The sequence below is a fragment of the Protopterus annectens genome, chromosome 1.part0 (genome assembly GCF_019279795.1).
Source record: "Protopterus annectens isolate FY-2018-M chromosome 1.part0, PAN1.0, whole genome shotgun sequence".
NCBI classification, from domain to species: Eukaryota; Metazoa; Chordata; order Ceratodontiformes; family Protopteridae; genus Protopterus; species Protopterus annectens.
In genome coordinates this window covers 495,002,210-495,074,298 of record NC_056725.1, presented here as the reverse complement: position 1 = coordinate 495,074,298, position 72,089 = coordinate 495,002,210, and positions in this window count along the sequence as shown.

The window sequence follows — 72,089 nt, the reverse complement described above, 5'->3', positions numbered from 1 at the left end:
GATTTGGAGAAATTAAAAAAGGGAGAGACAGTAATGTATTTTTTACATTGAGTTTAAGACTATGACTTTGGTATCAATCATTGGTTTGTGTTAAGTCCTTCTAGAATGTTGACATCATTTGGGGGCTCAGTAACTGCTCCCAGTTTGCAGTCACCAGCAAACTTTGTCAGCCACAGACTTTTTGTTTTTGTCTGTACTTCTGAGAGTAGATTCCAACAATAGGGGTCCCGACATTGATCCCTGTGGAACACCACTGGTAATGGTTCTGTGGTGGAGGTGGCTCGTGGACTTCTCCTTCCATTTTTTTGTTTTTAGTAGCTATTTTAATCTTTTTAGTGTCTTGTTTTTTTTTTTTTTTTTTGGAGTTTCAGTTTTGATGGTTGGAATATGCCTGCAGGTTCTGCCACTGGGTCACAGACTCTATTTCCAGAGATTAATTTGCATAATCTGGCTGCATCAGTAGGGAATCTAAGCTTAGAGGGTTTAACTTCTGGTTCACAAAGGACTAATAGTGCTGATAACATGAATGACAACTCTGTCTTACCACTAGGTCAATGAACAAAAAGAATTGTAACTGACAGCATTTCTTACGTTGATAATGGAAAAGGCAACTCGGATATTCCCTGTCCTGTTTCCACTATGACTATTAGTGGTAAGAACTTACCTAATCTTAATGACTGGCTACAAAATAAAGTGGAGTTTAATCATGATAATAATAATAATCAAAGGGGAATCATGTTAAAAGAGAACTTGGACATTTTCTAGTAAAAATTAGTAAAGGTACATACATTACAAGTCGAGAATGAGTACCTTACTGAATTTATTAAGACCAATGAAATGCCAAAAGGTCTCTGGAGCTGGAGATATCCTATGGGGCTTATAAAGAATTCACCCCTACATAAAGAATTGCTAACACTCTTTGACAAACAAGGGTGTGAATATATGGAGGTACTTGTCAGACATAATTATAAGCTTATTGATGAACTAGTAAAATAACTTAATGAACTTGGTAACATTATTACTTCTGATTTGAATTTTGACCAGTATCACTCAGATTATTCCACTATTTTTTTTCAAAATGTACCAAGAGATCAATAAAATTAGGGGGAAAAAAGCAAAGAAACTGGAGCGGGACATTCCCGAATATGCTGAGAATATAGCCTACCCTAATCCTCCTATATCCCAAGAGTGGGGACATAAGTTTGATTCTAAATTTGACTCTTTTGGGGGCACCAATAATAAGGATGAGTTGGAAAATGATGAAGAGCGAGAATATTATTCTGATGTGTCCCCCTATTTGGAAGTACAACCTTTGTGCCGGTCCAAAAGGATCAAGGTGAAACATCAGAACCTGAACAACCAATGAGCGGACAGAAACAGGTCTACTCCTTCCTTTTAATGGCATGCCATGAGATACCAACAGAACAACAATAGAACAGCATGGAGCCATCACTGAATACAGTTGCAATGATTAAGGTAGCACCATAAGTTATCCCAGCTTGTAACATTTTCACCAACTCCCTTGGAGATTTTAGAATGTACAATTTTAGTTCATAAATTTTTGACCACACTATTGCTGACTTATTTTCAAAAGGGTTTACTTTTATTCCTTCCAGAAGATCAAACATTGCAAGGATGCTGATGGAATTTAAATTGTTTGTAAGAAAGTTAAATTTATCTATTCTATTCAAAGACAGTAATAACTTGTTTTATTCCGGGCCACATATTGCTAGTATTTGTAATCCACCTCTCCATCTGACACTAGCTTTATTTGATAACGTCTGTGAATTAGATTTTAGACATTTATTTGATCATTTTAGTATGCATTGCCACTTTAATCTAAGCCAAGAAGAACAGGATGTGCTAGAACATTAGATGTCAGGTTCATAAAACTTGGCAAAGGGGTCAGCTTGATCATTATGGGTAAACAGGATTATATCAATAGAATTTACTTGGTACTATTTGATAATGTATATAGCCAAACCTCTGTAAATGAGCTGAATGTTGCTTATAGTAGGATAAGAGCTCAACTCAGAGATATGTTTTTGGAGCAAAGGATCTCACTAGGTGAGTACAAATTTTTAAATCTTCTTAACATTATGGTCCCCACTATTTTGGGATTGCCAAAGATTCATAAAGATATATGTAATCCACCTATGTGCCCTATAGTGGATGCTCATAACTCTGTTACTATGCCCTTTGCTAAGATGTTGGATGCTAGTGTAAAGCAATATGTTTTAATGATCCACATATTTGTATTGATTCCTGGGATTTTTTAAAGAAATGTAGTTATCTGGCTTTTAATGAAAATTATTTATTTCTTGCGATTGATGTTTAAGATTTATATTCAGTAACCCCTCACAATTTGGGTATTTTATGGTTCACTGAATATCTTTTTAACAAAGGGCTTTCACAAGAGAAAACAAATCTTTATGAAGAATTTTTAGAAATTGTGCTTAAGAATAACTTCATATTTTTTGAGAATCAGTATTTTCTACAAATGAAAGAAATAGTTATGGGCGCTGCATGTTGCTCCATTTTTGCCAATATTGTACTGTTAGATTAGGAAAATAGTTTTTTGTTTAATAACGACTGGTTTAAAGGATGCATTTTATATGTTAGATACTTTGATGATATTTTTATTGTTTTGGATCAAGGTAGGGAAAGAATGCCTGGTTTTATTGAATATCTTAATCAAACTACTGATTTTTTAAATATTTTCATGTGAGGTAGGGTATGATCGGATCAATTATCTTGATGCCCCTTTTGGAGAGAGATCTAACTAATAAGAGGTTTATATCAAAAATATATAGGAAACCCACCTACTCTAACAATATTTTGCATTATACGAGATGCCATCTTATTTCTGAGAAAAACATCTGTAATTAAGGGGCAATTTGTTAGGGCACCATGCATGATATCAGTTTTTGATGACTTTTTAAATGAATGTTACAATTTGAAATCTATGTTTCTTAAAAGGGGTTATCCTAAGGGATTTGTAGATAATCCCATGAATGAAGTTATTCATAAAAGAAACAACAATGTTTTACCTATTTGGACATTTTAAGTAGGGAGATAATATGTTTAGGGAGACAGGAATTAGGTGGTCAAGTAGGAAATACTAATAATCGAAATAACAATTTTGGACTGTCTTTTATTACTACTTTCAGTACTGATAGTTTTTTGGTTAGGCAGATTGTTTATAAGAATTGGACTATTATAAAAGAGGATATGAGCATTAAAGATAAGTTAGGTGATAAACCTCTTATTACTTATAAGAAAGGCCTTAATTTTAAAAATCTGTTGGAACAATCTGGTAGGATAAGTGGTGGCAATGGTTATATGGGTAAATATGGTAGTTGTAATTTATGTAAATATATTGATGCAGGTGAATTTTTTTGAAATTAATGGACATCATTTTAAAATAAAGAGTAAATATAATGTAACAGCAATAGTATTGTTTATGAAGCCCTTTGCGAAAAATGCCCTGCATTTTATATAGGAAAATCAGAGAGAATACTAAAAGATAGAATATATGAACACCAGTATGAAATTCTAAAAGGGAAGACAAACAATGCATTATATAAGTATATTTTGAATGAGTCAGGGCATTTTTTAAGTTTATAATTATTGAACAAATTAAGCATGATATGAGAGGTAGCCCATGGTCTTTATATTTAGAAAAATGTGAACTATTTTGGATTATTTATTTTAATGCAGTGGGTTGGCCTGGATTGAATGAGCTAGCTTCTATAGGCTGTCTTTTGAAGGCAAAAGCTCTAGTTAGATGAATGAATTTTATTTTGACCATGAATGTTGCTATGATTTTATTGGTTAATTATTTTATTAGAGTTAATTATATCATGTGATTATTCTTGATGGATATATTAAGGCTGTTTTGTATTGGATTCAGTCTGATGAAGTCTCACATTGTTGTAGACGAAAGTGCTTATTTCATGTATTTATCTTTTTATTAATAAATTGTGGTGGTTCGTGGACTTCTCCTTCCATTTTTTTGTTTTTAGTAGCTAGTTTGTCTTGTTCATTTTTTTTTTGGTATATCCTAGAATGGCGGTATGAGTAAAATATTAGACAGACAATAGGACAAAGAGGGCTGCAGAAAATGAAGCCATGTTTCTCAGATAAAATTATATTATGGTGGAGTTCCACATAAAAAATGCTAGCAGTTGTCCCTGATAAGTAATCATGTGGAATGCCCTGAAGGTACAGCTATGCTACAGAAATGGTACAAAAGTAAGATTCAGAAAAGATAACAGACTAGGCAGGCTGCAGAAATTGTTTAAAACAATTGCTTAAAAGCATTCTATAGCTATGTCAAGAATCTCAATGGCAACACTCAGATCTGCTCTGAGTTACAGCACAATGACACTAAATATACAGTACCAACTGATATTGCCAACATCCTGACAGATAGGTTCAGTGCTAACTTTACCCCCCTCTCACCCCCTAAAGGGCCCATCTTTATACCAGAAGAATGCAAAGTTCCTGTAATCACGGCTGCACAGGTAAAAACCTCACTCTCCAAAGCCAAGAACACAGCATCCATGGGACCTGACAACATTCCAAGCTGCCTTCTACACAAACTACAAAATGAACTGGCACCCCACCTAAGTACCATGTTCAATCATAGCCTCACCTCAGGCTTTGTGCCCATTGAATGGCGCACCATGATGGTTATCCCACTCCACAAAGGGGGGGGGGGCACAACAGACCCCAGGAACTATCGCCCCATTAGCCTGACAAGCCTGGTCTGCAGGCCATGGAACGTATCACCATGGAACTCATAAACAAAGACATTGGAGATCTCCAAACTCTGGACCCCACACAGTTTGGGTTTGTAAAAGGCAGATCATGTCTCCTAAACCTGATAGACTTCTTTGAAGCAGTCACCAAAGCCATAGATGAGGATAAGGTTGTTCACACAGCCTATCTAGATCTCGCCAAGGCGTTCAACACCATCCCCCATGCTGGAATTATAGATAAACTCACTAAACTAGGTATAAATCCGTATGTCACAAGATGGGTTGCTAACTGGCTTACTGACAGAACCCACACTGTGAAAGTAGCAGACTCCAAATCAGACTTCAGACCAGTGACAAGTGGAGTACCACAGGGTTCAGTCCTGGGATCCTCTCCTGTTTGGTATCTACTTCTCTGAAGTACAGGCTAACACAGAAGATCTTTGGCTAACTAAATTCGCAGATGACTGCAAACTAGCAGCCATAATTGAAACTCCTAATGATGTGGACATCCTACAAATGGGCAATGCCTGGTGTCAAAGCCATGGTCTCAAGCTCAATGCCAAAAAGTGCATTGTCATCCCCTTTGTTAAAAACTCTGTACCCATGAACTACCACATAGGTGGTAGTCTACTTAACACTAAAAGTGTGATAAGAGACCTTGGGCCACAGGTGGACAGTAGTCTCTCCTTTGATAATCACATTGCCATAGTGGTCAGGAAATCCTTCTATGTGGCACACCTCATCCAGATAAATAGAGGTCATTGTTCCCCTCTACTCATCACTCATTAGACCCATTATAGAGTACAATGCCCCTTTTGGTATGTACCTCACAAGACATCTACAACAACTGGAAAGGCCGCAAAAATACCTCACAAAGAGGATTACTGGCCTCAAACAGATGCCTTACGCAGACCAACTCAAAAAACTCAGAGGCGATCTCTGCCTAACATACAAAGCTATGTCAAACCCAGAGCTGTTGGACATGCTGCACTTAAAGAAATCCCAATCCCTCTGAGCTACACACTCTAGGGACCTAAACCTTGTCACCACAATAAACAGAACATGCTGGAGGGATAGATTCCTGTCCCAGAGACTTCCCAAACTCTGGAACAGACTACCTATCTATGTCAAACAGAGATCCTCATTAGCACTCTTCAAGAAAAATCTTGATGATTGGATGGGTAATAGGAAATTCACCCCTGGGATCACTTCTGTGGTTCTGCTTGACAGGGGCACAGGAAAATAATTTTCTTGGGTGGTGAAAGCCAGGGTACCTTTTTGGCTAGGCTTGTATAGGCCCTAGGGCCAATAGCCTAGTACCTACCTATGAACCTATGAACACTGCAGCTAAATTCAGTGCAAAAATGTAAAATGGTGCTTCTGCAAAGCATTGTTCCAGGGAAAGGCTACTTTAAAACAGAATATGAATGGAAATAGTAGAAATACAAGAAAAAAAATGAAAAGTTATTTCCCCTTAACAGATCATTGGAAAGGTTATTCTAGGAACTGTATTAATTTCTGGAAACCTTATTAGAACGACAACATAGGCAGAAAGGCTGTTTCCCATCTACTGCCCTTTCTGTGGAAAAAAATCCTCTTATTTTCTTTGAGACTACCATAAGTTCATAGGTTTATAGGTGTTTACTAGACTATTGACCACAAGGACCTTTTTAAGCCTAGCCATGCATCCCAAATCTCTGACAAGTTCTGGTACCCTTGATAATTGTAAGCAGGGACTTGGGAGGTGAAACATTTAAATGCAGGGGCATGGGAGATGAGCCATTTACTGGCTGCATGTGTCGATTAGTGGCATAGGTGCTAAACCAGGGATGGATTTCCTGTTCCCCATCCAATTGTCCAAATAAAACTTGAATTGAGTTAGGGAGGAAGTTTGCTTCACATGGATGGGGAACTATTCCAGAGAAGGGGTAGTCTGTGGGATACATACCTGTCTCTCCAGCAGGTCCTTTTTATATCACAGGCAATGTTTAAGTCTTTAGACTGGGTAATACTGGTGCTGTTTTTTTTTTTTCGGGGGAAATGCAGGCGGACCAGATGATTGGGGGTCTGACAGTGCCTTCTGTGTCAGGCATAGATCTCCCCTCAACAGCCTGTAGGAGACAAAACACAGGGATAGGGCCTTAAGGTGGTCTGCATAAGACATTTTGCTAAAGCTCCATATTATTTTAGTGAGGAACCTCTATGGACATTCCAGTTGTCGGATATGCCTGGTTAGGTACATACCAAAGGGAGCACTGTACTCAATGACAGGTCTGGTGAATGCCAAATACAGTGGAACAAAGACTTCCTTGGTCCCAAATGCCATACCTTTGTTTATAAGTTGAACAACAAAATGATTTCCTCACTACTGTCGACACATGATGGTCAAAGGCTAGATTACTGTCTATGTTTGTCCATAACTACTGGGTCAACTCTAAGGGATGTGTTGTCAATATGATAGTTAGCAGGGGTTGATGACTGCCTGAAGGATACTATTATGCATTTCCTGAAATATAGTTTTAGTCCGTGGCTCTGGCAGTAGTTATGTGTCTGCTTCAGCCCTTTGTGTCAGTGGGGGATTCAATGCCAGCTCCTAATTTGCAATCATCTGCAGATTTAGTCAGCCAGAGGCCATTGACATTGGTCTTGACTTCAGAGAAGTAAATGCCAAAAAGGAGCAGTCCCAAGATCATTCCCTGAGGGCCTTTTTGTAGAGGTGGACTCCCCAATTCTAACTTCCTGGGTCCTGTCTGTGAGCCAGCTGGCTAACTACCAGGTGACATAAGTGTTTGTACCTAACCTCTTAAGTTTGTTTACAATGTCAAATGCCTTGGCCAGGTCACTGTGGGGAGTGTGAACAATTTTCCATTATCCATTACTTTGGTGACCTTCTCAAAGAAGTCCATTAGGTTGAATAGGCATGACCTGCCCTTGATGAAACCAAATTTGGTTGTGTCCAGTGTCTGGAAATTTCCTATGTCATTATTGATCATTTCCATGATAATTCTTTCCATGACTTTGCATATGAGACTAGTAAGACTTAATGGTCTGTAGTCTTTAAGTTCTGCAGATGGCCCAACTTTATGCAAGAGGGATGACTGTTCTCCATCCATGAGGTACAAAGCTTGTTTGGAGGCTACAGTTAAATATCAGTTTCAGAGGGCCTGATAGGTCATGTTTCATGCCATTTAGAAGGCATCCTGGGATATTGTCTGGACCCATTGATGCAGTATTTTTGCCTTAGAGAGATCATTAAAGACCTGTTTCCTAGTGGTAGCAGGGGAGTTATATTTGAAAGTATTTCCTGAGGGAAGGTTGGTGGGGAGACGGGTAAAGCTGGAGCTGAATTTGTTGGCCAGTAGGTTTGCTATCTCTTCTGGCTCAGTATAGGTGGCTCCATTTCAAATGAGCTCTGCACACAATTGTGTATTGTTTTTGAGGTTGTGGACACAAAGCAAAGAATCCCTTGTGGTTCTCCTTAGCCTGGGAGGCCAGATATACCTTATATCATCAGATTGTTTTCTCTTGTTCTCGTGTATTGTCTTGTTGTCATGTAGCTCTGATCTCTGAATAAATGTACACACTTTCACTTTATAGCTCAACTCCTTCCGTCATATCACCCTCTCATTTATTCAGTACCATGCACACATTACATTTTTTTTGATCTGTCTGTATATGGATTCTGGTGAAGAGTGTATATCCACTTATTATCTTCCTCTGGTATACCTCTGTATTGTATTCTGGCAGAAATGAAGCCTTCAGTACTGCACACAGTCTGTCACATGCTGTCTAACCAGACAGAATCTATCAGGAGAGATGATAATGTACAGTTTTCTGCTGGAGTTACCTGATCCTGTGAGCCAATATACTGCCTGCCACCTTTGCCATTCTTTCACGCTACCTGAATACCTGTAACCCATCTAATACTGAGACCACTGGATCGCTTTCTACTTCAGTTGCTGAAGGTTCCCTACATCTGTGTATTCCTTTTGTAGATGATTACTTCCCAAGTGCACTACTTTGTAACAGTTTGCAGTTTTTTATGATTCATTATGCCAGAGTGTTTATAATGGACACTATTGTGGGTTGCAGATTCTGCAAAAGGGTGCTGGCATTTTAACAATCTTTTTTTTTTTTTTTTGGTAGTAATGTTTTTTATGTCAGCAAAAAAAGCGAAGACTTTGGGCAACATCCTCATCCTGTAGTTTTGCAGTCCTAAAATGAATTCCATATAGAATAAATTCAGTGGTACTGAACAATTAATTATGCTAACTAGTAAGAGAGACAAGAACCACCATGCTGCTGCACAAATATATTCAGAATCACATAAATGCCCAAAACTGCTACTAAGATTTAAATGGAAAATGAAACTGCATCATGCATATACTATCTAACTTTTCTTAAGGAATCCATTAAAAGGAAAACAAAATAATTTGTGTGCATTAGGAGGGTATCAATCTAGCTTTGAATGACAGCTTGTAATTTATTTATTTTGCTACACATAAAGAAATAAAATCATGCATGTTGCCTTCATGTTTACTTTACAGTGTTCAGCAACAATCAAGCATACTTTTCTTAGATTAATGACAGAAAGCAGAGTAGACCACTGTTCAAAAGCACAGTTTAGTCACTTCTTCAGATGCCCTCTGCTTTACCCCACTCTCAAAATATTAGCAAAGATGGATGGGTTTACCAGGTACTGCATTCACATGTATGTAATTCATTACCACTTGGAATTAGTGATTATGTATATTTAATGTTCTAACATAAGTATGGTAAATGATGAAGTGAGTAATATTTCCTGCAACCCTTTCAGCCAAATCCCCTCAAACACTGTCATTTTCTACTAAATGGTGCATGATACATATGGAAAGAAAAACACCCAAATAATACTTTTGCCTTTCTGTACTGAGTAGACTGCCATTAACATGAATACCATTTAACATTCCCATATCACTAATGCTGTTTTTTTCTTTTTCATGATCTTCAGGTCTGTTAGAAAGTAAAAATACATTTTGTACTTTAATTCTTTAACTCATCACATTTTCTCCAAATAAATTGATAAGCTGTTTACTCAACCAGAAAGGTGAGTAATAATACCAAAGCCTTCTCAGGAGCCTTACTAACCAACATTTTTTTCTCAGATGGGACTTAAGCAGTCACAGCCTCTGTCTATTTTACTGAACTTCTCAGTTTCAGTCCTGGCAGAGTCTAGTTGGTGTCATGCCCTCAACACTCTTTTTGCAAACCATTTACCTGAAGAACAACTGAAGTTTCCTTTTCCCAGCTCTGGCTTATTCTCAAGCTGAGCATAGGCAGGACAGAGGGTATGCTTTTCTTATCATTTGCAGTTCTGATTGGACTATAAGTCTCTTTCTAGTTGGATCCCTTGGTAGGGGCTACAGTGTTGAGTCAGAGTCCCTTTGTTCAAGAGCATTATGGTCAGCAGATGCTCCCAGTTCCGTCTTCCTAATCAAAATCACTGTCTTTCGGCTTTTCCTGGTTAGGGGTCACCACAGCAGAACTCTGGTCCACTAATGATTGGCAGTGAATTTTTATGGTGTCGGGTTGCCAGCCTGGCACCCAACCTTCAAAGAAGGCACACCACATGCACCTACCTGCATGTCTTTAAATTCACTCGACCATGAGGAGGACATGCAGACTCCGCACAGAAGGCGCTCCAGCCAAGAATTGAACCGGAGAACCTCTTGCTGTGAAGCGACAACACTAACCACTGCACCACTGCGGCCTCATTAAAAAATAATAAAATAATTAAAAAATAATAAAATAGAAGTGCCTTCTTCCTAATGACTGTGCAAATTCACTGATAATTAAGGATGAGACTCCTCTGCAGCCTTTGCTTGCTTCTAGTGCCTCATTGAACCAGCTGAGTCATTAACTCAACCTCAGTATGCAACTGGACTTAGATTCTGTCACAGTGAAGTTACATTAAAGGTATTTTCATCAGTGGACCATTCAGTACTCCACAGGTATACTGTCTAAAGTACATTTTTCTAGATGGTCTCAGTGTCTTGTGTTCCCAAGTGGTCTCTGATTTCTAGCTGCTAAGCTTCCACAAAAACCTTAGTGATGTTAAGGATGAAAACTTAAGGATGTTAAGGATGCCTCCACATACAGTGGTAGAGCACCAAACTCAAGAGAACAGGTATGTGTGCTTGAAGCCCACTGGCCTAATTTATTATAATGTTACAGAGTTGCAGAAAAAAATTAATGTACTTTCACTGTAATATTTCTTCATCCCACAACACTGATGACAGGAATGACAATTACATAACCATGTCACATCTTTTATCAAATCTATTGACTACTAACAAAAGAGCATTCAGACTGCTATGAGGGAGAGAGAGAAAGAGAGAGACAGAGAGATAGAGAGAGAGAAACGACTCATGCTTCATGCAGTTCTGGAGGCAATTAACACCTGTGAGTTTTCAGTGGCGATACAAGTGCATCTAGATGCTATCTGTCAGTTTTTTTTTTTTGCTCCTTTTAGATATAGTAAGTCAGTTTGACACAGATCACTTTGTCCTGGATTTCACTCTGTTATTTTCTTCTTGCAGATGATATGACTTTGAGTAAATCATTTAACTAGAACAGTATCTGTTGGTCACCACACACACACACACACACACACACACACACACACACACACACGCTTAGTTGTACTCACGCATGTGCGCACGCACACACACACACACACACACACACACACACACACACACACACACACACACACATCATGTACCTAATGCATTCACATAATCTAAAGCATGCAACAAACAACACATGCACTTCTAGCATGAGGGGACAAGCCACCACCCCAGAGGGCAAGTCTTTTGGTGAATGCTACTGAGAGTTGTGCAAGCACACGTCTAGCATACTGCCAGCCTGTCACAACGTTTACCAAAGTCTGCATCAAGCACACCAAACACATCTTTTCACTTTAGCATGCTTTGAATCACTCAGTCTGACATAAAAAATCCAAACATACTCATCTAATACACACTCTCAATGAAGCATTCAACTGACCTTTCACTCTGATAGATACGATGTGGACAGCACCATACTTTCAATCACACATTCCATTGCTTACTTGTGTATACACACACACACACACACACACACACACACACACACACACACACACACACACACACACACACACACACACACACACACACACACACACACACACACACACACACACACACACACACACACACACACACACACACACACACACACACACACACACACACACTGCATGCTTTTGACTACATAGCAGAATGCATAAAAGCTACCCATCATCTCAGTTTTGAACCCACAGCCAACCCCTCAGTGCGCATGCACACACACACGTAAACACATGTGCACACGCACATGCACGCACACGCACACATGTACACACATACACGAGTGCATGGGCACACATACACGCATGCACAAACACACACACACACACACACACACACACACACACACACACACACACACACACACACACTGCATGCTTTTGCAAATACTACACAGTTTTGACCAGTTACATCAACCAACAAAACCTGAAGCACAACAAACATTTGGCCACTCACTCCAAACCCTACCTGGAAAATACTTACATCTATCTGCACATCACGAAATATCATTGAGATGTTTCTACATATTCACATAGGAATGTAGGAACCGAACCAAGGAAAATAAAAACATAAGATGTCTAACGATTTACACCTTTAAGCAGACACATTTAAAAGTTTTTGCTACCCTTTCTGATCATTTAATAATGCTCACCTCTGTATTTGAGCTGGGCTTATATGATGATTCTGGTATGAAGTTGTGTCTCCCCATTCAATCATCAAGATCAGCCTTAAAGGTAGTCAAAGTAGTACAATGTTTGACCTGCAGTGGTAACTTATTCCATAGGCTGGGAAGGAACACATTAAGTTGGGAACATATCCTTCCAGTGAGTCTTGTTTCTTTGTTGGTATAGCTTTAGGTCCCTTATGCAGGTAATTACAAAGACACTGGTTTTACAAAGAAACCTGAGGTCAAGTAGAACTGGATGTTCCATGGCTTAGGATGCGAGACATTGGTCACCTCTGTGCAGCTGGCTCTTACAAGTTCTAACGGGTCTATATTAGGTCATCAAAATGGCTGAATTTCGAATGATCTAATATCGAACCCAGTATCTCGAATGCTGAAAACAGCGAAGCTGCACAAAACCGAATTCTTTCCTAGGGAAAGAATTCGGTTGGCTGTTGTTGTGGCTTCGCTGTTTTCAGCGATGTGGTGGAAAGTTACGGGTTGGGTTAAGGTAAGTGTGAGATTGTGTGGATGTTCAGGTTAGGGCGCAGGTTGGGTGAGTTAGGGTTAGGGCAATGGTCAGGTAAGTGTGCGATTGTGACGGACGTTAGGGTTAGGGGTGGGTTAAGTGGGTTAGGGCGTGGGTAAGTGTGCAATAGTGACAGAATTTGGGGTTAGGGGCAGGTTAAGTGAGTTAGGGTTAGGGCGTGGATGAAGTGAGTGTGTGATAGTGAGAATTTGGGGTTAGGGGCGGGTTAAGTGAGTTAGGGTTAGGGCATGGGTGAGGTGAGTGTGCGATAGTGACGGACCTTAGGGTTAGGGTCTGAGTTAAGGTAAGTGGATAGATATAGTGTATGTGCAGTGTAGTGTAGGGTTAGATGTAGCTTTTAAGTGTATGTGTGTGGATTGCTGCTTTTTCATGTGCTTGTCGTGTGTGTGTGTGTGTGTGTGTGTGTGTGTATGTTTCTTGGAACAGCAAATTTTTTCCATGGGAAAAAATTCGCTGTTTTGAGGTTTTGATATTGTTAGGGTTTGGGTTTTGCAGGTCGACATTATGGCATTCGATAATGAGCCATTTCGATCATCTAATACAGACCCGGTTCTAACTATCTGATCACTTGATTATAATTTTGACTTTAATCTGTGAGCACAATGAGACCGGTCTTTAGGAATGCTGTGCATTATCATGGGTAGTTTCTCCTTCTCCACTGTTGTGCGACGATATATATGTATATATAAATACACACACACACACACACACACACATATATATATATATATATATATATATATATATATATATATATATATATATAGAGAGAGAGAGAGAGAAATTATTCTGCTAATGGTGCATCGATCCCAAGTATCCAGAAAAGCATAAATGTTCAGTGCTAAAGTTCATTTATTGAGAAAACAAATCCATACAGCACAAACCAGTTTCACTTAGTCAGTGAAATCATCTAAACAACTAATCAGTGTCACGCATTAAATAGCCCATAAACTTATCTGATGATCCATTATAACAAATAACCAAACAGCTTAGTGAAATCCAAAATCATAATATTGCACAGTATATTAATATCATGTATTGATTCAGGTTAAAAAGCAAATCTTTCTTGAAGAAATGAAAAGAAAAATCTTTTTAATCAGGATATGCTATTCCACATTTCTCTGTATGTTTAGTTTTACTTGGACTTCATCATGTGTGTACCAAAATGCTGCAGAGGATCTGCCCAAAGCCTTAAGTATTTACAACTTGGTACAGTTCTGCTTGTGATATAAGAGGGAGGAGGAATGTTCTACCCTTAACCCATAGTGGTTTCTCAGTGGTGGAACACAAGACCTTAGTTTTGTCAAAGTTAATATTTAACTTTATCCCTAAAACCTGAGGAAGATTCACTGTAGATAATTATCAAATACATTGATAATAACTTCCCCTGTATAATCTGTTCTGAAAGAGTTTGAGCATGTGCATATAGGGCAGTTTCTACGCATGAAATTTAAGATTCAGGAAATTGTTAAAAATAGAAAACAACAATGTCCCAAGAAGCTACTCTAGTGGTACTCCTTTGCTGATGTTGGAGTGGAAGAAGTAAGCTAAGTTGACAAAGATGCTCCAGATAGCTTTTGAACCATCTATTTGCAGAATACAATATTCTGTATTTAGGAAATTCAGCCAGAAGAAAAATATGACTTACATAAAAATGTTCTTTCCAGATCCACAGATAAGAGAATCCTGTAAGGCCACTGGTGTCCATGGCTCTGTAAATGTTTTTTCTAATGATTAACAAAGCAGTGATCATGTTGTTTCCAGCTCTGAAATCTTTTTGCCTCTTGCAGGCCACCGTATAACTTTTCACTTGTTCATTCAGACCTTCAGTAGTTCTGTTACTTTCCTTTCCTTTCAAGCAGCTTGGACTTGGGGTGCATGCAAGATTGGGTGATAAATATTAATATTATGTGGCTGTGTTCATATAGGAAAGTAACTAGGGTTTTGTTAAAGAATAGATAAATTACCTGTGGTGATTCATATAGTGACCATTTGGCAGAGGGACGTGGCAATGAAAATGTCATAAGCCTGTACTAAACAGGATGAAGCCCATCTGCTCCAAGCTTGTCCTAGTTTGGAACCTTGCTGAACAGGTTTTAATAGTTTTGTGTTGGAACTTGTCTTTAGATATAATCTGTTGAAAATAGATTAACATGGCTAAGTGGATTTGCACAAAAATCAGTGGTGCTTGAGAATTGTTATATAATTTTTAATGTTTTTTATAAGTTTATAATTAAGTTTGGTAATCTGTGCATTTGTACATCATCAGTGTTAATCCATTTCCTCTGTATAACCACAGACCATAAGAGTAGACAAATCATTCCTCTCCTGTTACTTCCAAAACGTATTCTGCCATGGCTTTAAAGATATAGCTACAGAAAAATTCTGGTTCCAATAGGAATCTTTTTTGTAGAAACAGCACCAGCTGATGAAATATCTATGGGTTCCATAGCTCCCATTGACAAATAATGTTTAGTTTTAAATTTAAATGGATATCCAATAGATCATTTAAACATTTGATTGTGTATTTAAACATTTGGTTTGGTCTGCCCTTTTGCTAACGGGTACTGGGGCAATTCCACCAGCTATGTCAACATGCTTCTTATTGCCACATGCATGTGAGCAGGTTTGTGTTGCTACATTACTCTTTTTCTGACCTGCAGTGATTGTGGATACAGCTATGATATGCAGAACACATTAATCTGACTGCTTATTCTTGGTAACCTTAAGCTTTTAATTTCCCCATTCTTTGGATGAAATTTTGTAAACAACTTTTGTACCATTCCTTCATATCCTTATAGTTCTACAGGGTGTTATAAAGACTGCATAGATTTTTGCTAAAAGTTTTTAGCCAGTTTTTTCATACAAGTGTTATTTTCTTGATCTGCACATATTAGACACAAATGACTTGTAATTTTGATAGTGCCAGTATTGTATCCCTTCCTGTTAATGTTCATATTTTGTGGTTTATAAAGAAGCGCTTCTTTGCTACTTGGTGTTTATGTAGTGGACCAATCATTTTTCTGTTTTTGAATACAACACGCTGTTTCCAAATGAAGTTTTTACCTATAACCACCAAACCACGCAAGTACATAAGTAAAAGAAAGATGATGTTTAACATGGATCACCGAAGTTCATAAAGCTTTTACCCAGGATAATACTGTCCCTGGCATGTAAATGGAATACGTTAATGCTACATATTCATCAGTTCAACAAGCGATGTCGTATTTTTGCTGCTGATGACAACAAAACATATTTGTCTTTCACTTGTTACTGCATCGTGACAGGAAAATAAGTGTGTGCAGTACCCACATCAGTAGCAGCTGTCAGATCCTTGTGAAGGCGGGCTAAGATTAGAAGTGTTGCCCCGATAACGGAAAAGTACCGTATTTTTCTCACTGAAATCCTGTTCCACTGTTCTTGTTTTTGATGCTGAAATCTGAAATGAAAAAAATATATATATGAGTAAATCCATTCATAGCTTTTCAGCCATGCTTCATATAGTCTCTTAACCAATTCATATACATTAAAAAGTTTTTAAAAATTGCATTTCTGGGATTGTCATCTGTATACCATTTAAATGTGGGTCATGTAGGCAATGTAAACATGTGTGCATGGATGATAAGATTAGTTTGAGAGACCAAGTTTACAAAGTAAATGGTAGATTCAATTGTGAGACCAGGGGTGTTGTTTATGTGGCTACCTGTCAGAGATGCACTACATTCTATATCGGTAAAACCGAAAGAAAACTTAGGCAACGCATCTATGAGCATATCTATGCCATAGCTAGAGGTGAACACAACAATGCTCTTGCTAGGCATATTGCTCATTTTTCTGACCATCATTTTAAATTTTTAGTTTTAAATAAGGTAGACGGTGATGTCAGAGGTGGCCCCTGGCAAAATCTTTTAGAAATTTGTGAACTTTTTTGGCAAATTCGCACAGCTGCCTACATGTATCCGGGACTGAATGATTATGTGTCTATCAGTTGTATTTTAAAGAATCTTTCATTGAAAAGATAAAATGGTTAGACTGTTTTTAAGTAGTTTTAAAACAAAGTATACTTGAACTTAATCATATAAAGTTTATTTATTTATTTTTTAGTAAAATTTCATACATGGTGGTTAAAGTTTAAGATTTTCATATTGTATATACAAGGTGAATGTGTTTAGCTTTAGTTTACATACCCTTTTAAAGGGTTAATAGTTCTGCTTAACTTGCCTGTTTGAAGTTATTAGATTAATTATTTAATGAGTAACGTGTGCATATATAAGTGTTTTTACTTTTTGAATCCTGATTTTTCCTTGTCTGAGGAAGGAGTGCCACTGAGCTCTCCAAAAGCGTGTGCTCACTTTATTAAATTCATTTCGTCAGCCTTGAATTTGTGATTCCTACAGCTCATATTTGTTTGGTTTATCTACTAATTATATATACTAGCTCTGAGATTGCACTACAGTGGGGAAAGGGCATATTCCCTGATCCAATCAGTACCCCACAGCCAGCATATGCGAATAGCTGATTTGTCAGTCACATATGCCAGCTTTTTTCCAGGTCAACAAAAAAAAGTTCAACCAAAGGAATCCATATATGTGTATGTGTGTGTATATATATATATATATATATATATATATATATATATATATATATATATATATATATATATATATACATATATATATATATATATATATCTATGCATGGGTGTACTGAAAAAAAAATGAATAGCCTAAATATTGACACACATGTGCTGTACAATACTACAAAACTCTCAGCGCATGCAAAGCAATAATTTAAAAATAGCCTTAATCCAGCTTCTTCCCAAACCCTTCCTCAGATCTAACATTACTCAAAGGAAGTTAAAATAAATAATAAATAAACAGCCAATACGATTCATTTTATTCATTTTATGAGGCACTGCGTCTTTAATGACCATATATATATATATATATATATATATATATATATATATATATATATATAAGTTCAGAGATTGCACAATCTCCGGGAAAAAGCATATTTCCGTATCCTGGGAATTGTCCAATATTATCACACCTGTCAACGATTTGTGTAGTTGAATATATTTTGTCAACTAAACAGATGTCAACAAAAGAGGGATTCAATTAATTTCTCTTCCTATATGTAAGTTATATCATGAAATATAGAAAACAGAAAATATTGAAACTCAAAATATAGGAAAAGAAGACTGAATGCACAAAAGACTGAGGTCTCCAGTATCAGTGTGACATTAGCATAATGCCAAAGCTACTTATTGCTTTCTGAACCCGTTGGAATGATAGTGGTGCTGAATCAGACATCCAAGAAGACACCTACTGCAAAGGCTGCCAAAGTCAGATCATATAAAACACATTTAATATCAGCAACACTATGCTTTAAGCTCTAAATTTCTCATACAGTATGAAAGGCGGTGGATTATTCTGGGTTCAATCAGAGCGTAGGTGCCTTTCAAAGTTTAGGGAATCCAGATGATTACTATTGGACCTACCAATTAGAAAACTGTTTTCTTTCTATAGTCCTTTTGGGTTCACCGGGATACACAGTTTGCTTCTGTAGAAGGAAACTTTGGTTTCTTTATATTATTCTTATAGTCAGTCATTATGTGGACTTTCTAGTTCACTCAGTATTTATAATTACTGGAGTACTAGAATTTGACCCAAACTTTATCACCCACTTTCACTAGGAACACTAACTAGCTAAGATAGTCACTACTGAAGATCCCTTTAAGTTATTTTTTTTCCCAAAAGGATAATACTTTCCTGGATTTCCTCCATTTTTTGCTGATTTAGCTCACCTGCACTGTGTTGTAATATGTTCCTCTTGCATGCACGCTCCCTGCTTCAACTGTTTTCTCAGTCTTATATTATGTAGTATTGCACATACTGACGATATTTTTGTACATATGTTACTGACATACTGCAGGACACCACCTGATACATCCAGGCAGCAGAAACATGCCTCCAACAGTCCAAACACACACATTTGACAATAATCTGGGTTTGTGGCTGGGCATAGTTGTTTCCATTGTCTGCCGTGGCCTGTGAATTGCTGATGGGCATTATCAACCCATGGCTCCAGGGCATATCAGGCATTGTTAATATGATGACCCTGGGTAAAACTGCCTCTCACAAACCATTGATATAGTTTGCATATGTACCATATGTGGAAGTCTGCTGTATGGGTGACCTGCAGACAAATTGTAGATTATCTCCTGTGCATTACATGTCACCTGGCTGTTGATGGAGTGATAACCTTTATTGTTAATATACCTTCTTCCCAGCACAAATGGTGGGCCTTTGTCTGAATGTGGATACAGTCTATGGTCCCCAGTAACTAAAGAAAATGGGCTATGTCATAAATGTCCTACATAGTGCTGTCTCTCTCCTCTGTATTACATGAAAACCATATATGCTCCCTCACATGTTGTGGCATGGCATCAGGGAACTGGTGGTGATCCTTGAGACAGATGCCAGACATGCCACCAATGTGTTCCCCGCTGGTCAGTGGAAATTCCTTTAGCTGGTATTTGCAAAGCTACACATACCTCAGTACCTGCAGATGAGGGTGACATATATCGGATAGGGTCTGCATGGTGATCCTATGTACATAGTACTGGTTTATGATTTCAATGTCACCAATGGCTTGAAATGTTAAGCACGATCAAATGGCAGTTTGCTTCTGAGGGCAACCACATGCGTAGAACTCTGTGACTAGTAGTGGCAAGTGCAGCCTGTTGCATGTGCACATTTATCAAAGCTGTGGTTACCTGGTAACATAATTCTGCTATTCCCCTGCTGTAAATTTCGAATTTTGTGGTAGTCAAATTCACTGGCACAAGTACTTTCCAGTCACTGATTTTGTATGTTTCTGAATAACTCTGCCATATAATTTATCCTTATTTGCATATGCAGAGTCCCTTATTTTAATACTTTGCTCATTACCAAATGATCACTCCGGCATTAGCATATGCTGTGAGCAGTTATGTAACTCAGTCTCCCCTGCACATGCTCAGTGTGTCATCTTTGAATTATACACACCCTGCACATGGCTGCTAATCATGTTAAACTGCCGACCACAATGTGGTGAATTTTTCCGAATCCCACCCTTTTTAGGATTATTTTGGACTGATACATTTTTGCATTTTTCTAGGAAATTTCTGTACAATTCTGGAATGTGGATTGTTTGAGTACTAGAAAAATAAAATATCTTATGAAATTTGCTATTTTAGATCAAAGCACTCAGAATAAGTTGTATTTCTTCTTATACTTACATTTGTTAAAACCGTCCATCTATTTTTTCAATATTCTTTATTTAGACTCAGATTTAATTTTGCTTATCTTTAGACGCACTAAAAATTATAACTGAATCATGGCAATCACCAGAAATCATATTTAATCACCAGTATAATGTCAAGAATTTAAGAGAGTGAACATGGAACTTTAATAACCATAAATCATGAATCTTCTAAACATAATCAGCTAAATCATGCAGTAATAGGGTCATAGGTAAATGCTAGGCAATCAGTCTGTAAACTGTTATATGCCTAGCCAATAGCCAGATAGTGATCAACAGTGAGAGTCAAACCCTGTACTTTGGATCTGTGAAGTGAACACCTTAACTATTATGCCATCCATAACCTTAGAAAATGTTACTTTTTTAAGTTGAGCACCCCTCTATACAGACAGCATTTGGCAACTTGGATGTTCAGTCCACTTGCTATGAGCTATTGGTATCTCTATTGGCATCTTTCCCCAAAGACTATTTTTAGGTTCATAGGCAAATACTAGGCTATCAGTTTGCAGACTATTAAAAGCCTAGCCAATGACCCAAGATCAGAATCAAATCCTGTAGCTTCTATATGGGAGATTAAGTAAGTGGTCCTGGAGTAAAGTGCTTCTGATGAAACTGCAGTCTCTCAATTTGTTGTTTTTTAATTTGGAAATGAACAGTACAATTTGCTCCTGAAGCATTGTGGTAATATATGGGAGAAGCTAGGAGAGGAGTCAAAGGTTGTACACTACCAGAATCCTGATCTTAACCCTGTCTTGCATGATAATTTCAAACAACGAGCTAAATGAAGTCACTCACCTATAAGTGACTAACTTGAGACTCAGTCATTTAAACAAACAGTTCTCAGTAACAACAGATTAATGAAAAACTAACCTACACCCTTCCTGCATAGATTGAAAAAAGTTTTTTTGTCAGGATGAAGCTCCCCTACATTTCTGACATAAGGAGTTCATAGGTTCATATTTTGGTACTAGGTTATCGGCCCTAGGGCCTATACAAGCCTAGCCATAACAATTCCCTGGATATTTCTTCCCACAATATTTACTTCCCACTCACACTTCTATATTATCCATTCTTACGTACAAAATCCAGTCATACCCCAGTGGGAAAAGGGAGAGACCCCCCAGATATTACAGTAGTCTCACTCAAACATCAGTCCCAGTGTCACATAAAGGCCTAGCTGTGATGAATGTTAAGTAAACAGTACGCATCCAGTCTGGCACTCATTATGCAAGTGTAAGCCACCTGGAATGAATCTGTGCCCTTACTGTTACATGATGCTGTTACTGTTGAGCACTGTAGGCTAGGATGTTTAGCATCAAAAATCCCTCAAATGCATGTCCCTTCCTGCATGATGCCCAATTCAGGGATATTATCAGGTAGAGTATAGGGCAAGATGGAATCACTTGTTTTTCTGCTTTTGACAGTTTGACCATCTAAGCCTCCTTGCTAACTTATTGACTACTTCATTCTTCCTGTTCTACTAGGGACAGTACCCTTCATCACTCAGTGGGGGTCCCTTTTTCGTATGAGATTAGTATGAGGAATGAGTTGTGCATTGGGTGACTGACATCCTCTACTGGTGAGAAATTGCCATTATGTTCCTACTGTCTAGGTTATTCCCATGTTTTGACCATGTCATGCATGCAAGTACTGACTACATTCATATCATCACACCTTTAATGTCATCTTTTAGTTTGCTGTCATCACATGGACTCATCTGACACTTTTGTATCTGAGGCAAGCCTTTTGGTATCCACCAAAAGGCACTTTGGTAACCAAAAACGCATTCCCTTCCCCAAAGAAAGGATATTTGGCTATCAGCTACTCAGTCCTCTCTCAGCTAGCTTCTAAGATACCAACTCTGATACTCAAACCTCATTCATCTGCACCGTAGTCAAGGTTACTACTGCTGTGTCTGTGGATATGGCCAATGGTAGACTTACCTGATTCTGCCTGCGAACTTGTATCTAAGCCTGAATGTTGTTTGTAATTCTCTGAAAATCATAAGACTAGTGTGCAGTTTGTGAAGGTGCTATAGCGATAGATGAGACTGGGGCAGTACTGAATTCTTTATCTTCATGTGCTAGGAGATGTACAAACATGAGTAGGAGAAGTGAGAGTGCAGTTTTGCGTGTATTTAGGCAATGATTTCCATTGTTTAAGAGTTTTTCCCAAATCCAGTTGGAATTTTTTGGAAATGTAGGAAGCAGACCAGGTGAAGGGATATTAGACCTTGGTACCTGGAAGAAAAGCAAGAGCATGACCATTTCAAGGATTCTCAGGTGATGCTTCAGAAGAATGGTAGCTTGTGGGGATGTTGCATACCTGAACCATTCCTTTAGCAGAATGGAAGATTATGGGGGTGGGGGGTAGACTAGAGAAACATTAGACTCATGCATTATATACATTTGCTTGATGGCAAAGGAGACAATGTTTATCTAGTCTGCCCTTTAACTGTGTTTAACATTTTACATCCCCTCCATTATTACTTCCCCCTTTCTACACTTGGTGAAATGCTTTCTTGAATGACAGTGCACTATACTGGTTCTTAACACTCTGTGAAGAAGTACTTTTGAACATTCATGGAGCAGCTTGCTCCTACAGATGACCCCCTCATAAGATCTCCTTGCTGTTATCTTATGTACTCATATCTTGTTTTCCTATCTCTGGTCACCACTGAGGAGAGTCTCAACTCTTGTAGGCTTTAATGAAATCATTTCCTGTCCACCCATGCATCTTTCTCTTGAACCAAACGAAAGAATTCCAAAGTGCGTGTAATAAAACTAAAACCAAAATTTTCTCACACACTGATACTAATGATAAATTGACAATAAAGCGTCATCGATGAATTATTTAATAAAATCATTTTGATATTAAAACTGGGTGGCTGCAGTGGTGCAGTGGTTAACATTGCCACATCACAGCAAGAGGTTCTCCGGTTCGATCCTCAGCTGGGGTGCCTTTTGTGCGGAGTCTGCATGTCCTCCCTGTGGTCACGTGGGTGTCCTCTGGGTGCTCCGGTTTCCTCACACATCCCAAAGGCACTCTAAATTGGCCCTAGGCATGAGTGCATGCATGCATGTGCCTTCTGTGGAAGGTTGGGCACCAGGCTGGCAACTTGACACCGTAAAACTCCACTGCCAATCATGAGTGGACAGGTGATCCTCTGTGGCGACCCCTAACTGGGAAATGCTGAAAGAAGAAGAATAAGATTCTGATATTAAAACCAACTGGTGCAAATTTAATTGTTCTTTTTGATTTAACAGTGAATGCCATCCAACTTTGATATTGGTTTTAAAATCCACTCTATCAATAATAGTAAACATAAAACTTGCAGAGGCATGTTTTAAAGTATGTTTGTATAAAGCATTAGTAACTCTGGCACACCTTATCTCACTAAGGTGTTCAGACATTTTTAACTTCAAAGGACGTGAAGTTTGCCCCACATAAAATGCTGAGCAAAAACACATCACTAAATACACTACCCAGTCTGTGTTACAATTCCCATATATCAAAATATTGAATAATTTAGGACTATTCTTTGAACTAAAAAGATTTCAAGCCTGCATCTATCCGTACTTGTGTGGGACTGAGTCTGCTTTTGCCTGGATTCTATTGGCGAGCCAGTTTGCTACCCATCTGGTAACATACAGCTTGATGCCTAGTTGAGAGAGTTTATCTGTTATACCTGAGTAGGGAATAGTATCGAAGGCTCTGGCCAGGTCAAGGTCAAGGTGTGCCTTGGTGACTCTCTCAAAGAAGTCGACCAAATTTAACAGCAATGACTTCCCCTTGACAAAACCAAACTGTGTGGGATCAAGTGTCTGGAGGTTGCCAATGTCCTTGTTAAAGAGGTCCATGAAAATCCACTTCATGGCCTTGCAGATCTGGCTAGTTAGGCTGAAGGGTCTATAATTTCCTGGATCAGTGGATGCTCCACCTTTGTGCAAAGGGATGACAGTAGCTGTCCTCCACTCGGCTGGGATGAAGCCGGTACCAGACTTTAGTTGAATAAGGTGCCTAATGGTGCTGCAAGTTCCTGCCTGAGTTCATGCAGGATGCAGCCTGGGATGTTATTGGGTCCCATGGAGGCTGCATTTTTTGCCTTTGAAAGGGCAGTGATGACTTGTTCCCTAGAGATAAGGGGAGGGGGGCAGGTACTAGGGATGTCCTGTTTTACTGATAGGGGGGGGACAAAGGAGTGAAGTCCACAACAATTTGCCAGAAAATCACAAATGTTACGAGGGACAGACCAAAATACATATTACTTATTTGCTTAAGAATTCTTGACAAAGCTAAAATAATTGTGGGCCAATTTTTATATATTATGTGTTTGGTTATCTATTTCTTAACTGGGTAAACCCAGTCAGCAAAGTGTCCCTTTACAGGGGTGACTCAGGAGAACTGTCTGGTTAAGTGACTTTCTCAAAGTCACACAGTAGACAAATGGTGGTGAAAGGATTCAAAGCCTGTATGTTTGAAAACAGGAAGCCGTTTATTAACAGCTCAGCGCCTAAGTACCAACAACTGTAATTCACTTAAAAGGTTAACAGAACAGGTGTTGCATGGACATACATTTCTGAATGATACAACTATGAAACTCTAATGACTGCCATTATTGATGAATAGTCTTCAGTGATTTACCAAAAAAAAAAAAAAAAAAAGTTAATAATGAACAGAGCATAAATATGAGGCAAAATCAGAGATGTTCTGCAAAATTGGAGTCAGATAAGAGGCACCAGACTACCCAGTTTACTTAAAAAGTTAAGTGAATGATACATTTTGGCTTCCACATGGATTTTTTGAAGCATTAAAAACCATAAATCTCTAATAACCAGCATGACTGACCAACTCTAATCTTCAATGATTTTACAGAAAATGAGACATTTTTGCTGGGATGAAGCATGGGTAAAATATGATTCAAAATCAGGTATATTTGCATATATGTGCTAGCACACACAAACACACACATACACACAACTTAATTACTGTATGTGCACAGCCTAGCTGAAGTCTTTATAACCATATTTTATGGATTGACTGTGTCTCACTGAATACCTGAAACAGTGTGGGGCTTGTTTTTTCTTTCCTGTGTAGGCAAAAACAGGCAAGATTAGTACAGGAAGTTAAGCAAGACCATTAGAGCACATTTCATTGTAAAGAGGTTTGAGGTTTAGAGCACTGCTTCTTGCTGGCAGAAATGTCTAAATGGAATATACTCACTCTTCTGGCATTACTTTTCATGGGAAGGCATTGTTTCCTTTCAACTGTAACCCAAGTAGTTGCATTTTGCTATTCTGGATCACAGAAATCTGAGCAATCTTCAATGCATATGCACATAGTGTAAAGTGCCATACATTCTGAACGTGCTAAAGTTAATTTCAGTTATGTTTCAGAAGTGTAAAGGATTCCAAAGGTATTTTCTCTTGAGGTAAAACACTATGCAGAGTTTGCAAACTTCCCATAACATACCAAGTCAGCATTTCATGTTGCCACCCTTCCCCCAGTCAATTGTTTTGGAATATGGGGAGTCTACAAAACATGAAAACATATATTAAGTTTTTCTTATTGCCTTTAATTTCTATGTTGTACATCATGCTTGAAACTCTTAGGCTAGAAAGCAGTTGGCAGATTATTCAAGTTTGCACATTATGCAGTGAAAGATAAGACCCCCTCACACACACACACACACACACACACTCGGCATAACCACTTACCTGAAAGGTTGAACCATATCCACATGTCTTCAGTACCTAAACAACCCCATTACTGGAATCTCACTTATTGGCTCTACATTTGAAGCCAATGAGAGAGAAAAAATAGGAGCTTTCACATGTCAAAACAGACCAACTGAGCACACCTATGTAACTGGGGTTCTGAGGTGTGGGTAGGACACTTTCTTATTTTTTTAACATTCATGGGGTCCCCAGCTAGCACTGGGCCTTCAGCAGCTGCCTAGGTCACCTGGTGCTAGATCCAGCCCTGGTTAAAGCAAATACACAAAGGACACCAAGGTCTCTGAAAATGTCACAAAACAGCCGTCATTGTCAGTGTGGTGGCTAAACGTTAATCTAGTCATTGTAAAGCTTTTGTCACAGTGTCAATTCTATACTTTTCATTAACCATTTCAAAGAAGAGATCCATTAGTAAAGACACCCTTAACACAAAGTCCTTGACAAAAGATTACTCCTGACTTGCGTGAGTTAGAGGGCAAAAGTTGCCTAATATTAGTAGACTATAACTCTCTTGACATAGAGACATTACCTGTACTGACCATGACTGGTAAACAAAATAATAGCAAGGTTCAAGAATATGTTTACAAGATACGGGATGCCCACTGACCTCATATCAGGCAATGGTGCACAGTTTGTGTAGATAGAATAACAATAGATTTCTTACAACTGTAGTTTCACTCATACTAAATTCTGACAAATGGAGCCAGTGAAAGAGCAATCCAAACAGCTAAAAGCATCTTGAAACAGCTTGATCCGCTATAAGCTCTCATTTCATATAAGGCTACTGCACATAGTGCCATAAGAGTAAGTCTATCATAGCTAATGCTTGAAAGAAAAATAAGGACTAACCTGCCATTATTGAAATCCAAACTTGAGCCTAAAACTATTCCATACAAGTCCATAATGAAGTCTGATCAAAGAGCTAAAGATCTGTAGAAGAAGGTCCTTTGACAGATGCTATTCCACCCAACAACTATCTGTTCTGTAACCATGTCAACCAGTGTGCGTAAAGTTAGAGAGGAAGAGAAAGTAGGATCCAGTTGGAGTTACAGTGTAAATATCTGAACAACTGAGGTCATACAGTATAGCAGTCAGTACAGGGAATTAAAGCCATGAGCTGTTAACAAGATGATTTTTGTGGTCCAGGTTTTTTTTTCATCAGACTCTGTTTGCCTGCTGCGTGACCTAATATAAGTCACTTAACCAAAGTGGTTTAGGAAATTGGGTTCCTCGTAGTCTTCAGAATTTCTTGCCTAGTAACTACCTATGAACCTATACAAGCGGCCAACAGAAGATGGTGTTATACATAATTGAAAACATGTTCCAGTAGTCCAGACGAGCCTCAAGCTGAATGCCAAGTTTCTGAGAGTCAATTGCTGGTGTATGAGCCAAGGATTAGAAGGTCCTCAGCTAGTTAAAGTGTTTCTTTTTCCTGAAAAGCATTACCACAACTTAATATCTGATACAGGGGTGAAAGATATAAATCAACAACATATGAAGACAATCTGTATGTTGTCATACCTAGTGTGACTTTTTCAGATCCTGTTGACACTGTTCTATAAAATGATTCTACACAAAATGTTGTTCTTTATAACTGTTTGGTTTCCTTCAACAGGTTCCAATTCCATTCATGTGACTTGTAGAGAAGAAGTCAAAACTCCAGCCAGACATCAATACGAATAAGATAAGTATTTGTTTTATTTTTTACCCCATATAAAAAGCATTTCTGCTTAAAGAAATGTTTACCTCAGCTGTTGCTGTTTCATAAGTAAAAGTCAGTATAGCATATTCACGTTCCGAATGCCAATACTGGGCAATATGGTTGATCTTCATGATGGTCTGCTTCTCCTTAAACTTAGTAAGAATTTATGAATCTATGAATCTAAGTGTAAAAGTTTAGGGCAATTGCACAGTTATTATTATTCAAAATTGTTAAATGTGTGCATCAGTTCTGCACCTATCAGTAGCCTAGATTCAAAGATAAGTTTCTCTTAGTTGGGAGATTGAATAGAGAGAAAAATAGAGCTGCTGTGTGCTTGTATATACTGTGGATATGTATTACAACATTGCAACTTGGTGAAGAATGATTAACACTAATATTTTATGGAGTACTGTATCCCATAATGCTTTAAGTCCAGTTTGACAGATAGGTTAGTGTATTCATGATAACTGAACTTTTAGCATTGTTCATACTGTGCTGCCATTTTGTACAATATTAAAGCTGCTGATTTACTGCAGATGCTGACAAATTCTGATATTGACACTGCCCGCCAACATGACAAAATAACTAGAGGTGCACATCATAACAGTAATCTTAGAGCTAAACTTAAGACATTTGTACCCAGGGAACTGGTTTACATGGCATAGTTGTATTTTTCTCTACAGAATTTCTTAATTAAAATTCTGGCTTGTCTAATGCAACATTTTCTTTTGGGTGGGGGGGTGTTGTGCTAGTTAAGGTACAGTTAATAGAGCAATCACTAAGCCCCTTTTCAGAACCCTCTGATGATTTGGACTCTAACCAGGTCATGGCCCCTGTAGAAGTGTTGAAAGTAAAAGATGGAGATGCTGGAAGATGCAGGGATATTATCCTTCTTTTGTGTGTGAAGGGTGAGGTGCATCTGTCAGTCTGGAGGGGAGACTATACTGAAAATAGTCAGTAATATCCAAACTCCTAATGCCCCAGATTCAGTCTGGATGTTACAGTGCAATGGTAGTGAAAGTCTTTAAAATATAGAGTACATCAGGAGATGGTCATATATAAATGGTCTGCTAGTCTCTGGGTTATTTGTCCTTGAAATATTAGAGGTAAAAACTATGTGGGAATGTATGGCCAGACATTTAAAGATCCTCATGGATCAGCAGCCTACTAAGTATGAACCCATCAACATGGTTGTGATGCACATGCACTGGTCCAGCAATCAAGGAGCCTTAATTCCCACCACTAACACCAGTGAGGGGCATCCACATTGGGAAGGATAACAAATACACACACAGTAAAGTACAATTTCCCTTAAGAGCACACAGAGATCACAGTCAGTCTGGGGCTGGTTTGTCCCTTTCTTTCCAGATCCCCAATAAGACTCCCCACTGGCACAGCTATAGAGTAGGGTCCTTAGCCAGGGTCCCAAGCCAAGGCCTCCTAGAACTCTCTCTTTCCAACCAGTGCTTCGTGTCCCTGCCCAAGTAGCTGACAGACAGACAGACACACACACACACACACACACACACACACACACACACACACACACACACACACACACACACACACACACACACACACACACACACACTTTGAGATATGATTTATATACAACCACACAGACACTCCTGAGGAAGGCTGGCACAGGTTCACTAGCTGTGCCCCTTCTGTCCAGGTTATAAGGTAGTAATCACTGCCACCAGGACCCTTACTTATCAGCTATTAAAAAGTCCCTTACCAAAGGGTGTCCAATTATTACTGTGCAATATTATTAACCAAATGGTAAGTGTGACTGAGCAGCAAGGCTTATTTGGAGTGGCTTTGTACAGTATCACTATATACATGCAATGTATTCTAGAGAGTAAATTATCTCTACACAAAACAGCCACAGTTGAAAGGTTTAAAAATATTTAATAATAAATAATAAAAACACAAGACAATACTTCTTACTACACAGTGCCAGTCAAGAGTTCAGAGATCACAGAGAAATGCTTAAAATAATCAGTAGAATAGCTCTGACATCAATAAAGGAAACAACTAGTCTAATCTTCCTGTTTCCTAGCTATTTCTAAGAGAGACACTAAAGTCAGGCAGAGTGCTGGTGAGTTGGATGTTCTCAAGACAAAACCAAAAAGCTCTCTTGCTCTGTCTCTGAGAAAATCGTTTAAATTGATAATACATCCTGCTAACTCATTTTTGATTACATCATTCTTCACAATTCACTGGTTTCCCAGGCTAACAAAAACTATACATTACAAATTTCTTAGTAAGCTTGCACCTGGTCAGGAAACTGCAGCAATTAAAGACATTATATATGTAGAATCTAGCAATTAACTCTAGTCTCAAAACAGTAAGGAAGAATTCCTTCATCCAGACATTGTACAATGCTTGACTTGCCAGCTTTCCTCCAGTAGAGTGCAATGTGGTTACATTTTTGCAGTTCAACATCCAATACAGTCTTTTCACATTTACGAGAACACGCCTGTGGCTTATATTAATATTTACAAATGACAGACTTATCTACAAAATTCTATCTAGTTAGGCTGGCAGCCTTCACATATGTTCACATATTATCCCCACCTGCAGAACTCAAGCTAGTTTTTCAAGTGACCTTTGAGAAACGTTGCTTGAAAGGGTTAGGTCTGTCTGAGTATACATTACCCCATTCCCTGCCTTGAGAGCCCATCTGCGTTGGCATTGCTACACCCACTGCGGTGCTGCACTGACATATAATATGCTTGCAACCCTAGGCTCCATCTTAGCAACTTGGCATTTTGCTGGCTGGCTCTGTTTAACCATGTTAGGGGATTGTGATCTGTTACTACAGTGAATTTTCTTTCATACAGATAAGGCTGAAGGTTCTGCAGTGCCCACACTATGGCTAGACATTCCTTTTCTACAGCTGTATAGCATTCCTCCCTGGGTTGGAGTTACAACTTAAATAATCCACTGGGTGCTCTTCTCCCTCTGAATAAATCTGGCTAAGTACAGCCCCCACCCCATGGTTTGAAGCATCCACCTGCACAACAAATTCTTTGCTGTAATCTGGACTGGCTAACACAGGTGGTCCTCCCAAAACTTCTTTAAGTTTCTGGAATGCCTGCTCACATGCTGTGATCCACACTACCTTATCTGGCCTGTTCTTCCTTGTCAGGTCTGTGAGGGGAGCAGCTATGGTACTATAATTGGGGGCAAACATTCTGTAGTATCCTGCTGTCCCTACAAATGCCCTCACCTGCTTTTTGGTAACCGGTGCAGGCCATGCCTGAATGGCTTCCACTTTGCGAGGTTCTGACCTGATCTTACCACTCCCCACTCTATGTCCCAGGTAGGAGACCTCTGCCATACTCACCTGACATTTGCTGGGCTTAATGATCAACCCTGCCCTCTGTAGTCTGCCCAGCACCTCCTTGACATGTTGAAGGTGCTCTTGCCAGGAATGGCTGTAGATGGCAATATCATCTAGGTAAGCAAGGGCAAACCCTCCTGTTCCTGCTAGGATATGATCTACCAGCCATTGGAAAGTTGCTGGGGCATTCTTCATCCCAAAGGGCATTTTTGTGAACTCATATAAGCCAAAAGGAGTCACAAAGACTGACCTCTCTCTAGCATTGGGAGTCAAGGGCACCTGCCAGTAACCCTTGGTAAGATCAATGGTTGTAAGATACTTAGCACAAACCATCTGCTCTAGGGCCTCATCTGTCCTAGGCATGGGGTAAGCATCTGACTCTGTGTGACTATTTAATTTCCTGTAGTCCACACAGAACCTAGCACTGCCATCCTTCTTTGGCATCAGCACCACTGGGGAGGCCCAAGGACTGTTGAACTCTTGAATTACCTCTAGTTCCAACATCCCCTGTATCTCCTACCTCAGAGTCTGTTTGACTCTCTCAGGCACCCTATAAGGGGGCTGTCTAATAGGCCTTTGGGGCCCTGTATCCACCCAGTGCTGCACCAGGTGGGTGCACCCTGGTTTCCAGTGAACACATCCCCAAATTCCTGTAACACTGCTTGGATTTCTCGAACCTGGGTAGGAGATAGCTGCTGGGACATTACTACCTGTTCCACTGAGGTGTCAGTCCGAGCCTCACTGAGGAGATCAATCACCAGATCTCCCTCAGACTCTTCCTGCAATCCACTGCAAATATTCAGCACAAGGGCCTCCCTATCATGGTAAGGTTTCATCATGTTAACATGGTCGAATTTGTGCTCCTGCCTCCTGCCTAGCAGTTCCACTATGTAGTTAACATCACTTACCTTCCTTATCACCTTGTAGGGTCCCTCCCAAGCTACTTGCAGCTTGTTGTGTATGACAGGAATGAGAACCATTACCTGCTGCCATACAGCATACTCTCTAGCTCGAGCATTCCTGTCATACCATACCTTTTTCTGTTGTTGGGCTTCTGCCAGGTTCCCCTGGGCCAAGCCCATGAGTTCCCTGAGCCTTGTCCTGAGGTTTAGGACATATGCCACAACAGTTTCCTTGTAAGATTCACACTCACTCTCCCACTCATCTCGAATTAAATCTAGAGGTCCCCACAGGCTATGCCCATACAGCAACACAAAGGGTGAAAAACCTGTAGATTCCTGGGGAACCTCTCTGTAAGCAAACAACAGATGGGGCAAATATTTGTCCCACTCCCTCTTAAACTGGTCTACAAATGCCCGTAGCATGGACTTGCTTGTAGAGTTTAACCTCTCAACAAGACCATTATTCTGGGGATGGTAGGGGGTGGTCTTCAGGTGCTTCACCCCGCAGTACTTCCATAGACAAGCCAGCAGGACTGACATGAAATTGGCACCTCAGTCAGTCAGCATTTATTTTGGGAAACCTACCCTGCTGAAAATCTCTAACAAAGCATTTGCCACCTTTTCTGCCTCAATGGAAGACAAAGCCACTCCCTCAGGGTATATTGTAGCATAATCTACTACCACTAGTATATACCTTTTCCCTCTAGAACTTGGGGTACTCAGAGGCCCCACAATATCCATAGCTACCCTCTAAAATGTCTCCGCAATCACAGGCAAAGGCATCAAAGGAGCTTTCACCTTGTCTGCAGCCATGTCTACCTTTTGGCACTGCTCACAGGTCCTGCAGTACCCTGTTACATCTCTGGAAATTCCAGGCCAATAAAAGTTCTGCATAATACATCTCTTTGTATGTTTTATGCCCATATGACCTGTGAAGGGAATATCATGGGCTATGGCTAGACCCGCCAGATGGTAGGCTCTAGGTACTACCAACTTCTTTATTCTCTCACCTTCTAGCCCTCCCTCAGGGGTCCACTCTCTGTACAGTAACCCTTTGTCCCAGTATGCAGATTCCCCCTTCCCTTAAGAATCAGGTGCCTCACTAGCTACCTGCTTCAGGCCTTGCAATGTAGCGTCTGAGAGCTGAGACTGTCTCAACTCTCTCTTTGTAACCCTTCCCAGCTCCCCCTTCCACAAGAAGTCTGGCATCCTCTGACTGTGGTGCCTCACTGTCAGCCTGGGTACTACCACTCACCTCTACCTTTGCATTCACTCTGTCCAAGGGAACATCAGTACTCACAAGTAGCTGTGGCTCACTTTCAGTCTCACTGCTACAGAGTAGCTCCCTCCCTGAAGTAGCTACCTCACCATTCCTGGCTGCAAGTATGCAGTCTGTCTGGGTCTCCTTCATGCTACCAGACCCACATGCTTGTCTCGAAGCCTGACTGCATGTAACTGCATAAACACATGGTACTGCCTCATCAAAGTCCTTCCCTATCAGGATATCTGCATGATGGTAGTTCTGTACCCCTATTGTCTCAAGACAACCTACTATTGGCATTTTGTCTTTCCCACTTACTGGCTCTCTCACCTTTTTTTCCCCACCTTGCCTCTGTGGACATCTGTATGCCACATGGCCCCACTGGTTGCATTCCAAACATTTAACCCTAGGTCCTGGAAATGTACCTGGACTAGTGGCTTCCCCTGCTACTGGCAGATTCTGTTGGGGCAGTCTGGGCTGCCCACCATGGGTTTCTTTAGACCCATGAGCAGTACTGGGGGTCCCTTTCCTGTGCAGGGATGCTCTGCTTCCTATGTATAGGTCTCCCTTATTCCCCAACTCCTCTGAAGTAGCACATTGTCTATCAGCTAACCAGATCCTCATGTCCTCAGACAAAGTGCTAAGGGCTTGTTCCTTCAGCAAAAGGTCTGCCATCCCTTCAAAAGTGGTGGCCTGACATCCAATCACCCACCTATGAAAATAAGTGCTCAGTTCAGCAACATATTCACACACACTTTCATCTGCCTTGCATATATGCTCATGAAACTTTTTCCTATAAGTTTCAGGTGTTAGCCTAAAAATTCTAACAAACAGTTCTTAACAGCAGTACAATTAAGTCAACATCAGACATTTTGGACAAAATAGTTACAGCTTTACCATGGAGTAAGGGGGTCAGGAACTGTACCCAGAGCCTTTGGTCAACATCATACTGTTTATATACCCTCTCAAACATATGAATGAAACTATCAAAAGTATCTCCCTCTTTAAACTGTGGAAGAAATTTACTGACCTTTTGTGCTTTTGGGATCTGGTTACTCCCTTCCCCATTACCTCCACGACTCTGGTGAAGAGTCAGCATTTCCTTCTTGTCTGCCTCTGCCTTTCCTTCTCCTTAGCTTCCAGGCATAGCAGTTTTTCATTTGCCTCAGCCTGTAGACATCTCAATCTCTTTGCTGCTTCTATTTCCAAACACCTGGTCTCCAACTCAAGTTTTTTTAGCTCCAGATGGATTTTTAAGTCCTCTGCAGGAAGGTTGGGCTGTCCATTCCCTGAGTGTTGTACATCTCCATGGCCAGTCTGATCACCCTCCTGATTGCTGTTTTCTGATGCAGCTGTGACCAAAGCTGCAATCATGTCTGCCTTAGTCAGGTTTCCATGCACCAGTCCCTTAGCCTGGCACATCTCAGCCAACTGGCTCCTTGACAGCTTGCCATACTCCTCTGCTGACATGCTTGCCTGCTCTCCCTACCTAACTAAGCTAACAAAAGAAATAAAGCAATTGTGATCTGAATTCTGAATATTCACCGCCTGGCTGAGTACAAAAACACCTTCAGTGATCACTGATTCACTATCCACACCACTACAAGCCAATTGCCAACCAAGCAATATGTGGTGTGGGTATCTCACCATTGCCAAACAATTAATATGTGATGCCCGTGCATTGGCCCAGCAATCAAGGAGCCTCAGTCCTGACCAATAACACCAGTGGGGGGTGTCCACATTGGGAAGGATAACAAATACACACACAGTAAAGTACAATTTCCCTTAACAGCACGCAGAGATCATAGTCAGTATGGGGCTGGTTTCTCCCTTTCTCTCCAGATCCCCAGTAAGACACCCCACTGGCATAACTATAGAGTGGGGTCCTTAGCCAGAGTACCAAACCAAGTCCTCCTAGCAGTTTCTCTGTCCAAACAGTGCTTCATGTCCCTGCCAAAGTAGCTGACACACACACACACACACACACACACACACACACACACACACACACACACACACACACACACACACACACATGCACTACAAGCACAGTCCTGTCAAATTTAGCCATCCCCTTCCCTAATAAATAATAATAATATATATAAACAATTGCTACATTGCCTCAAAATGCCCATGTCTATCAGGCTGACCAGAGAGATGATGGGAAACTGCACGTCCATGATAGAAGGCTCTTACTGTATGTTTTATTAGAAATGCTAGTCATAGGTGACTCCATTGTGAGACACCTGGAAGTTCCCTTCACCAGGCTGGATAAGGAGCATATTACAGTTAGCTGCCTGTCAGGTGCCAGAATCTGTCAAGTCACTCAAGCACTCAAGTCACTCAACCACAAGAATCAGTATGACTCCATCCATGTGGGGGTGAATGGCTAGAGATTTACCTCACCGGGCTATATGAAGAGATACATGATTGCGCTCTCAGATTATGTGTCACAGGCAGTATAAGCCTAGCCTTAAGTGGCATTCTACCTTCTCCGAGGATGATGCCACAATACAAACAAAAAATGATTGACTTTAAAAATTGACTTAGCTTCTGGTGTCAGTCGAATGGGATCCACTCTCTGTCAGTCTGGGAAGACATGGTTGACAGGCCATGCTGCTTTGCCAGAGATGGTCTGCACCTGTCTCCTAAGCTTTCAGATACTGGCAAAGGCGTTAGACACCCGTATTGTGCCATTTTTAGGCAATGTCAAAATAATCAACCTCCCAACATAACAAAATCCTCTCTAGATAAACTGAAGGTACTACTGCTTAATGCTAGGAGTCTAAATAAGAAACTGCACTCTCTGGAAGCACTCCTCACTTTGGAAGATGCTGATGTCTGTGCAGTCACTGTGACATGGTTCAAAGGCATGGAAAGCACCCCACCTTGCAGGGCTACAATGTCTTCCATACACTCAGACAACAAACTGAGCATGAAAGAACCAAAGTAGGAGATATATCCATCTTCATGAAGGATAAGTACACCTCAGGACTGGTCAAACAGTATGACTCTCTTGAGCTACTCCATGTCCAGTTAACTATAGGCAAAGCTCCCTACCACATCATAGCTACATAACTATAGGTCCCCCACCATAAAACAGGAAAACCATACAGCATACCTGGACTAACTGGAGTCACTTGCCATACAGCCTGACACCTTATTCATGGGTGATTTTAATTATCCTACCATTGCCTGGGAAAGATACACAATCACAAACATGCTGGCTCAGAGGTTCTTGGACTTTGTCAGTGCAAATGCTCTGGAACAGCTAGTCAGGGCACCCACAACTCACTAACATGGGAGAGCAATATACCCCCCCCCCCATGTGATGGCCTCCCATGTAAGATTGGACCATAAATCAGTCTCGTTTGATGTAATTATAAGACCAGCTATCCCATCCAGCTCAAAAATGCTAAAGAATTTTTAAAAGACAAATTACTTCCTACTAAGTGATGGTATAAGACGTTTCAAAGCCCCCTCAAACATAAATAACATGGATTCCTATGCAAAGTTGTATACCGATGCCCTGTATAACCACTAAAGCAGTTATGTAGAATCAGGTGTACCTGACTGGATTAAAACCAGGTCTGGTGGATTCCTAGTACAAACAGGCTATACAACAAGAGAAAGAAACTAATGTCCAAGAACAAGAGAGAATTGGCTCAGCAGAGGAAGATATCCCTCACTAACTTAAACAAACAAATTAGAAAGCTTGTCAAGTCCTCCAAAGCTAATTACAAAGTAAAACTACCCTCCTTAGCTAAGGATAATCAGAAAACATTCTTTAATTACATCTGAAATCTAAAAGGGAATACCCAGCTATGAGCTGAACTGGTTGTGGATGGCACCACCCATACTCAACCAGATGTAATAGCCAACCTGCTAGCTGACAGATTTGGAGCAAACTTCAACCCCCTGTCCCCTCAATTCATCCTCCAAAGTATACCTGCCACCATTCCTCAGCCTATTATCTCAAGAGAGGAGGTCATGCTAGTACTCTCTAAGGCCAAAAACACAGCATCAGTGGGACCAGACAACTTAAAACATGATCTAGCAAACCAACTTGGATCCCTGTTTAACCACAGCCTGCAAACTGGCTATGTTCCTTCAGAATGGAGGACAGCAACAGTAATCCCTCTGCACAAAGGGGGACATAACCTTGAGTAGCTTCATCTGCAAGGTCATGGAAAGGATCATTATGGGGGTCCTAATTGAGATAGGGGTCCTAATGGAGAGATGAAAAGTCAGCAAGCAAAGGAGAGTAGAAGTGCTGAAGTTGAATTCATCCTCAAGTCTTGGTGAGTACCTTCGTGAGGTGGACCATGTTTTTCACAAAATCTCACCAAGGAGACACTAATATAGAGACTGTATTTATATTGCATATATCACGGACAGAAGTAAGTTAAAAATAAAAAAAGATAGCTGGGTGCACAAGTCCCAGGATAAAAAAGTGCCCAATCCTGGTAGGCACACTGGTGCCAGGATGGGAAAAAATTACAGTGTAGAATCCTCAAAATCTGGAAACATTCCTTCAATGGGGCCAGGCCCAAGGGGAGGATGCCCCCCCCCCATTTTAGAAAGAAGTAGCAGTCCACAAAAATCACAAAAACTGATAGGCTAAAGAAGAGCCATAAAGATGATAGAGTGGACTATTGAGGATAAGAAAGAAATTATGTATTGTTACTATTATGCAAAAAGTCCAGAATTACCAGACAGAGGATATGCAAAGAGATTAAGAGATAAATTAGATGAAAGAAAAATACTTTCACAGGAAAAACTGTCAGAAGCTTCAAATAAAAATTTGCATTTATTAATACAACAGATTTTTGAAAAACAGTATATAGATCAAGAAACTTTGATCTGTTTGGAAAAAGAAGCACCTGAGGAAGTGCGAAAATGTAAACAACAAAACCTAGACATTTTTGAAAAGTATAAAAAAGAAATATGGACATGGGAAAGAAAAGGAGATTTGATATGGTGCGATTTTTATACAAAGGAGATGGTCAAGTTAACTAATATAGAGAAAGCAGTCTCAAAGATATTCAAAGAGAAATACAGGCAAAGGCATCCAGATATGGAAAATTTCACAATAACATTTAATATCACAAAGATGGAATGTGGAAAAGAAGATGGAATGTGGAAAAGAAGATTAGTAAAGGAGAAGTTAAAGACATAGTAGTTGAAGTTATGGAGTGTCTGCGGAGTGAAGGATTTGGTGTAGAAGGTCTAACACAGGTTACATCACAGCATGATGGAGTGAGTCCCCAAAGTAAAGAGAAGCAGGAAGATCAGGAGAAATCTGAAGAAGAAATATGGACATGGGAAAGAAAAAGAGATTTAATATGGTGTAATATTTATGCAAATGAGAAAGCAAAACTAACTGATACAAAAAGCGCAGCACCAAAGATATTTGAAGAGAAATACAGGCAGAGGAATCCAGACATGGAAAACTTTACAATATAAAAGATAAGAAGACAAAGAGGAAAAGTAGAAAAGGAGATTAGTAATAGAGAAGTTAAAGAAAAGTAGTTGAAGTTATGGAGTGTCTGCGGAGTGAAGGATTTGGTGTAGAAGGTCTAACACAGGTTACATCACAGCATGATGGAGTGAGTCCCCAAAGTAAAGAGAAGCAGGAAGATCAGGAGAAATCTGAAGAAGAAATATGGACACGGGAAAGAAAAAGAGATTTAATATGGTGTAATATTTATGCAAATGAGAAAGCAAAAATAAATGATACAAAAAGAGCAGCACCAAAGATATTTGAAGAGAAATACAGGCAAAGGAATCCAGACATGGAAAACTTTACAATATAAAAAATAAGAAGACAAAGTAGAAAAGGAGATTAGTAATGGAGAAGTTAAAGAAATAGGAACTGAGGTTATGGAGTACCTGCAAATTGAAGGATTCAGTGTAGAAAATCTAATGCAGAAGGAACCACAACAGGATAGAGCAATGGATATCCAAATTAAGGGGAAACCAGTGGAACAGGAAGCAATTGGTCAGGTGCCATAACAAGATATTTTAAAGCCTTCCACAGGAAACCAATATAAACATTAATTTAAAGCTAGACAGCAAGGGAAGCAACAGGAGACTGTGGAAACTCTGATGCAGTTAATGTTGAGGAGTGATGGGCCAGTGAGTTCCCATATGATAGAGCAATGGATGGTACAGGATGAAATTGAAGAGAAGATGTCACAGAAAGATGCTATAGAACTTACTATAGAATGCCTGCAGGAAGAGAAAAACAAAGGCTGTGCCCTCAGTCTGGAAAAAAATGAACTAAGGGAAGAGTTGCTTGATTTAATAGACATAGATAGATATATTAAAATCAATGAAAGAAATAGACTGCAGAAGGTCAATAAAACCCCAAAAGTCAGAAGTTTGATAAAACAAATGAACACAGTAATCAGGACTGTCCATAGAGATCCATGCAATATAAGAGAAGTAAACAGGGTATGTTACTATGCAGTTAAACTAATAACTGATAAAGGTCTACCACAAGAGCATAGGGTAATGAGGTAAAGGAAGGGGAGAAATCGAATACCATCATGGAAGTATCGAACAGAGAAAAATATAAAGCAATTAAGACAAGAAGTGTCACTGTTAGAAGACTATAGAAGAGGGAATAGATCGACAAAAATACTAAGAAAGACAGATATGATAAAAGCAGTGCGCAGTATTAGAACAGACCAGGATCTATCATGCACTATCACAAATAGTAAGTTAAACATTTCAGCACAAGCAGAAAGACTTAGAAGATACGAAGATAAATATAAAGGAAAAGTACAAAAGAGGCACTTTAGTGATGACCCAAAAAGTTTTATAGAGAACTGGGAAACAAGGTAAAAAGGAATTGAAAGAGTGCCAAAAAAGAAGAAATAGATGCATTTTGGAGAAGTATCTTTGAAGATCCTGTGGAACATAACAAAGATGTTAAATGGATAAAAGAAGTAAAAGAAAGAATAAGAAGTTTAAATGTACAGGATATGAAATGGGATGAAGTAACAGCCAGAGAGATTAAAACAAAGTTAAGAAAAGCCTCTAACTGGAAAATCCCAGGCCCAGATGCAGTACCTAACTTTTGGTTTAAAGTATTAACTTCTTTGCATGAAGTCCTAGTCATGAGTAAGAACTATTTATATGCGCACCCAGAACAGACACCGATCTGGCTAACAACAGGTAAAAGAATGATCCTACTTAAGAGTGAACCTGCAAGTTACTCCCAAAATTATAGACCAATAACTTGCCTTCCGACGATGTATAAACTATACATGGAAATTGATGCTGACAGCATTTATAGTCATTTAGAAGAAAACTCAATTATGGCAGTAGAACAAAAGAGCAATAAAAGAAAGTCATATGGAACAAAGGATTGTTTGTTGTTAAATAAAGTCATAGTGGAGAACTGTAAAAAGGGGAAGAATCTAAGTATGGCATGGACTGACTACAAAAAAGCATTTGATAGTATCCCACATTCATGGATAAAAGAGTGCTTAAAAATGTATAAGATACATCCTACACTGATCAATAATATTACAGCGACCATGAAACAGTGGCAGATCACTTTGCAGTTAGGCCAAGATAAAGGACAAATTATTATCCCAGAGATAAAAATTCAAAGGGGGATATTCCAGGGTGACTCTTTGTCACCATTGCTGTTCTGGTTGCCCTTAACCCATTAAGCTGTTTACTTAACAGCTTAGACCATGGCTACGATTTGGCCCCTAGAAAACAACAAAGTCTAAAGACATCTAATCTTCTATCTGTCGATGATCTAAAACTGCATAGCTCATCAGATGAGGAACTGAAAGCACAGCTGCAGTTTTTTTCAGACAATATTAGAATGTCATTTGGTCTTGATAAATGTGCAAAAGCAACCTTTAAAGCAAGAAAACTGCAGCACCAGGAAAACATCAGTTTGGGACAAGAATGCGATATAAAAGCACTTGAGCAAGAGGGAGTGTATAAATACTTAGGAAATGATGAAGGATCAGCAATAAAACATGAACAAATGTGAATAAAACTTAGTAAAGAATACTTCAGAAGACTTAAATTAATCTTGAAAACAGCACTGACGTCTAGGAACAAAATCCATGCTATAAACCAATTTGCTCTTCCTCTCCTAACTTACAGTTTTGGAGTGATTGATTGGCCCCAAAACATGTTGGATAAATTAGATATTAAAACAAGAAGGATGCTTCATGCTCACCAAATGATCTATAAAAATCAATGCATACCAAGATTATATATTCCCTGTTCCAAAGGAGGGATTGGCCTCCTTGAAATTGACTATATGTATAGATCTGCAATTGTGGAACTCCACGCATATCTGCTGACCTCACAAAACCCAAACGTAGTGAAAGTTTTGAAACATGAGGAGAATAAATCTAACATGAATTCTCTGCTTAATCTAGCAGAAGCATATCGCCGTCAAGCAGGAATGCAAATCAAACCAGAAGCAGATAAAAATCAGGCAGCAACTGAATGTTCCAAAAAACAAAAGAAAGAATATAAGGTTAAAGACTAGATGAAAAGGCAAGAAATGTGGAAAATGCATAAATATAGTTACAAGTATAGAAAACTTCTGGAAGAGCCTCATGTTGATCAGGAATGAACACAGGAATGGTTAAGGAGAGGTGAATTCAAACCAAGCGATGAAAGGTTAATATTGGTAGCTTAAGATTGTGGGCTATGTACACGCTGGTTTACAAAGTCCATTGAACATGTGGGAGAAACAGACAAATGTAGGTTTTGTAGAACCAAACTGGAAACAGTCACACACCTCATTGCTGGTTGTGACATACTGATGGCAGAAGGACTGCACACTGAAAGGCACAAGAGCATGGCGAGACTATTGCACTGGGGATTGTGCAGACATTATGGCCTTGAAGTGGTTGATGGAAACATGAGCCACAATGCATCATAGAAAATGATAAGGTCTACATCCCATGGGATCATCCATTACCAACAATTCAAAAGATAGATGCTAGAAAACCAGATATAGTGGTCCATGAAAAGAAGACAAGAGTAGCTTGATCATTGAAATCTCTACACCCAGTGACTACAGTGTCCTGCACACAGTGAGACACAAAGTTATAAAATATCAGGATCTGCAAGCAGAAATGAGAGCAATGTGGAAGAAAGATACTCAAAAGTTCCAATAGTAGTTGGAGCAATGGGTCTTATAAAAAAGTCTAAAATCTTATTTAGATATGCTAGCAATACATGCAACTCCATATGAACTGCAGAAGGAGTCATTGTGCACATTGTGGGTGCTGTGAAGAGCACTTTTGGCTGACATTAAAAGTGGAACAATACTAATTTCATGAACTTTAATCGTACTTTGACTTAGGAATGGGGTCCATTCCCGTCATGGTATTAGAAACCCAAAAGACTTGAAAAAATAAAAAAGGGAGAGACCTTATTAACAAGGGCATAGGTAATCTCCAGACTCTGGACCCAACCCAGTTTGGATTTATTAAAGGTAGATCATGCCTGTTAAACATGGTTGACATCTTCAAGAAAGTCACCAGGGCCCTGGATGATGGAAAGACAGTGAATACCACCTATCCTGACTTTCCAAGGCAGTTGGCACAATCTCCCACTCAGGTATTATAGAGAAACTCTCCCAGCTGGGAATTAACCCCTACATTACCAGATAGGTAGCCAACTGGCTCACCAACAAACACATACTGTCAAAGTGGGTGACTACACCTCTAGCAAAAGACTGGTCATCAGTGGCATACCACAAGGTTCTGTGCTGGGCCTCTTACTGTTAGGAATTTATTTCACAGAAGTCCAGGCAAACTTGGATGGCCTGTGACCAAGTTCGCTGACAATTGAAAATTGGGAGAAATCATTGAGTCCCCCAACAATGTTAATATACTACAGGCAGGGTTAATGCAGACAAATGATTGGTGCCAAAGGCATGGATTAAAAATAAATGCAAAACAATGCATTATTATTCCCTTTGGAAAAAACTGACATCCCTGCTAATTATACTATAGACAGCACCCTCCTAATAGCAGACCCAGTGGTATGTGATCTGGGTACTCAGGTTGATAGCAATCTGAAATTTGACCATCATGCATCCACTGTAGTAAGGAAATCCTTTTATGTGTCACATCACAACTTATAAGTAAAGGCATCACGTCCAGACCTAAGGATGTCATAATTCCATTACACTTGCTCCATCATCAGACCAATAACTGAGTACAATACTTCCTTTTGCATGCACCTCACCAGACACCTGGAACAATTGGAGAGAGCATAGAGGTTTCTAACCAAGAAATTACAGGGTACATAAAACAAGTCTTACATGGAAAGAATGAAAGCCCTGTCACTGTATTCTGTCACCTACAGGTTGATAAGGGGTGACCTATGCCTGGCTTACAAGCCAGTCTCTGACCTGGCCCTGATGGAAATGCTACACATTCATAAATCAAACTGGACGAAGGCCACTTGCTTCAGGGATCTTAACTTAGACTCTGAGATGAACAGGTCATCCTGGAGAGATAGATACATCATCCAGAGACTGACACTTCACTGGGAAAAGCTTCCAATTCATGTTAAATAGAGCTCCTCCCTGACCCTCTTTAAATGCAGCCTAGATCAATGAATGGGTGACCACATATTCACTCCTGGGGTGGTGCCATTAACCTAGTAACCTTCTGTGAACCTATGAAACTATGAGCATTTGGCTGCATGAATACTATTTCCTACAGGCATAGTTTATGTCATGTGTAGTAAAGGTGCACTCCAGTGAATATCAGGAGAAAAGCATATTTCAGGGTCATTCCATCTGTCAGACCCCATGACCCCTGAGAAAATAAGTACCTGAGATAGTTGTGATATGCACTGGCTATATCCTAATTATGCGTGGCACAGTTTAAAAACTTAATGGTAAGTAAAGTTACAAAACTAGCTCGTGAACTGACTGGACCTTCTTTTTTTTCTGACTTGGGTATACTCACATGACAAAAACCTTTTCACTTCAGGAGCACTGTCTAATTAAGCAACTTCAAAGTCACATAGCACCAACTGCAATACAAATTATTTCCAACACTTTTGGAAATGCAGGAAAAAACCTTCTTCACGATACCCTCTCTGTACTAACACTATTCAATGTGGCACAGCAAAACATTATCCAGAAGACTTCCTTAAAGAATTTAACAGTCTCACCTCAATAAACTCCACACCCTCCCCAGGTCATGGATTATCCTACCCTCCACCATTCATCCTCCTCTTGCATTTGTAATACATACATGCTAAAGAAGTCTGCACTCTACTCGAAAATATTCCTGACAACCCTCCTGGATCTGACAACACTGACTCCTGGTTCATATATCACTGCAGAGATTACCAGTATCTTCCTCTCCTCATATATATATATATATATATATATATATATATATATATATATATATATATATATATATATATATACAATCTGTATCTCACACAAAATGTCATGCCACAAATTTGAAAAACTGCTCACATTCAACCCCTCCCTAAGCAAACCAACCCAAAAGATACCGCTCACTTTCATCTACTATCCTTCCTCCCAACTCTGGGCAAACATCTACAAAAAGTAGTCTCACTCAGCACTCACTACATTCAGCAGTACAACCTGTTCCCCTCCAAACATTATGGATTCTGGCCTGGATGAAGTACTATGACATCATTTTGTTCCCTAACCAATGACATCCTACAAAACACTGATAGAGGCTTCCTTATAGGTGCCCTACTTATAGATCTGACAGCCATTTGACCTCATTGAATATTATCTTCACCTAAACAAACTAACTGAAGTTGGTATCTTCCCAGACAGCACTTTCAAACTGAGAGGCACTGCAGAGGTAAGGTAGGATCTTTCCATTCAGAATTTGCATCTGTTATCAAAGGTGTACTACAAGGATCCATTCTTGCCCCTTTTCTCCATAATTATTAACAAACTTCCTTGTGGCCTCACTCATCTTCCACTCATTATCTAGACAGATGACATGGTTATTTACTGATCAGGTTATTGTCATACCAGACTTACATGAGCTCCATCAATGGCTCATAAACCATAAATTACTTTTAAACCCCTCCAAGATCAAAACTATGATTTTTGGAACTCCACAGAAAATTTATCTCTAACTATCTTTGAATTGCACAGCTATGCCATAGAAACAACCTCCACCTTCAAATTCCAAGGAGCCTGGCTTGGCTTGATCAGTCCCTAAACTTCCATTTTCAGATAGGCATAGTGAAAGTGAAAATAAACTCCCTTCTCTTCTGAAACAAAAAGATCTCCCCTTTTCTATCTCAACTGCCTGAACAACTATCGGCAAAGGAGTTTCCCCTCTTTCAGCTAGGATATTGACTACCCACTTTTGCATTCACCTCCAAGAAAAACGCCACTGCACTCAGAATAATTGCCAACATCATCTGCTCATTTCTTGCAAACTAACTCCTCCGTGAACATCACTATTTATCTCACCCTAGCAAAAGCCAAATAGCTACCCATAAAACAATGATTTAGCCTACTATTAGGATTCCAACTCTTCAGACTAGTCCAGCTCCAGACATTTACTCCTCTTGCAGTTGAACTTCATTTAAAAAAAAAATCCTCATACAGCCTGAGACACATCTCATAAGCTACACCTGCTCTTATTACTCCTAGAATCAAACTCCACAGCACTGCACATGCATTCTCTTTTCAGGCCCCTACTCTTTGACAAGCTCTCTCATTCAACTTGTGGGAAATCGACACTTACTCCAAATTCAGAATGCAACTCAAAAACATCTCTTCATCCAAGCAAAATGCACCTGCTTCGACACAGGAGATAGTACATAAAACACTGTCTCCTTTCCCCTTTTCTTCCCCTCGCACTAATGTTCTACTTAACATTCTGCTTCTTAACTGTAATGTAATCATGTGTTTTTCTAATTTGAACTACTCTGCTACTGCTTAAATTTGTCTTTTTTGTTTGAAAATGTTTTGTGTTTCACCTGGACTGAATCTGACATTTGTCAGTATTAATCAGTGTACTATCCTGGTAAATAAAAAGAAGCAACCTACACTCTGAGTTTTATAGTTTTATGGTTTCTTGGCTGGGCTTCTTTGGAACATTTGTTCATTCAAAAAAAAAAAAAGCACAAATGAATCAAACCCTGGAGTCATAGTGGAACCCATTACCAACTCATAGCTTTAATTATCTGTGCTAATAGCTAGGCATCTTGTATGGGTGTAAATATATACTGCTTTGGAAGTGTGCAGACAAACATTTTAGCACTTATTAAGAGCTGTGTTTATTCAGCATCAGAAAGTCAAAAGTTAGGAGTGTGTAGAATATGTCCTTTGAGTTACAGTATGTGTGGGTTTGTGTGTGTGTGTGTGTGTGTGTGTGTGTGTGTGTGTGTGTGTGTGTGTGTGTGTGTATTTATGTTAATGCCCAAGCTTTCAGATATTCTGAATATTTGGGCATTTGGAGTTGGACTATATGTGCATGAGTTTTTGTGGATTAGAAATAAAGAGGGCTAGGTAAGGGGATAGCTTTAGTGTTATGTATGTGTGTTGTGTATGGGGAGTGTGTCTGAATGTCTAGTGTAGTGGAACTGTTAAAGGAAGGGTTTTCATAAGGTAATGTGTAGGGGCAGTGATAGGGTTAGTTTTAAAACACATGGCTAAGGTTGCGCAGGGGGCAGAAAATAACTTTTGTTGTATTATTTAATCATTGGGATTAAGAATCAGAACCTTCTAGAAATAAAGCTGCAGTACTTCTGTTGAAAGACCTTTATAGCCTGGAAGCATACAGACTTTTTTATTTTATAATATGAAGTTCGACCCAAAAAAATATATTTACTGCTAGATCTTTTGTAGCTGCATTTTTTAAGTTACAGCATTAATATTTTTTGCTTTAACATTTTAGCAGCCTTTTGCAGTTGCCATGCACATTTGCTTAAATGTGTTCCATAAAACACACTACACAGCAGTTGAATGGCTCTGTGCTTTGCAGTAACAGACCCATTACATGGCAAGGAGTCATTATATGGCTTAAAGGCCAATGTAGCACTATACCTTTTTGTTTTAGTGAATTATGTTACTATTTCTCAGATGGACTCATTTATTGACTTTTCTTTTGGATTGTAGCTGCATTGTTCTGTCTACAAAGTGAATCTTTTAACAGAACCTTCTTGAAAGATGACAGAAATCTCTTCTTGTTAATCCTACTATCCATTGTTAATTCTACCCCTCCCTACTTCATCTCAGCACTGTAGACATTTGGAGTCTTGCTGAATTCAGAAACCATAAATTAATAAGCCTCTACAATAGACCATGGAAAGCCCATCTAAGTGCCCTCTTAGTGCCCCTTTACACCTTTGCTAAACAGTGAGTCAAAACAAATACCTCAGAATAGGAAAAGGAAATGACTTTGAGGAATTGAGGTCTGCTGTGACACTCTGACCCATAAATTTTCTGAGCATGTAACATGTGGAAGAAATGTGCTCATTTATTCAAGCTGTTAAACTAAAGACCACATTAGTATCAAAGTGACAGCTCTTAACAAGCCCCTGGTCATTGGAACATAGGCCCACATCCAACAAACTCAGAGGTTATGATGTTTCGAAATGGAACATTTAAGTATTTCTGTATTAAATACACAAAAGTTAAGCTAAGCAGTTTTATTTATTGGGTGCCATTTCCAAAGAGCTCAAGTCATTTTACAGCTTTTGAGGAAAACAAGTATAACCCTTACATAATGCCTGAACTCAAACAATAAATAAATGATAGTACTAATACGGTCAGCATAAATAAATTGCCAAAACTAACATTGACTTACACTTTTCAGAGTCCATCTTGGAAATCTTTGTGGAATAAATACATGATTTAATTTAAAGTTCTAGACTGACAGAATTGTAAATCAAAGTTAGTTATTTGCTTCTAGCTACAGATATGTTACATACTCCCAATATTACTCCAGCAGAGTGCATTGCTTCAACTACAGATTTTAAAGCAGTCCCAAACCAGGGGCGACTCCTTTGTCTGAATGCAGTTTTGTACAATGTGAAAGGTTTAGTAATGATAATTATATTTGCCAAATATGATGGCCATTTTATTAAACAGCTACCAAAGATGATGTCGAATGTGACTTTCTTAAGTACCCTTCAAAAGAAAGTTTGAAAAACAAGGTGTCCTTTTTCTACTTATCATTTATGTTTAAGGAGTATGTGGCCCTTGCAGGGTTTTATGTGGCCCTTGCAGGGTTTTAGCTCAACTGAACATGACCAGTCAGGCTAGGTAACACTGACAGCTCTTGTACTTTACAAAAAAAGCACCTAAACAGGCATGTCCAATGGTCAGTTTCCGGTAATTTCTCCTGTCCACCTGGTGAATCTGGGCATACTGGGGCAATGCAGCAACTGCCTCATGTACACAGACAACCCTCTCCTCCTACCACCCAACACTAGAACCTGCGAGAGATGCACTTACATAGCCAAACTGGAAGCAAAGCTCTCTCCACCCAAGATTGTGCTAGACAGTTAAGAGGAGAAGGTTAACACCTGCACTACACCTCAAGCAACACATAGCCCTTCAAAACCCACACCATCAACTCCCACACATAGCAACATTAAACCCACATATGTGGAGGCCCTTAACATTAACCTGCCCAAGCAAGAAGGACCTCCGAAGCTGAAACGCAAACAAACACCAGTCACAACCAAAGTGACACATAGCTCACAACACCAGTGTGCCACCCAACAACAGTCCCTAAGGCAAGCAAATGTACCCAACACTTTAGGCATAGGCGACTCTATAGTCAGGCACACTGATGTCCAGGCTGAACAAGGAGAAAATTACAGTCAGCTGCCTGTCAGGTGCCAGGATCCGCCACATAACGCATGCACTCAAGTCACTCCGCAACAAGTACAAATATGACTCTGTCGTTGTTCATGTTGGAGTGAATGACTGGAGACGTACCTCCCTGGACTACATGAAAAGAATGCCCAGAATGATACCACAGTATAAGGACAAAATGATTGACTTCAACAACTGGCTAAGCTTCTGGTGTCATTCAAAGGGGATTCAGTATCTGTCTGCCTGGGACAACATGATCGACAAACCATGATGCTTTGCCAGATATGGTCTGCACCTGTCACCCCCTGGGATTCAGGTTACTGGCTAAAGCTCTTGCCACCCCTATAGTGCCTTTTTTAGGCAAGGTTCAAAGGACAAAACCACCACCATAACAGATACAAGCATGCAAAATCTGAAGGTAATGCTACTCAATGCTAGAAGTCTAAACCTCAAAATGCACTCTCTCGAGGCACTCCTAAAAATGAGGAACATCGATATCTGTACAGTAACTGAGACATGGTTCAAGGCTTCAGACAGCACCCCTGCAATACCAGGCTACAACTCTTACCACACTTTTTGGCCACCAAACCAAGACCGAAACACTAAAGGTGGAGGAGTGTCCATATTCACCAAGGATATTCACACCTCCAGGCTGGTTGCCCAACACAATGCATCTGAAATTCTCCAGGTGCAACTAACACTAGGTAAGACTACAATCTTAATTGTAGCTTGCTACAGATCCCCCACCATGACTACTCTACCATTAACTGGGAAAACTACTCAGGTACCAACACCTTTTCCCAATGATTCTTGGAATTCATAAATTCCAATGCCCTGGATCAACTAATCCATTATCACACCAGGGGCTCCAATATTCTAGACCTGGTCGTTACCAACATGGGAGACAGATGCTCCACACCAGTGGTTACCCCCTCATTGGTCAGGTCTAACCATAAGCTAATCACCCTTGACATCCACATCCCACCCCCACCCCCCAGTAAGGAAACCTCTGTAAAAAACGTCTCCAAAGCCAACTTCATGCTACTCAAGTCAGAAGTGACAAACTTCATGACACCCATGCAGATGGGAACTGAAAGTTTGACTGCTGAATCCTACACTAAGGCACTGTACGAGCACAACCACTCGTGCATGAATCGTGCCATCCCAAACAGAACCAAGACGCTCTCCTCCAAAAAAAAGGAAGCCAATCTGGTGGTCCCCTGCCATAAACAAATTATATAACAGAAGGAAGAAACTGTTGCAGAAAAGAGGAAAATCCCAGGATGCAAAAAACTCATCAGCATCAGTAAGAAGCTGAGATCCCTCATAAAATCCTCCAAAGCAAGTTACGAAAATAAAATTGCTAAAGATTCCAAAGACAACCACAAGGCATTCTATAGTTATGTCAAGAATCTAAATGGCAATGCTCAGATCTGCTCTGAGTTACAACAGAATGGCATTAAATATACTGTTCCCAAGGATATTGCCAATATCCTGGCAGATCGATTTAGTTCCAACTTCACCCCCTCTCACACCCCCAAAGGGCCCATCTCAGTACCAAAAGATTGCCAAATTCCAGTAATCACAGCCTCACAGGTAGAAACCGCACTCTCCAATGCTAAGAATACAGCATCCATGGGACCAGATGACATCCTGGGCTGTGTACTATAATGAACTACAAAATAAACTAGCACATCACCTTAGTGTCATGTTTAACCATAGCCTCACCTCAGGCTTCATGCCCACTGAGTGGCACACAGCTACAGTTATCCCACTCCACAAAGGGGGATCCACCTTGGATCCTGGAAACTACCGTCCCATCAGTCTGATGAGCCTGATCTGCAAGGGCATGGAATGCATTATCATGGAACTTATAAACAAAGACATTGGCAACCTTCAAACTCTGGACCCCACCCAGTTTGGGTTCGTGAAGGGCCGATCTTGTCTCCTGAACCTGATTGACTTCTTTGAATCAGTCTCCAGAGCTGTGGACGATGGTAAGGAGGTCCACACAGCCTATCTGGACCTCACCAAGGCCTTTGACACCATCTCCCACTCTGGAATCATAGATAAACTTACTAAGCTGGGCAAAAATCCCTACGTCACTCGATGGGTTGCCAACTGGCTTACTGACAGAACCCAGACTGTAAAAGTAGCAGACTCCAAATCCAGCTCCAGACAAGTGGAGTACCTCAGGGTTCAGTCCTGGGACCACTCTTGTTTGGCATCTACTTCTCTGAAGTACAGGCTAACACTAAGGGACTCTGGCTAACAAATTTCGCAGATGACTGCAAACTGGGAGCCATTATTGAATCCCCAAATGATGTGGATATACTACAAAAGGGCCTTACAGAAACAGATGCTTGATGCCAGAGCCATGGGCTCAAGCTTTCTTCCAAGAAATGTATAGTTATCCCCTTTGGGAAAAACTATGTACCCATGAATTACCACATAGGTGGCAGTACACTAAACACCAAAAGTGTGATGAGAGGCTTAGGGACACAGGTGGACAGTGGTCTCACCTTAGATAACCACATCGCCAAAATAGTCAGGAAATCCTTCTATGTGGCACACCTTATCACAAAGGGCTTTTTATCCAGAAAAAAGGAGGTCATTGTCTCACTGTACTCATCCCAAATTTGACCCATTATAGAGTACAATGCCCCGTTTGGTATGCACCTCACAAGACATCTGCAACAGCTGGAAAGGCCACAGAAATACCTCACTAATAGAATCACAGGCCTAAAGCAGATGCCCTATGCTGACCATCTAAAAAAACTCCAGCTATACTCTGTGGCATATCGTCTACTCAGAGGTGATCTCTGCTTAACATACAAGGCCGTGTCAAACCCTGAGCTGTTGGACATGCTCCAATTAAAGAAATCCCAATCTCTCACAGCCACACGCTCCAGGGATCTAAACCCTGTCATCACAATGAACAAAAGATGCTGGAGGGATAGGTTCCTGACCCAGAGATTCCCCATACTCTGGAATAGACTGCCCATACATGTCAAGCAGAGAGCCTCCTTGGCCCTCTTCAAAAGGAACCTTGACAATTGGATGGGTGATAGGAAATTCACCTCGGGGATCACGTCAGTTGCCCTGCTAGACAGGGGTCCAGGGAAGTAAATATTGTGGGAAGAAATATCCAGGGAATTGTTATGGCTAGGCTTGTATAGGCCCTAGGGCTGATAGCCTAGTACCAACCTATGAACCTATATTTGCCATACATTGGGTGGGTGGGGGGCAGAGACAGGAGCCTGTCCTGAAAAGCAAGGCATGTAACCAGTCCATGACAGGATGTCAGGATGTCAATGGATTGTAGTATACGGGTACATGCAAACACACACACACACACACACACACACACACACACACACACACACACACACACACACACACACACACACACACACACACACACACACACACACAAACATATATTCACACATAGATGCACACACAAATGTGCACACATACAAAATGAAACATATTCATACAAACACAGACCAAAACAGAGCTGTATACAGCAGAGATATAGTACGCTTTATTATAATACACAAACAAATAGGATTTTCAACCAAAGGTTTATGCCCTAAACAAAGGACCCATTCATTATTAACAAACTTAATCAGATGTGTAAACTCAGTGTACCAGTTATATACTGTAGAAAAAAGTACTCAGATCTCCTTAGAGGTGTTAAGCTTAACTGGTTTTGTGGTGACCATTCTCAGAATTATTGCAGTACATTAAGTGGCCCTAACCATATTCCTGTGTATTCCAGCTATTGGTGGATTGAATTGGCAAAATGGACAGAAGTAGTCTGGTATGTCACCATTCTTCTTGTTGTGGTCAGGATATGCAGTATTTTTGTAAAATGTTAGAATGAGTGTCCTGTAGTCTTTGGAGGATGATGATTATTTATTTATTTCCAGTTTGATAACCGAGGAATTCCACTGGGCCAAGCAGAGCCCATTTTCAGTGGAGGCTCGAGAAGAAAGGCTCCAAAAGCAGTTAGCAGAATATAACATAAGTACAGTATGGAATATACAGTATACAAAAGCATAAATATACAATTTAAAATACAAATACAAAATTAGGGAGCATACGTTTAAAGAACACAAATGTTAAAATATAGATAAAGTCAAAAGTAATACAGACAATATAATTAAAAGTACAAGTCATAAAGTGTTTATAGGAGTTTAGTGTTTCTTCTAACAATAATGTCAGTGAAGGGAGGTCTGAAAGAGACAACAGTGTAATTTAGGTGGGAAGGGAGCAGGAACAGCCCCAGTTTGAGGTAAGATAAGAATGGAGGAGAGGTTTGAAATTAGAGTGGTTATGAGTACAGCAGAGGGAGAGGGGGAGAGACTTACATAGTTTAGCTAAGGAGTGTGATAGAAGTAATTGGCCAGCAGGGCAAAGGGGTTTATAGATTTTAAGGAACCTTTGTTTTTCAGATTTAAGAGTACGACTGGGAAGGTAAGGGGTTAAGACAGATGAAAGAGAGGGGCAGATGGAGGGTTGGAATATGAGTTTGTGAGCAGTGGTGAGTTGTATGAATTTCAGGTAATTAGGAAGCTCAAGACAGTTTAGGGAGCGGAGGGAATGCAGTGATGGGTGGAGTATTTGGACCCTGTAGCATATTTACAGACTTTGTTATAGTAGGCTTCCAGTTTGTTTTTTAGGCTAAGTTGGATATGAGTAAGTAGAGAAGTACCATACATAAGAGAGGGGAGCCGGTAGGAGGAGGCTAGGATATGTCTGGTAGAAGCGGTTAGACAGAGATTTTGTCTATACAGCCGACCTAGTTTTGGTGTTTTTTTTTTTTTTTTTTACATTATTTTGGATGTGGATATCAAATTTTTAATATTCATCAATGGTGACTCCGAGTAGTTTGATGTGAGGTACAATATCGATTAAAGTGTTATTGTGGCTTTTTATTTTAAAAGAGATTTTGTCTATGGTGAAATTTCTCGAAGCAGAAAATATCATGATTTTTGTTTTATTAGCATTGAGAGCGAGATGGTCATTTAGCATCCAAGTTTTGGTACTGGAGAAGGCTGCTTGGGTTTTTTGAAGGAGTTTGAAGGGAGAGTTTGCTGTACAGATGACCGTGGGATCCTCAGCATACTGGATCAGTGTAGCATTATCTATGGATCTGTGAAAGTTATTAATGAAAATATTGAAAAGTAAGGGGCCGAGAATAGAGCCTTGGAAAACACCGGAGGGGGTTTGAGAAAGGATGAAGTGGAATTTTTCCATTTAACAGCTGATTTATCAAGGCTGTATACAATCAGCTGCCTTTACCTGGTTGCAACCTGTTCTGCTAAGGAGTTGCCTCAGGCTCAAGAAAAAAATGCTTCCTGGTAGTTAGAATGGTGAGGGTCTTCTCATTTAAATGACTTTGTATGAATTGCAGACATCTATGACAGACTGACATGAAGTCTGGAGGAAAATGAAAGCCAGCAGTAGTAAACAAAACAAGCAACAGCACAAAGAGGTGAGGAAAATTTGTAAACAAAATTAGAATACTTAAGTTGCAGTTCCTAAAGAAACAAAACTAAGTCGCAATGGTGTAACTGTATGAAGTCTGGAAAGAATGAACAAAATGGATGCAGTTTCCGGGAATGGAGAAAGGAGATTCTGCCGATAAGGATGACTGCAATTAGGGGTACAGAGAATAGGTGCGAGGGGGCATGCATTTACTGGAAAAAACTGACAAAGGAACCACTGTGTTGGGAGCAAATAATTAGAGAGGGAAAGGTAATAGAATGGGAAGAGGACAATACCACATTTGGACTGCAGGCTAGAGAGACTGCCTTCCCTATCAAAAACTGATCACAGTATAATAAAAGGGAAAGGAATAGGGGAATCATACGTGAAAGAACAGCAAGAGTTTTTAGTTGAATCTAAAACAGAAACTGCTGTTAAAAAGGGATAATTAGTAGGGCATATGAAGTATTGCATTATAACTATAGGAATAGATCGGAGGAGCTTAAAAAAGATTGGGAAGAGAGACTGGATACGCAATTCACAAAGAAACAATGAGAGGATTTATGTATGGCTCCTAAATGTGCAACAAAGTCGAGAAGATTTAATATCTTTGCTTAGACGTGTTTGTATAGGTATTTTTATACCCCAAGCAGAAAAATAAATTTTCCTTCGGTAGATTGCAAATGTTGGAGGTGTGATGGGGAAGAAAGAGATAGGCTGGAACATACTTTTTGGGAGTGTAAGGAGTTGGCAGGTTTTAAAAATTCTGTATAAACTACTTTGTCAGATATACTGAGTTTGGTGTAACTAAGGGAATTATTTTTTGAGCTGGGATACAGGATCTGAATTGTCTAGACATAGGAAAGCCTTGCCAAGTTTAATTCTGGTAACTACCAAAAACAGTAAAAATGGAAATCAAAGTCTAAACCAACCAAGTTTGAAGTAGTGAGTATAGTAACAGAGATAAAATAACTGGAAGTGGGATTTTTAGGAAAGAGTAGGAGCAAATTACATAGAAAAAAATGGGAATTGTAAGAAAAATACATGCAAAATGTTTTGGAGGAGGAATGAGGGTTAAGGGATGGAAGGAATGAAGTGACTTATGTAATGTTGAATTGACAATGACTGTACAGAAGATTATATGTGATGTGTAATGTTTGTAATTGAGAATATGTCAATATGATATGCTTTTATTTATATAAATGTATGATTGCCTATGTCATAAGTGATAATTCGCTAAAGATTTTTTAAAACAAAAATGAATGCAGTTTCTAATCCCACATCTAGGCTGTTGCTGCCTTTGCCTGATGACTCATTTACTTTTGAGGCACAAACACCGAGCTCTGTAGTATGAGATTCAAGAAGACACCCTGAATGGGAAACTGTAGCAACTTCCTTTCCCTTGCACTCTTTTTGAATGCAATTGTTTCCCTGAGACCATACATTTTAGTGCCATTCTTTAGCTGAATATACTGTAATGGGTTGCACTGGAGGTGCATTGATGACATCACTTCTGGTCTTGTCCAACATCTGTTTAGCATCTGTGGTTGGATATCATAACGATTTGTTTCCTTAAATGACCAGAGTAAACTCTTGCTGTCTGTGACACTAGCAAGCTATTTAAAGCAAGGAGCATAATTAGTAAAATCAGTTGTTTTTGATTACATTTTGCTCTTCAAGAACCTGCTTCTGTGGTGCTCAAAAAGGCCAGGCTCCCACTGTCTGCTCTTACCACTTTTTACAGTGGAGCTATTGAGAGCATCCTAACTAGCAACTTCATAGCATGGCTCAGCAACTGCACAGTTACTTTGAAGAAGAAATTACAGAGGGTGGTGATGGTGGCTGAGAAAATCTTGCGCACAAACCTCCCTTCTATTTAGGAGATTTTCTTTACAAGAGCAAGACAGAGAACATATAAAATACTTGCTGATTCGACCCATCCAGCCCACAACTGGTTCTCACAACTTGCGTCTGGAAGGAGGTACCGCAACGTCCTCTGCACGACTACTAGATTCAGGAACAGTTTGTATCCTATAGCTGTGAGAGTTATTAATACGGACACCAACCATAATACCTGATATACTGAAGCCTCTTTTTTCATTTAACCCTGCTGCTCTGAGCAATTACTGCCAGCATTACCATTATGACGGCTATACTAAGTCACGTCTAAGGTTAACAAATGCAATATGGTAACTAGACAGCTGCTATTCACTAGTGTCTATTTATTGTCTATCTTAACAGTGTAGGGATTTAGTGGTGGGTATTTATTTATTATTTATCACTGGATAATGGGCATTGAATGTATTTATGTAATGTGAACTACCTCTTGCATGTCATACATGTTGTTTTCTTTCTTATGCTATTCTTTGATACAGCTGCATCTATGTTATTTGCAAAGCATTCCTCTCATGAGCTGACATTTCTAATTTTGTTTAGGCTGCACTTGTGTGGTCCTAAATGACAATAAAGTTTCTTTGAATCTTTGAATCTTTTCTCTCCTTGTACAGTGGTATGCACTGAAATAAAACATCATCTTGAGCAAGAGTTTTTCATGAATGGCTATGACAAAATGAATGCTGCAAGGCTTTCCACTGGTATTGGTGATGTGAGGCTTTACCACTGCTGATTGAATATACCATCACCAACTCTGAGGTCAAAATCCAAAAGCAAAGGCTGCATATAACATAATTTATCCATTTCCTAGCCAGGTATGGCACACTATGCACAAATGCATGTTTTTAAGGAAATGCCTGGAAACAATGGCCAGATAAATTACATGCTAAGGATCACAAAGTATTATGTATGTATGTATGTATGTATGAATGTATGTGTCACAAAAGGAAATACTACCAGTGCAGCTGTCTGGAATTTTGTAAATAATTATATGTCATTGGTGAATATTGAAATGATTTGTGTAAGATGCTTGAGTTACAACAGTATTAGAACTGTATGTTACATGTATATCAAACTGCTGGTACAGAACTGTGTGTTGAAAAGGTATTTTGTAAAGTACTGAGCTTAAAGATGTATCCACAGAGTGCACTGCTGGAAGAGAACAGAAATGTGCATACACTATTGTAACTATTTAAATGTATATATTTTAACAGTGGAAACTGGAATACAGGAGGGTAATTTCAGAAAAATAGCTGATATTAAATTACTTTATGGCAGCAAGGAGACACAATGTCCATGCTGAAAAGCTTTCTGCATTGTCTTGGAAGTGTTTTATTGTTTTATGACTTCCATTCTCTGCATAAGATCTGAGCCACCTGCTGCCATCAATAGTTATTTTGGAGTCAGATGACAAGCAATGATGTCATTCTGCAAGCTATCCCTGCAGTAATATTTGAGATATAGGTTCATAGGTTGGTACTAGGCTATCGGCCCTAGGGCCTATATAAGCCTAGCCATGACAATTCCCCTCTATTTCTCTCACACACTTTATTACTTCCCTGACCCCCCTGTCTAGCAGGGTGACTGGATGGTGAATTGGGTGAATTCTCCCTCCATCCAATCATCATCAAGGTTCCTTGAAGCCAAAAGGCCAGGTTCTCTGCTTGATGTGTATGGGCTGTCTGGGTCTGGGTGGGGGAGTCTCTCATGGGGAAACCCATTTTCCTTATTTGTTTTTTGTTTGTTTGTTGAGATGAGCTTTAGGCCCCTGAGGGATTAGGCTTTGGGATTTGGGATTTCTTGATGTCCAACAACTCTGGGTTTGACAGTCTGACAGAAAGAGAGAGAGAAGAGAGAGAGAGAGAGACGAGAGAGAGAGAGAGAGAGAGAGAGAAGAGAGAGAGACACATCTGTCTATTCTGTGATTGACCTGATGACAACAACTAGAGAACCACCTTGGCAAGTTATTCTTCTTGCTCTTGTAATATAATACCTATAGTTTGGAATATATAAGGAATACCTAGATCTCAGAATTTAGTTTTTTTGCTTTTTGAATTATTGTTTTTTTGATTGCTGTTGTATATTGTTGTTTTTAAGATTTTCCTGTATATATTGTAAATGTATTCACTGTTTTTATTATTTATTATTAAATATATTTAAACATTTCATTGTGGCTGACCTGTCTAGGGATATTTAAGTTCTGAGAGTGCTTGCATATTTATTTGCTGACACTGTGGGCCACTCCTAATAGTCTTGCTCTTGGTCAAACTAGCATTTGTATTAATAGTAACATTACAGAGTAAGATTAGAAATCCTTTGTTAAGGGCCTTGAAGTAGCTGATAAGGGGTTCTGGTGGCAGTGATAACTACCTTATAGTCTGGGCAGAAGGGGGCATATCTAATAAACCTCTGCCAGCCTTTCTCAGGTGTGTGTGTGTGTGTGTGTGTGTGTGTGTGTGTGTGTGTGTGTGTGTGTGTGTGTGTGTGTGTGTAAAACAAATCTCCAAGAGTGTGTGTGTCAGCTACCTGGGCAGGAACACTGATTGGACAGAGAAGGTGTTGGAGGACTTGGCTTGGAACTCTGGCTAAGGACTCAACTCTATAGTTGTGCCAGTGGGGAGTCTTATTGTGGATCTGGAGAAAGAAGGAGAACCAGCGCCAGACTGACTGTGGTCTCTGTGTGCTTTTAAGGGAAATTGCACTTGATACAGAGAGCTGCATCTGGAAATACTGTGTGTGTACTTGTCATCCTCTCAGTGTATGTCCCCCACTGTTGCCAGTGATGAGGATTGAGGTTCCTTGATTACTGGACCAGTGGTGGGGCATCACAGTATGTATGTATGTATGTATGTATGTATGTAGACACTGCAGGAATTACTCATTAGCTCAAAGCTTTAACCCTCTGTGCTGTATTGCCTGATTATTTTGTCAGCATGTCCTAAATGCTTCCTCTTATGTGGAGCATTATGATTTGTACTCAAGTATAGGGCATTTAGAATTGAACTGACAGAAAAATATAGTGACTGCGTCAATTAGCACCAATGTGTATTAGAAAGAAATCTCTTGGTCATGTTGGTCTGCAAGTGCCTGTGCTTCTTGAAGTTCCTCAGAAATGCACATTCATACTGTGGACAGGCTTTTTCCTGTTTGATACACTGCTTTGGATAATAAAGATGTGGTGACAAGAAAAAGAAAATGGATTTAAAGATATGACTTTTTTCTTTCTTATTTCTGACTGTTGGTATCATTGTAAGTTCGGTTAAATCTCCAATATGTATGCCTCCTGTGTCAAGAAAATGGGTGTAACCTTTTGACCCTCTTTGGCAAATAAAAAAAAATAAATGAAAGATAAAAGAAATTTATGAAGTGTATAATTCAAATATCAAGTATAACTTTCTATAACTTTTCAAAAGGACATCCATCCATCCATCCATCCACCCACAACCCCTTTTCCCATTTTTGCACATGGGATCGGGGTGTCACTTCACTGTGACATAATTACTTGTATATAATAAGTCACAAAAGGATTTGGAGTCAGGAAGAAATTGGGCCATTAAAATGATATTACAAGACATGTCAAAGGAAATAGTTATTAGTATTCAAATTAGAAACTTTTCATTGTATATCAAGAGTCTGAATGTGGAAAATGGTTTATTGTTTAGTCAGCTTTCTGCTGATTAGAAAAAAGAAGTGATGTAATCTGATATAACCCCTCCCTGTTTTCTGTGGGAACAGAAAAGATAAGCTGAGATGTATATATTTACTGTTGAAAGCAAAGTCAACTAATCTTGCTTGGGAACTCTTGATCTCATCTATGAAGGTTTGGTGTTTACATTTCCATAGTGTATAATATTTTTACTAACTTAGAATAAGGGTGGTATCTCTATAATGCAGAAAGTGGTTAGACTTTTCAGTTTTAAATCAGCTTTTTCTTTGAATATTCTGCCTTGATCAACTGATTATTTTTCTTTTCTTGTGCATTGCCTTGATGTCAGCACTTTTTTATTGTCTAAGTAAAGTTTTTATTTATTAATTTCTAAAATCCTGTGGCTGAGATTTATTTATTAATGAATGCATTGCTATTTATTGTCTAAGAATAGGTCATTATTTAGCACTATAGGTTGGCAAGCTGTAGTATCCACCTCTAGTTGGCCAGCTTACTTAACCCATTACTATTTTTAATTTATTATTATTTTTATAATGTATATTTGGCTAAATCAAGAGTGTATGGTGACCATTGGGTCCCTAGCCATGTGGTGGCAATACTACCATACTAGAAAGAAAGCTGTGGTGAATTGGTGAATTTGCTTGCCTTCCCTTGGAATTGTGTATCAATCTGTGTGTGAAAATAATAATTTGTTTGAAAGGCAGTTACCCAGGGATAAGGGGTCAGAGAAGGCATTGCTGATCACAGAATGAATGGTGAGAAAAGAGCCTGGGGAGTCAGGCAAAACGCTCAGACCTGAAAGTGGTCAGTGTGTTTTCCAAGTCCATGTATGGACCCAGGACAGTAGTACATATTCACTTTATGATCAGGTTGCATTTGGGAAATATGGTTGAATCAGATTTGTGTGTACTTTTCTTTTTTTACTCCAACCTGTTGGGTATCAATGGTATAACTCAAGATACCATCCCTCTGATAGTCATCTGTCCTATCTGGAAACGTGAGCAGATCCAGGTATGACAACCCCTATCTGTCACATAACTAGGTGGTATACTGGCTGGCAATGGTGAGATTCAAACCCCTTCAAGTCAGCCATAAAACTTTCTCATTTTGCAGTTGCCACTACTGATTTAAATGTATAACTTTTCTTATGAAATAGCTGGAAGGGTAGTAAACAATTTATGAAGGGTTAAGATTTTCATACAAGACCATATCTGCTTGATTCCATCTCATTTTGAATGCACTTAATTTTCACATTGCCTGATTGATGACAGCTCATTTATATATTTACTTATTTATTAACTGTTTAGGTTTGATCCATGCTGATACCACATAAACAAATCAAAACAGTGAAAGCACATATTGCTTAAATGTACAACAAAATACAGTAGAGAACAGTTGAATGAGGTTCTCTGTCTTTCAGTTGAAAAACAATTTGGTCACATTAGATTAGGATTAAAAGAAAGAAAATATGTTTGAGACCCACCAAGGCAACTTTTTTTTGAAAACCATGTTTTGGGGAGGACATGCATACTCACATTGCAATACATGAGCTATTCCCCCGCACTCCTCCTGCACATGTAAATAACTCCAGAGATGTTGCTTGTTAGAGGTAATGCAAAATCCCCCTTACAGCAACTGCCCCTGTAGACTTGTGGTTCTTTGGTGATGTAGCCAAAAGCCATCATATGACAAATGACCTTCAGCTTATTATAATACTGCCATTATGAAGCAATAAGGAACACCATATACAATACATGTTGTGAGATATCAGCACAGGAACAATACATGAAGGTATGTAAGAAATAATAATATACACATCATTTAATTATTAGAATAGCAATATCTCTAGGTAAGCTTTAACAGCATCACAAAAATATTGAATACACTAAGATTTCCCTCAAGTGGGCACCTATACTGCTCTAAAGGAACAAGGGACCCTCAATGTATTATATTAAATTATGTAGTTATGTGTCTTGATTGCTTACATGTCACACTTTTCTTACTTAAATTGTACTGTATATATAAACATTGACTGCATACTAACATTGTAACCTGGCTCTTGTCTGAAAAGGTTTCTAAAATACCACAGTTTTCTGACTAAAAGTTAACTTTGATTGTAAATGTTAAAACTTCTATTGGTACTTCTGCTACATTCCTTCAAGGGGGACCATCACCTATCATCTGTGACAACCAAGACACTTGTTCAGAAAATAAAATAAATCCATCAATCTGTGCCTTCTTTCATTTATGAATGAATTACCTGGAGCACAAAAGGGAAGAACGAAGGTGGTGAAACCGTCAACAATACATGATGGAAACTCCTGGTGTTCTGGCGGCAGTGTGATTCTCAAACAATCCAGAAATATATCGCTGATTGATAAGTATATTTCTTGGCATTTTAACCTTTCAGAGTTCTGCATTGTCTTAATTTTGCCTGACTGAATTATTTTATATATTTTCTGGCATTGTTTTCTGTTTCTCATCTGTCCTGAAACTTTCCCCCCTCCCCCACCCTATTCTTGTGGTGGTGTTATAGTTGGTGGCTTTGCAGTTGCCCACCCCTACTGCAAATTTGATCTGGGACACCCCTCCCAGTCTGGTGTTCACTCTACTTAATGCAGACAGAACATTTGAGAAGGCCAACCCACTTAGGTTCTTACTTAACCTTGAGTTTTTATTCTGCTTTTGCTTCCTCTCTCCTTGCACTTTACTAAAAAAAAGTGCTATTTATTTTGTTTTTGCCTCTTTTTAAAAGTACTCAATTGTATTTATTCTGCTCCATTTATTACTGCTTGGTAGTAGCCTGATTAAATTGTAACTGTTACTCTAAGCCTTTTGGTTTAAGCACTTGGGCTCCAGACCAGTTGTTGTTTTACATTAAGAAGGTTTGTGGTCTGCACTGTTGTGGCAGGACAGGTAGCTTACACCCTTCTAAGTTGGGAATTGCTGATTGAAGGCTCAGTGTCTGTTATTCTAAAAGTATATTAGTTCTGGTTAAAGCACTTGGGCTTCAGGCCAGTTATTTTTCATTAAGAAGGTTTGTGGTCTGCACGCTTGTGGGAGGAGAGGCTAGATTCTGCCCTTCTGAGCTGGGAATTTCTGGTTAAAGGCTTATTGTGCCTGTTTATTTGAACTGTTCCTTTCTGAAATTGGTGCACTATGGTTGCTGTAGCATAGACTACATTCAGGCATCCTGAATCTAGCTTTGTTTTTATAACTTGAGCACTAATCCAGGCCATCTCTTTTGGAGAAGGTTCCCCTGCACGCTAGTGGCAGGAGTGTGCAGTTAGAACTTGTTTGCTTGAAGACTGCTGGAACAGAGCTCAGTTTTGAGCTTTTTTACTGGTTAATTGGGTAATTTGTTTAAATCAGTTTGCTCATTTTCTATTGTTATATAAAAAAATTGAACTTTATTCATCAACTTTTACTGTATTTGTGTTTCTTCCTACTTTATTACTTTATTTTGCTTTTGCTGTTTGTTCTTAAAAGTACTTAATTGCATTTATTCTGCTGCATTTATTACTGCTTGTTAGTAGCCTGATTCAATTGTAACTGTTATTCTAAGCCTTTGGTTGAAGCACGTGGGCTCAGACCAGTTGTTTTACATTAAGAAGGTTTGTGGTCTGCACTGTTGTGGAAGGACAGGTAGCTTACATCCTTCTAAGTTGGGAGTTGCTGATTGGAGGCTTAGTGTCTGTTATTCTAAAAGTGTATTAGTTCTGGTTTAAGCACATGGGCTTTGGGCCCATTATTTTACATTAAGAAGGTGTGGTCTGCACTCTTGTGGGAGGAGAGGGTAGATTCTGCCCTTCTGAGCTGGGAGTTTCTATTTAAAGGCTTATTGTGCCTGCTTATTTGAACTGTTTCTTTCTGAAATTGATATGCCTTGTTTGCTGTAGCATAGACTAAATTCAGACCTACCAGGCATGTCTAAGGGTCAGCTCCCAGTGTTTTCTCCTGTCTACCTGATGAATCTGGGCATCTTGAGGCAATGCAGCAATTGCCTCATGTACACAGACAACCCTCTCCTCCTACTACCCAACACTATAACCTGTGAGAGATGCACTTATATAGCCAAACTGGAAACAAAACTCTCTTCACCCAAGACTGGACTAGACAGTCAAGATGAGAAGGTAAACAATTGCACCACACCACACTCATCACATAGTCCCTCAAAACCTATACCACCAAAACACACATAGAAACATGAAACACACACCTACATTCATGGAGGCTCTCAATAAAAATCTGTTCAAGCTACAGAGACATCCAAAGCAGAAATGCAAGCAACCTCCACCTCCCAACACAACCCAAATGACACATAGCCCACAAACTCTGTGTGCCACTCAATCACAGCCCATAAGGCATAACGTACCCAACACTCTAGTCATAGGTGACTCTATAGTCAGGCACACTGATGTTCCACTCACCAGGCTAAACAAGGAGAAAGTTACTGTCAGCTGCATGTTGGGTGCCAGGATCTGCCACATAATGCATGCACTCAGGTCACTCCACATCAAGTACAAATATGACTCTGCCATTGTCCATGTTGGTGTGAATGACCTGAGACGTACCTCCCTGGACTACATGAAAAGAGACATGGAGGAGCTCTCCGATCTTGTAGCCCAAGCAGGTATGACCCTAGCCCTGAGTAGCATGCTGCCATCACCCAGAATGATACCACAGTACAAGGATAAAATGATTGACTTCAGCAATTGGCTAAGCTTCTGGTGTCATTCTAAGGGGATCCAGTATCTGTCTGCCTGGGATGACATGATCGACAGACCACGATGCTTTGCCAGAGATGGCCTGCACCTGTTGCCCTTGGGATTCCAGATACTGGCTAAGGCTCTTGCACCCTTATAGTGCCTTTTTTAGGCAAGGTTCAAATGACAAATTCACCACCTTAACAGGTACAAGCAAACAAAATCTGAGGGTAATATTACTCGATGCTAGAAGTCTAAACCTCAAAATGCATTCACTCGAGGCACTCTTTAAAATGGAGAACATCAACATCTGTGCAGTGACAGAGACCTGGTTCAAGGCTCCAGAGAGCACCCCTGCATTACCAGGCTATAATTCGTACCACACCTTTCGGCCACCTAACCTGGACCGGAACACTAAAGGCAGGGGCGTGTCCATATTCATTAAGAATATCCACACTTCTAGGCTAGTTGCTCATCATAATGCATCCGAGATTATCCAAGTGCAACTAACTCTGGGCAAGACTGCAATCCAAATTGTAACTTGCTACAGATCCCCCACCATGCCCCAGGATTCACACTCCTCATTTCTTGATACACTGGGAAATATTAGGGTACAACCCAACACCCTAATAATGGGCGATTTCAACTACCCCACCATTAACTGGGAAAACTACTCATGTACCAACTCTTTTGCTCAACGTTTTCTGGAATTCATAAATTCCAGTGCCTTGGATCAACTTATTCACACCTCCACCAGGCGCAGCAATATCCTAGACCTGGTCATTACCAACATGGGTGACCGGTGTTCCACACCAGAGGTCAATTCCTCATTTGTCAGATCTGACCTCAAGCTAATCACCCTAGACATCCACATCCCGCCCCCACCCCCATTAGGGAAACCACTGTAAAAAAATTCTCCAAAGCCAACTTCACGCTTCTTAAGACAGAAGTGTCAAACTTCACGACACCCATGCAGATGGAAAATAGAGGTATGACTGCTGAATCCTATACAAATGCACTTTATAAGCACTTACACAAGTCCCTGGATCGTGCTATCCCTAACAGAACCAAGATACTATCCTCCAAAAAAAGGAAGCCAATCTGTTGGTCTCCTGCCATAAACAAACTCTACAACAGAAGAAAGAAACTGTTGCAAAAAAGAGTAAAATCCCATGATTGGAGGAACTCCCTGGTCAGCCTCAGTTAGAAGCTGAGATCCCTCATAAAATACTCCAAAGCTAGTTACAAAAACAAAATCACCACTGATTCTAAAGACAACCACAAAGTATTCTATAGCTATGTCAAGAATCTCAATGGCAACTCTCAGATCTGTTCTGAGTTACAGCACAATGGCACTAAATATACAGAACCAACTGATATTGCCAACATCCTGGCAGATAGGTTCAGTGCTAACTTTACCCCCTTCTCACCCCCTAAAGGGCACATATCTATGCCAGAAGAATAAAAACTTCCTGTAATCATAGCTGCACGGGTAAAAACCACATTCTCCAAAGCCAAGAAAACAGCATTCATGGGACCTGACAACATCCCAGACTACATTCTACATGAACTACAGAATGAACTGGCACCCCACCTAAGCACCATGTTCAATCCTAGCCTCACCTCAGGCTTTGTACCCACTGAATGGCACACAGCAATGGTTATCCTACTCCACAAAGGGGGAGCCACCCCAGACCCTGGGAACTACTGCCCCATCAACCTAACAATCCTGGTCTGCAAGGCCATGAAATGTATGATCATGGATCTTATACACAAAGACACTGGTAATCTCCAAACTCTGGACCACACCCAGTTCGGGTTTATAAAAGGCAGATCATGTCTCCTAAACCTGATAGACTTCTTTAAAGCAGTCACCAAAGCTGTAGACGAGGGTAAGGTGGTTCACACAGCCTATCTAGATCTTGCCATGGCTTTTGACACCATCCCCCACACTGGAATTATAGATAAATGCACTAAACTAGGTATAAATCCTTATGTTACAAGATGGGTTACCAACTGGCTCACTGACAGAACCCACACTGTGAAAGTAGCAGACTCCAAATCCGACTTCAGACCAGTGACAAGTGAAGTACCACAGGGTTCAGTCCTGGGTCCTCTCCTGTTTGGTATCTACTTTTCTGAAGTACAGGCTAACACAGATGGTCTTTGGCTAATGAAGCTAGTAGATGTGCAAACTAGGAGCCATAATTGAAACTCCTAATGATGTGGACATCCTACAAAAGGGCCTCATGGAGACAGATGCCTGGTATCAAAGCCTCAAGCTCAATGGCAAAAAGTGCATCATCATCCTCTTTGGTAAAATCTCTGTACCCATGAGCTACCACATAGGTGGTAGTTTAATTAACACAGAAAGTGTGATAAGAGACCTTGGGACACAGGTAGACAGTAGTCTCTCCTTTGATAATCACATCACCACAGTAGTCAGGAAATCTTTCTACATGGCATACCTCATCACAAAAAGGTTCTCATCCAGGTAAAAAGAGGTCACTGTTCCCCTCTACTCGTGACTCATTAGATCCATTATACAGTACAATGCCCCTTTTGGTATGTACCTCACAAGACATCTACAACAACTGGAAAGGCCACAGAAATACCTCACAAAGAAGATTACTGGCTCAAACAGATGCCCTACGCAGACTGTCTCAAAAAACTCCAGCTTTACTCCATCGCATATCGCCTACTCAGAGACGATCTCTGCCTAACATACAAAGCTATGTCAAACCCAGAGCTGTTGGACATGCTCCACTTAAAGAAATCCCAATCCCTTCGAGCTACATGCTCTAGGGACCTAAACCTTGTCACCACAATAAACAGAACATGTTGGAAGGATAGATTCCTGTCCCAGAGGCTTCCCATACTCTGGAACAAACTACCTATCTATATCAAACAAAGCTCCTCATTAGCACTCTTCAAGAAAAATCTTGATGATTGGATGGGAAATAGGAAATTCGCCCCGGAGATCACCTCTATGGCTTTGCTTGACAGGAGCACAGGAAAATAATGTTCTTGGGTGGCGAAAGCCAGGGTACCTTTTTGGCTAGGCTTATATAGGCCCTAGGGCCAATAGCCTAGTACCTCCCTATGAACCTATGATGCTCTCAGGTTTAACTAGTGGCTCTGGCAGCTGTTGTAGCTAAGATGGGAAAGATGGGCATTGTACCTCTCCAAACATCTGCACCAACTGCTGGGAGGGCTGGGCTATGCTAAATTACATAGTTAGACTGGGTGACAGTACTTGCACCAGGTGGTAGTTCCTCCTTCCAGAAGTGGTGTGGGTGGGACCATCCCTACCATATACACAGTAGCTGAGTTAAGCTTCCATACTTGTCTACACAGTGGCTTGCTCCCCAACCCCTTGACTTTTGCCTTTCAAAGCAAATGCAGTACTCTAGCAATACACTCCCCACAGATCTGTATATAATGCTTTTCAATTTTATGTTGTTTGTACTAATATGTTTTATGTTGTCTGTTTTATTGTTCTGCATTCATATTTGTCTGTTTCTGTTATTTCTATTTTGTTGTTGTTATAGTCTTGCTTGTAGCCAGGGTTGTGGCTGAAAAGGGTTTGTACAAGTCCACATACATGGTTAACAACTCACAGAATATAAATAAATACATTAATAAATAAAAAACAAAGAAAAAAATAATTAATAAAAAGATGAGTTGATTAGGCTCAGGCCCCAGCTAGGCAGCAAATAAATTGTCCACAGGGGTCTTGCCCTTTCTAGGAAACTAATGAGTCTGGGTCATCCAAACTGTAGAATGAATATGCTGATTGGGGTGAGGTAAGGGAGCTACTGAGTATGTCATGTGAAGGGGGGGGGGGTGAAAAAACAGTGTGTGATTCCAATTGATTTTAAGAAAACCTTTTCAACTAAGGTGCTGTCAGCCTACAAAGATTATTCCAGTAAAATAATTTCATATAGCAGAATACAGTCAAATACTGGCCTGCTGGTACAGGATAGGGTGCCCCCTTGAACTGGTAATAAACTGTGGCTATATAATAATTTGATCATTGGATGGTTAGCTGTGGAGGGAAGACAGAGAAGCCAGTGCCAGCTTTCATTACTCAGGGGGTGGTAATGGTGGTGGGGATCTAACCACAAGCTCACCTTCCAGCAATAAGTGCAGGCTTGTTCTGGGCACATGAGCTATTACCTTCTTCAGTGTCAATAACAGCATCAATGGTAGCATGGACGTATTGCAGTGATGTGAATACATGGTAGTGCTGAGTAGATGATTATGACATAAGAAGAAAATCCTACTCATCTGGAGTGTAACAGCCCCAGTGTCTGCTAACTGGCAGTCACCTCTCTCAAAGATCCTGAAAAATGGTTTCTTATGGCAAAATGGGAGCCCGTCCACAGAGAGATGTTAGGTGCATGGTCAGCTGAGCAGGAGTGGACAGGCCAGTAGGTCTTGTAGCACAGTAAGAACTATAACTCAGTAGGGGTCCCAGTCGCTGTTTAGAGGTTTAGGAAGCAAATAAAGTCTCAAGGGATATAATGGAAATTCAAGAAAAATATTATCATGTATTAAGCTGCAGCTATAAGCGATGGGCATTACATGCTTATCCAGTTTCTGCAAAATAATTTATACTTGTTTCAGACCTGCAAACAGCAAAAAACAAACTAATAACAAAATCCATATAAATTGCTTATATGTTGCATAACATGTCCTTCTTTAAATTGCTAACTTAAATCCCCTACATCCCCACCGGACTATAGGCCAACTAATCCCTGAAGCCTCCGATGCTTACATTATACTACCACCTATGTGCATTGAATATTTTGTAAATATTGTAAATATGTACCTACTTCTGGGTACCTCATGTTCATATATTGTACTATTACTGTAAGACTTGGGATCTCCTGACTGTATCATGAGTTTGTTCTTACATTTAACTGTAAATATTGTAAATATGTGCCTACTTCTGGGTACCTTATGTTCAGTATTGTACTATCACTGTAAGAGTTGTGATCTCCTGACTGTATTATGAGTTTGTCTATATTTAACTGTTTTTTTGCCTCACATGTTAGCATTTTACCACTTGTATTAACCTATGTATTTCACCTTGTAACTTCTCTGAGCTTTTCTCCCCAGGACTCTGATGAAAATGGACACCTGTTGTCCAGTCGGATTTTATCCTGGTAAAACAAATGTTAAATAAATAAATAAATAACTATAAGGAGAGTTCATAGAAACATGGAGAGAGTTTACTTGTTTACTTCATTCATTCATTCATGCTCTGATACCTGCTTTATTCATTTCAAGGTCATGTGATAGCTTCAGCCTATCCCAGTAGTCAATGGGGGCAAGGCCTAAAAACGTATTAATGAATAGGATGTAAGTGTATAGCCAGAGCATACATACAGTCACACAATCAGACAGACACATCTATGAACAAATCCCTAATTTACCTATGACATGTCTTCAGCTTTAAAGTACTTTAAGGAGTTATTGACATATATGACAAAAGACTGCATGTATGTTCCATGCATAGCTATCAACCTTCTAGCACTAAATTGAGGAACACTGGCCATCATAATGTGAAACAAATGAGAAAAATGCGGAACATGTACTAACAGCTTACTAACAACTTCAACTAGGAAGGTCAAAGGATGGTTACAATATGCTGGTTTTACTTACAAAAAAGATCTTTTAATGAATTAATATGATTCATTTCTATTTAGCATGGAAATCAGTTAAAAACTTCCTAACACTGAATGTGTGACAGACCTTTTCATGTGGAACTTTGAGGAACATGAATTGTTTAAGACCCCAAATGAGGTACATTCCTCATAATGAGGTACACCTGAGAAGCATGGTTCCATGTGTTGATTAGCAGTAGTTAACATACAGTATTAAACATACTGCTAAGTGCAACATCAGGGCAGTTATGCTTTGGCTCTGGAGCAATAGGTTATGTCTTGTTTCTGGTGTGATGGGCAAGCACTCTGAAGTTGGTTACAACACTGAGAAACACTGCTCTGTTGTACATGAATAACAAATGATTACAAATTACTGATTTATAGCAGTTCATTATGAGCTACAGTGGGACTTGTACTCGGCCTGGACCCACACAAAGCTGACAGCTATGTTTATTTTAACATTATATGGAAATAGGAAACAAATCTGTTTTTGGAGCTGTCTTTTATGCAAATTAATGCTGCTATACTACAATTAAATAATGTACACTAAACAAATCAAATACTATTTATGCAGAAATGCATTTAAAAAAATCTACATTCTAATAATATTTACTTTATTTTGTATGTTATTATCCCACTTTTTAAAGTTGGAAATACCATACGGTCAGTCCACTGAAACTAAAGACATTTTGCATATTCCTGTTTAAAAATGAAAGGCTGTTCTAGCTGATGAACAAGAGATTATTCTGAAGACAAAGGGAAGCATTTATTTTTAAGTAAGATGGTAGTGACTGGTGATATTTTATATATAAATAAAACAAACTTGTCTCTTACTAAATTTTCTAAAATACCTTCTTAATTTTAATGCAGTTATTAAACATACACTAATAAATGTGAACTGGGAAAGGAATAGAAGTAACGGGAAGAAGTGGGTAGTTGGTGCTCAGTAAACTTTGCTTTTTATTCAAGTATCATACAAAGTGGAAATACATTTCTGAAGAGTGGTTTTAATACACTGTATAAACATGCACAAAACACAATCATGGGAGAGTGGTTATGGAGTACTATGATGGAACATCTTGTATGCATACACACACACACACACACACACACACACACACACACACACACACACACACACACACACACACACACGTGCATCACGTGTAGATCATGTTAATGTAACTTTTTACCTTCCCTTTTTCTTCTCCCTCCCTCAGTTCCTTATTCATTTACCTTTATATTGTACATATATACACCCTAAGACAAGCCATTCTGTTTTATATTTAGACCAAAGTCTGCCTACAATTCCAGATCCAGGAAAATTGACTCAAGCAATACATTGTATAGTGACTTATACAGGAAACTGACTTACTGCAGTGATCAGAAAAGCCTTTTACTTGGTTCACCTCATAAGTAAACG